We start from the raw sequence: 72,089 nt of genomic DNA, 5'->3' as shown, positions 1-72,089 counted from the left end.
AAAGCTTGTAAACCATAAAAGTTTCCATAAAGGTATTAAGTAAATCAACTATGTGCATAATTCTAAAATGTTTAAGTCAAATTAACAATTACAAGTTTCTACATATTTACTCACTTATTTTAAGTAAAGTTAATAATCACTTTTTACAGTGTATACTCTCCACTGTGTAAGTATTTATATGCAATTAATGTTTAAACTAAACATTACTTCACAAATGGCTTAAAATGCTTACACAGACAAAAGCATTAAAAACACATTAAAATGATAAACTTTTATCCTAAGGTTAAAATTTGCCTGAACAATACAGTGTTATAAACTGTAGTGTCTGGTCATCTGTAATTCCAATTTGATATTGCAGCCCATGCAACGTGACTGTTACAAATTCACACATTGCAAAATTGATGCTGAAACAATATATTATACAGCTCTAACACATAGTCAAGTACCTAGTGTAAATTAATTCGGTAAGGTAGCCAAGGCACACATAGTCCAGTACATTAGCAAGGTAACCCAGGGATACACAAATAGCCAGGTATTTGTGATACCAAGTTACATATACTACAGTTGTAAAGATTTAGCCTCATGTTCATTTGACAAGGTCATTGCCACATTGGTTTGTGCATTGTTCAATCATGCTTTTACTATTTAATTGAATTAAATGTTAAGTTAAATTAAATGTTTTGTCTCACCTTGTGGTCTGAATGTAATCAGTTTCAATTTGCATTAAAGTCACAGCAACAGTCTAGAAGGAATTAGGAAAAATGTTTTTTTAAAGACAAATTACGCTCTAAAAAATGTTGAGCTGGAAAATAACACAACCCTAACTCTGGAGCTGGGTAGTTATGGGATTAAACACGTGGTGGATTGTTTTGACCCAAGTGCTGAGTTTCATGTAGTTCATAGCGAGTTTTCATTTTATCAAAATTTAGCACGTCTTCTATTCATGCATAAGTTGCGTTATTTACCCCCTAAACAATTCTAATTTCTGATTTAAAGGACTGTTTTTCAAGACAGCTATTTATATTTGTAAAGAACTGTCCTTGCCATCCAATGCAACTTGTCCTTCGGAAAATAGCGGGACAAGTTATCACTTTCTCTGCGTGAACTGAAATGCGTGTGTCTGACCTTCTTGTTAAGTTTGTAGCTAAAGCATTAAAAAATAGAAGTATCTTTGCTTGTATTCCACAAGAGATCAAGTATCTTTCCAAATGCCAATACAGCTATGTAACAAATAACATGAAATGTTGTATAGGTTATGTAGGGGCATGGCTTTTAATGTGGCAAACCATAGCCGAAGGGGAGAGAAAAAAGCGTGAAAATGCTCAATATAGAAATTATGGCTCTGTCGTTGGATTTGGCATGCTATTACGATTTACTTGAAAAAATATACCCATAAAAGTTAAGTTCAAAAGTCTATGCCAGGGTACTGGAGAGGAGGATGCAATGGTTGAACCTAGGATCCAGGAGGAACAATGCAGTTTTCGTCCAGGCTGTGGTAAACTGGACCAGCTCTACACCTTCACCAAAGTGCTCGAGGGTTCATGGGCGTATGCCCAACCAGTCCACATGTTTTGTGGACTTGGAAAAAAGCATTTGACCATGTCCCTCGTGTCATTCTGTGGAGGGTGCTCTGGGAGTATAGGGTCAGAGGTGCTCTGTTTACGGGCTGTCTCGTCACTGTATGAACAGAGTAGGAGTTTTGGTTCACATTGCCGGCAAAAGTCAGACTTGTTTCCAGTGCATGTTGGACTCTGGCAGGGCTGCCCTTTGTCACCAATTCTGTTCGTAATTTTTATGGACAGAATTTCTACAAGTGGCCGAAATGAGTTTCCTTCGCAGGGTGGCAGGGCACACCCTTAAAGATAGGGTGAGGAGCTCTGTCTCCCGGGAGAAGCTCAGAGTAGAGCTGCTGCTCCTCCACATCGAGAGTAGTCAGCTGAGGTGGCTCATGCATCTGTTTAGGATGCCTCCTTGATGCCCACCTAGGGAGGTGTTCCAGGCATGGGAAGAGGCCTCAGGGAAGACCCACGACACGCTGCAGCGACTATGCCTCTCGGCTGGCCTGGGAACGCCTCGGGATCCCCCCATAGGGGCTAGGGGAAGTGTCTGGGGGGAGGGAAGTCTGGGGTTCTCTCCTAAGACTGCTGCCCCCGCCACCCGGCCTCGGAAAAGCGGTTGAAAATGAATGATTGAATAAATGAATAAATAAATAAAAGTTCAGTTTCAGTACTTAATGACCTAATTCTGACAAAATATGACAAGACAAGCTGCAAGTAGAATTTGCACCATGTCTGACAGCTAGCCTAATTTCTGTGGCTACTTGATTCACTTAACAAAAGGTAACACCTGCGCATTGACAAATCAAAAATCAGTGTTTAACAGTGAAATTGGTTCATGTTCATGACCGTCGATATCAGAATGAATCCAGAAAGTTCCATGAGAAATTAATAAACTGGTTGGGGCAAAATAACTCAGATGTTTAATTGTGAGAGAACCCCCTACTGCCCTTTCTGTTGGGTTGACTAAGCATGGACAGCTTGTGTTTGCAGTACCCCAGACAACTCATCAGTTTTGACACAGCCCAATCAAGATGTGTTTACAAAATCAACCCCACATTGTTTACTGTATAAACAGCAGAAGAATTTAAACAGTCATTTGAGTTAGAACATCCAGATTTCCAGTGGTTAATGTTTAGACTGTCTTCTCTCTGTGTGCCAAATTTTACATCCTGAGTTTTGTTCTTTTTGAGCAAATGAATAAGGAAATCTCTAATCATTTTGAGTTAGCACTTAATTTAATACTATTTGAAAATATAAAAATGTCCATGTTTCATAACATCTATTTTATATAACTTGCTATAAATATTAAAAACACCACAGTCTCTGTTCGCATGATTCACCCTCCTAAAATCTATTTAAATCTGCAGTTTCTCAGGTTCAATCTGGCTTTAGAATTCTGGCTATTTTTGCTCATTTCACACTTATTGTTTTCTTCAAATTTACACCCTGTTTGATTTTGGCACTCAAGTAAAAGATGTGATGCAGGCTGTAAGTGAGATGTAACCAGATGAGCTGTTATTTCAGCAGTTGCTGGATGCAGGAGGGTGAGAGCTGGGCTACAGCACACTCACCGCTAATGGGAGCAGAAATGCTGCTGGCCTGAGGGAGTTATATTAATGATATAAGGAAAGAGCCTGGAATCCATCATGCTTAGGGGAAATCAGAGACAGGATTCTCACTCAGACCACCTGCCCCCACATCAACACACACACACACACACACACACACACTTATCCCGTTGAAGAGTTATTATAGAAGGACAGTTTATGCCATCTGCTCAGTACCCACTATCCTTCACTGGGTTTCATATTTTTAGGCTGTTTTTGCTCAGAACTGTGTTATATATCACAACAAATAAAATTTACCTGGGTGTTGGCTGAACAATGCACAACAATATGTTGGTTAGAACAGGGAGTCAAAGACAGGACAGTCTAGGCTCAAGAGATTCCTTGAGCAAAAGGTGAAATATGGTTTTACCATACTACACTGGTATCAGGTATTTTAATAGTATAGGATGTATACATTATTTACTATGTCATAATTGTGAGCTACATTTACATTGATGCCTTTCATCTGAAACTTGATCTCTGGGTAACAATGCCCGTTGATGACCTAGTTTGGTTTGTCCCTCTTTTAGGTAAAAGTCACTTGGTCATGGCAGTGTTTTCATGGACAGGTACAATGAGAAAAATTAAATGATGCCATTAAACTTGAAAGGGAATAAAAAAAGGAGTGTACAAAATGATCAAAATCAATCAGAAAGTACAGAAACAAGTTCAGCAGATTCATTGGAGCATTATTAGTTCTAAAACATTTTATTTTTTATTTTTAGGCATTCCTAAACATATATACATATAAAAAACATATATACTTATGTAATAAAATTATAGAAAGAAAGAAAGAAAGAAAGAAAAAAAGAAGAAAGAAAGAAAGAAAGAAAGAAAGAAAGAAAGAAAGAAAGAAAGAAAGAAAGAAAGAAACAGATTAAGTATGTGAGTCTTGTGGTTTTTGAATCTACTACCCACTTTACTATGAGTATTTTGTTCTTTCTGGAAGAATGGATGAACAGATGGATGGATTAATGGATTGGCAGACAGACGGCTGGGTGATCTGATTGATGGATGGAATGTTTCATGAATAGTCTTATTGATAGCTGGATTGATTATAATGGTTTTGATAGATGGACGGATGAATGGATGAACAGATGGGTGGATGGAAAGTATTGGTGAATATATGAAAATATTTTTAATTATTAACCTATAAGGTTAGTAGAAAATGGAAAGAGTTTCAAGGCTATACATCTTTTTCAATTCCAATTATTTTTATTGCATATAGGCTGTTTTTAAAAACATTTTTGGAGGTGTTCTGGGTAGTAGAAAGATACATTGATGGATGCACAGACACATAAATAGATTATTGGATTGTTCAGCCAAACTGTTGAATGAATAGATAGCCAAATAGATTGATGGATTGCCAATGAGTAATTCAGATAGAGAGCAATGGATGATTGATGGATATATCGATGGATGGATGGCTGTATTGATTATTTTGATGAATAGATTAGAAAGCAGGCTGGGTAGTTGGATGGTTAAATTGCTGGACGGATAAATAGATTGCATAAGTTTATGAATACATCAACTAATTGTTTGTATCCTCTTAATGCCCAAGGTGTTTTTTACATGCATTTTTTTCATTTCTCTTTGCTCTTTGGGCTTATTAGAACCTAATTAGAATAAAAACCTAAGTATCATCTTTTGATACAATGTACTTTTAGAGAAATATTATGTCCATATATGTGGACTCATGGTCCTAATTTAAATAATTTTAATGCATATTTAACATAGAATTTTTATTAACTCGCTTTGACTATCAGACAGTAAAAAATTTTTTTCCCCATTTTGGACTGTTAAAAATAGTGGTTGGGACATTTCATATGCTGCAAAATAGTTGCAGGATGACACTGTATGTCTGTAGCAAAACATAAAACATTCAAAGTATTTCAAATAGCCACTTAAGAGCTAAAATGTGTTGTCCACGTATGTGGACAATCAAGCCCTTGGAGGGTATAGGTGGATTGATTGATGATGGAAGGATGGATGATTGGATAGATGGAGGGATGAATTGATTGATGGACAGTCAGTGAGTGATTCAGATAGATAGTGATGCATGATTGATTGATATATAAATAAATGGATGAATGGAAAGAAGGACAGTTGGTGGATGGATGTATGGATTGTTTTGATTGATAGGTTGTATAGAAGGATGGGTATATGGATGATTAAATGGATGAATGGGTAAATAGATAGATTGTATAATTTAATGCAGTGTTTCCCAACCCTGTTCCTGAAGGCACACCAACAGTCCACATTTTCAACATCTCCCTAATCAAACACACCTGAATCAACTTATCATAACATCAGAAGAGATTCCAAAACCTGAAGTTAATGGGTCAGAAAAGGGAGACATCCAAAATATGTACTGTTGGTGTGCCTCCAGGAACAGGGTTGGGAAACACTGATTTAATGGATGAATCAACTAATTGTTGTATGGATGGATTGATGGATAATAGATTGGATGGATGGTTGCATTGATGAATGGATTAAGTGACGGATTATTTGGATGGATGGACAAATTTATTGATTTGATGGATGGAGGGCTGTTTATGAATAGTCTTATTGATAGATGGACTGATTAATGGTTTGGATAGATGGATATATGAATGGATGAACAGATGTGAGGATGGAAAATATTGGTGGATATATGAAAATATATTTTAACAGATTTTTAATTGTTAACCTTAAAGGTTAGTTGGAAAAATGTAAAGAGTTTCAAGGTTATACACTTTATTTAATAGAAATTCTTTCTATTTCATCTTGGCTGTTTCTCAAAACATTTTTTTCTGAGGTCTTCTGGCTGGTAGAAAGATAAATTAATCGATGGACAGACACATAGATTGATGTCACGATAGACAGATTGACACGATAGACAGTCAATGAGTAATTCAAATAGAGATTGATGGATGATTGATGGATATATAGATGGATGGATAGATGGGTGAATGGGTACGTGGATTGTTTAGATTGATAGATTGGATAGGAGGGTGGGTATTTGGATGGTTGAATGGGTTCATAAATAGATTGCATAAGTTGATGGATGGATCAACTAATTGTTTATATGGATAGATTGATTGATGGGTGGATGGAATAATGAACTCATGGACAGTCAGTTAGTGAATCAGATAGATAGCAATGCATGATTGATGGATATATAAATAAGTGGATGAATGGAAAGAAGGAGAGTTGATGGATAGATGGGTGTATGGATTGTTTTGGTGGATAGGAGGGGGGTATATGAATGGTTAAATTCATGAATGGATGGATGGATGGATGGATGGATGGATGGATAGATGGATGGATGGATAAATAGTACAAGTTGATGGATCAACTAATTGTGTGTATGGATGGATTGATTGATAATAGATTAGATGGATGGGTGTATTGATAAGTGGTGGATTGACAGATAGATTTACATTGTTTGGATGGATGGACAGATTTAATGATTGGTGGCTGAACCAATTGATGGATAGTGTATTGACGGGTGAAGGATTGACTGATACATTGACATAAGATGGATGGATGGACAGATATGTGGGTGGATAGATGGACTGGGTCATAGATTGTTTGGATGGATGGACACATTTGGTGGATGGATTGGTGGATGGACCGATTGATTTATAGTTGGGTTGATGGGCGATGAATTGAGCGATAGATTAAAAAATTGTTTGAATGGGTGGATAGATGGATGGGTGGGTGGATGGATTGGTTAACAGCTTTTTTGGATGCATGGACATATGCATGGATAGACAGATTCATAGATTGGTGGGTGAGCCAATTTATGGATGATTGGATTAAAAGGTGATGGATTGACAAATGGATTGGCAAATTGTTTGGATGAATGGATGGTTGGATGGATTATTTGACAGATTTTTGGAAAGATGGACAGATGTATTGATTGATGGATGGACCAATAGATGTATGGTTGTATTGATGGGGATGGATTGACAGATAGATTAACATTGGATGGATGGATGCATGGGTTGATTGATTGGGTCATGAATTGTTTGGATGAATTGATGGACAGGTTTATGCATTGGTGGATGGACTGATTGATTGATTTGTTTGGATTGATGGGTGATTGATTGACATTGATTGACAAATTGTTTGGAAGCGTGGATGGATTGGTTGACATTTTTTGTATGGATGGACATATTGATGGAGAGACAGATTTATTGTTTGGTGGGTGGACAAATATATGCATGGCTGGATTGATGGGTTGACAGACATTTTGACATATTATTTGGATTGGTGGATGGATGGGTTTATTGGTTGACAGATTTTTTGGATGGATGGCAGATTGATGGATGAACAGATTTTTAGATTGGTTGGACGGATTAATGGATGGATTAATAGATTGTTTAATGGATGGATATATTGATGGATGGTTGAATAAATCATGTAAGGGTGGTACAGATGGACAAATTGATTATGGATAGACTGACTGGACAGACAGATGAATTGATTAATGGAATGACAGACTGAGAGATAGTTAGCTAGACAAGTTTGTGAATAGATGGATGGATAGAGGGATGAGTGAATAAATAGCTGCTTGCTTTGCTTTGTGGCCATGTGAGCTTTCTTAAAGAATTAATCTGGAAAGCTGGTCACTTACAGAAATCTTTTGCTGCAACAACAAAAAATGATTTGATATGAACAGCTGAAATGGCCCATGAATCAAACTGAAGTAACAGTCTGTCGGGAACCACTGCCAATGCCCCATTTTTGCTTTTATCAGTCTGAAAAATGACCTCTCTGCTGAAGCCATCTGAGAAAAATGAGATATATGAAAGAGGTTTAGGAGAAAAATCATGCTGGCTCTAGCATAAGGATTTTGGGGGGTGGGGGGGGTTCATATCCCTTGCTGACTGAGATGGACTGAATGGCTGTAACACTTGACAGTCTGCACACATGCGTCTGATGAGGTTGCTTAATGAAGCTGATCGGATCTGTCTGGAGAAAAGTGAGCAGACTGGTTGCTGGGCTGTTATGACACCCCACAGCAGTTTAATTGGGCAGACTACAATTCTGGAGGCTGCTCTTGAAATATTTACTCAGACTTCAGAGTAGAAGGTACCATGAGACCAATTGAGTCAAAATGATGAATTTCATGAACTCAGACTGGTTCTGGTGGGCACACTTTTCCTGGTTATTGCCGTAGCACCTGGAGGCAAATGTGTTTAGACAACTTTGCTTTGTTTTGTGCCAAAACATGGTCTGTGATTTATCCATTTTGTGAAATAAGCGTTATTTTATATATCATGTTACAAGACTAAAGATGGTCATACACCAGAAGCACTGCTCTGCAGAATGCCGCATAACGCCACGCAGCGCCATACATTTCAGAATACTAAACATAGGTTTCTATCAGGGTACACACACTGGCGCTGCAAGTCGACGGCTGTCCGCAGCGCCCAGCCACAACTCAGGACACTGTTCATATTTCTGCCACACCACAGGGTGCCATCTGAATAGTTTCATTTAAAATAGCATGCAAATGTGCGCGTCTGGTGTGAGACACTTTTAACTGTTATGTGCGTGTCGTGTCGCGGCGCATCCGGTGTGCGATGCCCTTAACCTTAATCTTAAAAAAACATGGCAAAGATAAAACTTCTCAAAAGTATAGTTGTAATTTATCTTTTTCGTTTTATTTACAGATAGACTGTCAATTATCCTAAAAAATAGAAGTCTACATTCATACTTTACAATCAATGAGTAATTCAGGTAGAGGGCAATGGAAGATTGATGGATATATTAATGGATGTAGGCATAGGTGTATGGATTGTTTTTATGGATGGATAGATTGGATTTGAGGGTGGGTGGTTGGATGGTTTAATGGGTGGATGGATAAATATATTGCATGAGTTGATGGATGTATGGATCAACTAATTGTTTGTTCTGTGGATAGATTGATTGATGATGGATGGATGGATGGATCTAAAAAATGGATGGATGGACAGTTGGAAGGATAGATGGATGATGAATTGATGGACAGATGGATTAATGAATTGATGGACAATCAGTGATTGATTAAGATAGATAGCGATGGATGATTTATGGATATATAAATAAATGGATGAATAGAAAGGAGAGTTGGTGAATGGGTGTATGGACTGTTTTGATGGCTAGATTAGATTGAAGGGTAGGTGTATGGACGGTTAATGAAATGAATGGGTGGATAGATGGATATATTGTATAAATTGATGGATCATTATATGTATAATTTTTATCAAAAATGGCTACTTTCTAATTTAAAAGTATAATTTTATTCCCAAACATTTCATATTTCTACAATGAAAATGTAGATTATAAACATAAATCCAGTGTAAAAGCATTCATGCTTTATTTGTGCCTTATTACATTATATTTTAAAAATATCTTAATGACATCAACCATTTCCTCTGTAGTGGAATTTTTTTGTTTATTATTATTATTATTATTATTATTAAAAGGATGTTTAAATAAAGAGTAAACATTCAGCAGGGGCGTCACTAGAGCCCATTTACTGGGGCATGTGCCCCAGTAAAAATCGCCAGTGCCCCAGTAAATGATTTGAGACACGATTTACTATATATGCAAATTTATTTATTAAGAGTGGTAATCCCAGAATAAAGATGTTATTCTCTATGTGAATCCAAACCAACGCTGGTGAAAGCAATGTAGTTTGTCAAAAAGCAAACTGATGTATGCACGTAGAAAACCATACTTGCGCGCTCCACGCAGCACTCCTGCTTGACGTGCTGCTCTGCTCCCTCTGTGAGTCCTGGTTGTTGACATGCACATCGAAAAAATATGCGACATTTATGCACTGTGAAACCGGCATAAAAGCCTTCGATGCAGAGGTGTCACACCAACAATAAAAATGCATAACTATTTGGTGTCAAGGCTTTGCAATCAAACAATGTTATTATACTTCTGCTCACATGCAAAAACAAGAACTTTAACAACTCTGCTGTCCTGTGTTTCACGGAAACCTGGCTAAACGAAGCCATTCCGGACAGCGCATTAAACCTACCGGACTTTCAGCTGTACAGAGCAGATCGCGATACGAGTCAACAGGCAAAACGCGCGGTGGTGGGACATGCTTTTACATCAACAGAAGGTGGTGTACGGATGTAACTGTGTTAAAGAAGATGTGCTGTCCTGATGTGGAAGTGCTTTTCATTAACTGTAAGCCTTTTTATTCACCAAGAGAATTTTCCTCGTTCATTCTCGTCTTTGTTTACATTTCACCGCAAGCACACGTGAGTACTGCGCTGCAACAGCTGGCTGATCTGATCACAGAGACAGAACAACAACACCTGGACTCTGTTCTTATCATACTTGGGGACTTTAAGCAGGCAAAACTCGCACACGAGCTGCCTAAATTCAAACAGCACATTACATGCCCCACCAGAGGCAATAACATTTTGGACCATTGCTACACCACAATAAAGGATGCATATCGCTCCGTTGCGAGAGCAGCTCTAGGACTCTCCGATCACTGCCTGGTTCATCTTATACCAACTTACAGGCAAAAACTTACTAAGCCAGTATTAAGGACTGTCAAGAGATGGACCAACGACACAGAGCAGGTCTTACAAGCCTGTTTTGAAAGCACTGACTGGGATGTTTTTGAAGCTGCAGCCACAGATCTGGACGAGCTCACAGAGACTGTAACATCATACATCAGTTTCTGTGAGGAGTTATGCATCCCTACCAGGACCTACTTGTCATTTAACAATGATAAACCATGGTTCACACCAAAACTCAGACAGCTTCGTCAGGCCAAAGAGGATGCTTACAGGAGTGGTGACAGGATCCTGTACAATCAGGCCAGGAACACATTGACAAAAGAATTTGGTGTGGCTAAGAAAAGCTATGCCAAAAAGCTGCAAAACCAGTTTTCAGCTAACGACCCTGCATCAGTGTGGAGAGGCTTAAAAGGTTTCACTAATTACAAGACACCGTCCCCCAGTATCGACAGCAATAAACATATTGCAAACGAGCTGAATATGTTCTACTGTAGGTTTGACACCTATGACCAGACACCTCACACCCACCCGGACCATCTCCCTACACAGCCATCAACACCACAACAACACAGCCCGGACCATCTTCCCACACAGCCATCAACACCACATCAACACAGCCCGGACCATCTCCCTACACGGCCATCAATACCACATCAACACAGCCCGGACCATCTCCCTACACAGCCATCAGCACCTCCAGCCATCTTCCTCTCCCCCCCTGAACTTCAGATCAGTGAGGAGAATGTGCGTCAGATCTTCAGTAAACAGAAGAGAAGGAAAGCACCAGGGCCAGATGGTGTCTCACCAGCCTGTTTGAGAACCTGCGCTGACCAGCTGGCTCCCATTTTCTCACATATCTTCAATAGATCACTGGAACAGCGCAAAGTTCCATCCTGCTTTAAGCGCTCTACTATCATCCCAATCCCGAAGAAGCCAAAGATCACAGGACTCAATGACTACAGACCTGTTGCCTTAACATTTGTGGCCATGAAGTCATTCGAAAGACTGGTGCTAGCATATCTGAAGGACATCACTGGACCCCTGCTGGACCCCCTGCAGTTCGCCTATAGAGCAAACCGGTCTGTGGATGATGCAGTCAACATGGGACTGCATTATACCCTACAACATCTGGACAAACCAGGGAACTACGCAAGGATTCTGTTTGTGGACTTCAGTTCTGCCTTTAACTCAGAACTCAGAACTTTAGCTCTCTGTTCCTAGCTCTGTCTGTCAATGGATCACCAGCTTTCTGACAGATAGACAGCAGCTAGTCAGAATGGGCAAAATCACATCCGACAGCCGCACCATCAGCACTGGTGCCCCCCAGGGATGTGTTCTTTCTCCACTGCTCTTCACCCTGTACACCAACAACTGCACTGCAAAAGACCCCTCCATCAAACTCATTAAGTTTGCAGACGACACTACTGTTATCGGCCTCATCCAGAACGGTGACGAATCTGCATACAGACAAGAGGTGGAGCGGCTGGCGTTATGGTGCAGATACAACAACCTGGAGCTGAACAAGCTCAAAACAGTGGAGATGATAGTGGACTTCAGGAGAAACCCCCCTGCACTCCTCCCACTCACCATCATGAACAGCACTGTGGCTGCAGTAGAGTCATTCAGGTTCCTGGGCACCACCATCTCTCAGGATCTGAAGTGGGACATTCATGTAGACTCTATTGTAAGAAAGCCCAGCAGAGACTGTACTTCCTTCGTCAGCTGAGGAAGTTCAACCTGCCACAGGAGCTGCTCGTACAGTTCTACTCAGCTGTCATCCAATCCATCCTCTGCACTTCAATCACTCTCTGGTTCGGCTCAGCTGCCAAAACCGACCTCCGTAGACTACAGCGAATAGTGCGGACTGATGAACGAATCACTGGCACAACCCTTCCTACACTTCAAGAACTGTACTCTTCCAGAGTGAGTAAAAGGGCTCGCAAAATCACTCTGGACGCCTCGCACCCAGCACACTACCTGTTCGAACTGTTACCGTCTGGTCGGCGCTTCAGAGCACCAAGCACAAAAACAGCCAGACACAGGAAAAGTTTCTTTCCTCAGGCTGTCTACCTTATAAACAGTTAAATATTCCCCTACTGTGCAATAAATGTGCAATACTTTCTCATACGCACTTGTACACAGCACCTTATATCAATATACAATGCAATACTTTCTACATTCGCACTTGTACACAGCACCTTATAACCTGTATATTTATAACAATCTGTACATACAACTCAACATCCAGGTTTCTGAACTGCATCTGTTTAATGTTCATAATTTTTTATTATTATTATTTTATTTTTTCAGATTTATTTTGTGTTGTCACTTGTCACTTTATGTACACTGGAAGCTTCCGTAGCCAAAACAAATTCCTTGTGTGTGTGAAGCACATTTGGCAATAAAACTGATTCTGATTCTGATTATATTGGATGTCTATAAGGCAAAAACAGCAACAAACATAATGAAAGGGGTAGTCCATTTGAATATTACAGGTTGAATAAGAGGTTAAAAATGTTATAATTATTAGTTCTGTTGGAGTCTTTTTCCATCAAGTGACAAAAAAGGTATATTTAGATAAACATATAGTCCCTGCCATATAAATTATTATTTTTTTTTCTGTCTGTCGCTTTTAAGCTGTGCAGGTTTGAGACGCGCTAAATTTGGAGTTTGGTTCAAATGAAGCTTCTTTTTTTTTTTCTTAAACTGCGGAAGATGTTTTAAGAATGCTTCAACTACTACTCCATTTTTTCGATAAGATAAGGGACTGTTTGATTTATCGTCTGACCTCTTTAAAGTCTTAAATCTTCAACAAACACTTTTAAAGCCAAATGAAATCGTTGTATTGAAACAGAGCCACATCTGTAACACAAAATTGATTTGTTTTCTTCACAGTTCAGCGGTGGGCGTGGGTTTCTATGGAAACAGCGAAACCAATGACGGAGTCTACCAGTTGACTTACTCCATTTACAATGCCAATCACACACTGGGTGGCATCGGCAGTATGGTAAGAGTTTCGCTTCCTTCGCCTGTCACTCACCATGTCGTCTCATTTTCATTGGAATAGCCTGAGGAACATTGTGATTAAAACCCAAATCAGAATTGTTGCCTGTTATATGCTGCATGCAGGAAAAAAACTAAGAGCTGGGGCCTCAGGGGCTTTTTCGCTTCTGCTGCTGGAATATGACTATATCATGTGATGAGTGACACGCATGCACATACATATATGCAGGAGTGCTACACTTCTGGCAAGGAGTTGGAGTCATAGTGTCTTTCTTCATTTTAGATTCCAGTTTTTTGAGAAGTCTTGAGTTGGAGACTCTGGAAATGCAAACACATCCAGCTGGTGTTTATATTCATGTATGTAAGGAAGCAAAAGCAGAACACGCACAGACAAGATTGGGATTATCAGTTAATCTGCATTAAAGAGGATTAAAAATCTGTCTGTATATCCACTCGTGCATGCGCATCCCACTGATGAACTGGAAATGTTTGTGAGCGTCCTGCTGGTCACGTTTTATTTAATTGAATTTTCATTTAATACTGGTAGCTCAATGATTTATAAAGCGTAGAAAAACAACCCACATGCTACCATGCTGATCTTGTATTATGCAGTAGCGCTGGCTCATATATTGATCATTCTCTGAATATTTTCAGGATCTAAATTAAGCAACTTTATGAGTGTTTAAATGATTTGATTGCAGTTTTAATTATGCGAACCAAAAGTAACTGGTAGATGTGTTTTGCAATCTTTAATGACTTCAATATGAGGCCAGATTTAAGGGGTTTTCAGAGGTTAAAAGGATAAAGCTCTAATACAGCTTTAGATTATAATTTTCCATGTTCTTTAGAATGTGCTCAGTTTATTATTTTACATATATATACATATATATATATATATATATATATATATATATATATATATATATATATATATATATATATATATATATATATATATATATATATATATATATATATATATATACATATATATATATGTGTGTGTGTGTGTGTGTGTGTGTGTGTGTGTGTGTGTGTGTGTGTGTGTGTGTGTGTGTGTGTGTGTGTGTGTGTGTGTGTAAATGTTACGATATATAATTTCTTGGACATTGAGAATATTCAGATAGACAAATTTAATAATCAAATGTAAAATAACACTGTATAGTTTTCATCATATATTTACATAAATACCATTAATCTTTTTTAAAGTTAGAAACTTCATTTCTGGACACTTTAATCTGACTTTTAAAAAATGCTCACAGTCGCAGGCCCTAAAATCACACATAAATAATAAAGGTTTTGGTAACTTCATGGTAAACATTGCAGTGACAAGTCAAATTCAAGTTTTCAAATATAGCTCCTAGTCAGTTATAATACCAGTTCAACATTGCATGTGTGTGTGTATATATATGTACCTTTCTGAGATGACCTACTGAGATGACCTACAACTTCACTGAGCAATAGTCATGGCACAGCTGTCTGTCACGTTTTTGGGTCCCCTTGAAACATTTCAGTTGTGCTCCGTTCTTTTTATGTTGTGAGAAAATGCACCGCGTTTTCGTAAATTGTTTGCTTTGTGTGAAAATGCAGCACGTTTCATTAATTTGTTTGCATTGTGGGAAAATTCAGTGCATTTTGTTTTATGTGAATGAGTTGTGAGGATTTGCAGCACATGTGCTGTCAAACTGATTTTTTCAGCCGTTTTTGTAAATGCAAATGTTTTCTGAAATAGTTATTTCTTTATTGTTAATTAAATGAAATGTGTTTAATTTTTAATTGCAGCATGTTAAGCTTTCCCGTCCACTGTAATAATGCGATTATTAAGTATAATTTCACCAGATGAAATTGCATCTACAGTATTTGCAATCTATTTGCAAAGAATTTATAATTGTATGTACATTTTGTGGACATTATAATTGAGAGCATCTGTAAAAAAATTATATTGTACAAATATAATGCAGTGATTTATGATGTTTTGGACATTTAACAATATTCAGATTTCCCAAATTTAATAATCAAATGTAAAATAACACTGTAGTTTTCATCATATATTTACATAAATACATTTAATCTTTCTTAAAGTTAGATGCGTAATTTCTGGGTACTTTAATCTGACTTTTAAAAAATGCTCAGTTGCAGTTCCTCAAAACAAGCATAAATAATAAAGCTTTTGATAAATTTATGGTTAAACATTGCAGTGCCAAATCATATGTGTTTTCAAATATAGCTCCTAGTCAATTATAATAGCAGTTCAACATTGCAGATCCTGCAATGTGACTATTGCGGATGCGCATATTGCGATATCAATGCTGTAACGATATATTGTGCAGCCCTACAATGTGTAGTTCAATTATTACATTTAAAAAAATAAATAAAAATTACACTGAATGATGATGAAATTGTATTAAACCCATGCTTTGACACTGTATTTTCCCAAAGATTATTTGATATTCATATTATTTTGTCTAAATCTCACTTAAGATTTGTTGTTGTTGTGTCTTTTGTATCTTTTTTTAACAAACTATGCATTTGTTTTAAAAAATATATATATTTAACTAATATTTATCAGGGTCAGGGTGCGCGGCCATGCTGTGTCTGAGGCGCACTCTAAACTTACACAGGAGAAAATTGGAGTAGTGGATGACATGAAGGCAATTATTATTAAGTCAAGTTTAGTGCTATAAGTGAAATGGGTAGGCCTATAGGCTATAGTGCGTGAGTATGTGCATTTGCTGCGGCTCAACTTCTCACATATGCTGCAGGTAGGCTAAATGATAATCTATGATGACAAAGGAGAATAAAATATAATTTAAAGCACTTGTTAAGCGCTGAAGCCATGACCTGTCTTCGTTTATGTAAATGATATCGTAGCATTAATAAAATCATAGCGAAACTGTGCATATTATTATTACTATAAAACGTATATTACTGGCTTAAGTCAGTAACTTAAAGTCAGTAATGCAAAGTGGTAAATAAGTGAATAAATGGCCTAAATGAAAGGAACAAGAGGGACAAAAATCAGCCATCAGGTCAAGTGCCCCCCTATGGGATTAAATTCCCCCTAAGTTATGACATCCTGTCGCCGAGCCTGCTAAAGCGATACTTTATTGTTTGTAGCAAGAAGAAACAAAAGCGGAGTTCATGTTTTAATATTAACAACTAATATTAATAACAATTTAATAACTCCTCTCGCATTAGACTTCATGTTATAGAGCTTGTTCTTGTCGGCACAATATAGGTTTATTTCATGTACGAATCAGATTATGAAGAATCATTAAGAGCATGCTTTTCCTTTATTGCATCCATTCCGCAAGGTGTTTTGTTCATTCATTCATTCATTTTCTTAAATCTCTCTTTCATTTATCTTTTATTTATTTATTTAAGTGGTGAGAACGATGTTCACTGGCAAAAAATGTTCCTCCTGTACAACCAACAACTTACACCTCTGTATGTACTTAAGTAACCTACTTAAGTTAATTTACATTTTATGTAAAAATTATGACATAACAAAGACCAAAGAATTATGCTAAAATACCCATACAAACGTACATGCTTATTTTTTTAACTTTCATTAATGAAACAACACAATACAGCCTATAATAATGTAGTTAAATATTAAATAACTTTAACTGCTTGAAACAGTATAATAATAATTGTATAATAATAATTAAACGTTATATTTTTAAGAACTTCACAAATAGCCTAAAATGACATTTTACTAATCAGTAATAATATAAATAGTAACTAATAATAATAACAAGAACAAAAACTATTAGCCTACTAGTAACAATATAAGTCAGATGTTTAAAAAAAAAGCTTAGGCTACTAACTCTCCACCTTTGTTTTCTATTCATAATTTAAATTCTTTGCCAGAAAAACTAACATGTTGACTTTGTCCGGTTGAAGCAAAGACTAAATTGGGGTATGTTTCCAGCAGCACTGAATACACGTTCAGACGGTGAGCTTGTAGCACGAATGCAGATACTTTTTTGCAACCGTGGCCCAGAGAGGGTATTTTACTTCATGGTTCCGCTGCCAGCATTTCTTGGAAAGCAGGTTTCTCTACACTGTGGAGTGGCATGTTTTCAACTACCAAATATGTTGCTACATTTCTTGTCAACGTCTTCCAATTATCACTTTCTCTTTTGTATCAGGCCATTTTTTAAAAGGCCTCTGCGATACCTTGCTAGCTGGGCGTTTGCGTTCAGAAGACATGAGTTGATTATACGTGGCTGCGTGACATGACGAGACATGGCTCTGGACATTCAACATGTTTGCCCATTTAACACTTTTTTTTTTTTAAACAACCCATACAAATCAAAATTGTTGGTTCACCTTTCTCGTTTGGCACGAATTCAAAATGTTCCCAGATTGGCGATGTAACATTTGGTTTTCCAACGAAATTCATGGCTGCACTTGAACTTGCTGAATCGCGTCTAACGTTATATTCTAACAGAAATGTAATACTTGGCAACAAAATGGAAATTTGTGTTTTTGAGTATGTGACATCACATACTACCACCAATGGCATGGACAACCGGGTGGCAACTGACCACTGCTTTGACGCGGTTGTCACGGTGACCTTCACAGCCACCATCTTTGCCCAAAAAATGTATTGGCCATTCTTTTTTCAATTTACGGCAGTTAAATTCAAAACATTCCTCAAACAGCCTTTCCAGCAGCATATCTTGTATGTGTGGGTTTTGTACTTCAACACATGGCAGGTTTACCATGGTAAACAGAGTTTTCGGTCTGCTTGCCGGCAGAACATTTCTCCTCAACCTTCCTTGATGTTCATTACCTGCTGGCAGTGTGGTGACAACCTCTGTTCCTCTAATACTCTGCTTCACAGAACTTCCTTCCGTCACTCAGTTTCCGCCTAAGTGTATTTGCCTCGCTGGTCCATAATGCATTGCTTCACGGTTGAGCAATCATATCTAAATGAGCTGTCTAGAACAGACTTTTCACTGTTTGCTGTAACTAAAACAACATTCAGAATGCGAGAACAACAAACAGCCACTGGCTCCACTAAAACGGCATAAATCCAATTTCAGCTCTCGTGGAAAAAGTCTCTTTTCAAATTGAAAGGCAAAGAGGACCGCGTCTGAAGGCCAAGCTTGATTGCACAACTGAATTCATGAATGTTGAAGTGATTGGGAGAGTGAGGAGGGAGTTTTCCGAGCTGCCAAGCTCTTTAAACAGCTCCTGCCAGTGGTTGCGTGCCAGAAAAAAATAGCAGTCGCAACTGTGAGTAAATGGCTGTGGTGATTGCCATTTCATGCAGTGTCCACAACTTCCCAAACACTGGGAATCTAATGCTAGAATGCTTAATCTTTGTCAATCTTAATGTTATAGAATTTTACAATTTCAGTCTTATAGAATTATAATTCCAAAGAGCTATGCATTTCACTCAAGGAAGTGGAATGAGCCATTATTGCAGAGAATAAAAGAGGTTTCACCGCAGACTGTGTAAAAATATGGATGTAGTGGCCATGACATGGTGACACAGTAGCTCAGTGGTTAGCACTGTCGCCTCACAGCAAGAAGCTCACTGGTTCAAGCCCCGGCTGGGCCAGTTGCCATTTCTGTGTGGGGTTTACCTGTACTCCCTGTGTTGGTGTGGGTTTCCTCCAGGTGCTCCAGCTGCACCCAGTCAATCATTCAGCCAGTCAGAGAGACAGACGTTCGTTCGACAGCGGCCTCTGGTGGGTTTGCTTGAGCACAGCGCGGGCGCGAACGGCACTCGCGGGAGACGTCTGAGAAGCCAAAAAGGCGCACACAGCGGCCTCTCGCGGATTCGCGAAAACCAAAAATTGCAAAAATACGTACCTCCCGGGCCGTATTTCGCGGCCTCCAGAAACGTCCTCGGGACTACGTTTTCAGAATGAGCCTGGGTTGCATGCACTATAGGTGAATTGAATAAACTAAATTGGCCATAGAGTATGTGTGTGAATGAGTGTGTATGATGTTTCCCAGACCTGGGTTGCAGCTGAAAAGGCATCACCATAGTGACTTCTGATGAATAAAGGGCCTAAGCAGAATGAAAATGAGTGAATGAATGAATGGCTCTGACTAGGAATGTCCCAATCAGTTTTTTTTGCCCTCAACTTCGACTCATTTGATTTTGAGTATCTGCCAATACAAAAACCCAATCCGATACTTCTATAATACATAAAAAATAATAAAGGAGAGCAAAGAAACAGATTCAGGATGTTCCTTATTTTTTTATTTAATTCACCTTTATTTTAACATTCAACAACTCTGTTAACGCACAGAGCACTGTGAGGTAGCTTGAACAATCAATTGTTATAAATGTAATAAAAAACATAAATTCTTCACTTTTGACTTTAATGCAACAGTAAATATATATTAAAACATGTAATATAAAAACAAATAACACCTTAACTTAAAATCCCTAGCAGGCAATCATAAGTTTACATCTCACAGTTTGCTATGTCGATCTTGTCATCATCAACTTTATAACATACATGTATTCGAGTCCTAATTGGAAGGTAACGTCCGATTCTGATCGTATCTGAAACCGTGTGATCGGGCCCGATTTCCGATCACGATAGCTGTGATGTCATCCATAGTTTTCTAAAGAATGTTTGATTCCTAGAAGGGATAAAGCTCCAACCTGAATTTAACTAGAATTATTGATATTATTTATTAAATTGCCCATTAAATTGTGTTTTATTAATGACTATCCTTACCCTAACCGTAAACCTACCCCTCACAGTAATGTAAAAACAGTCATTGTTAGTGTATATCATGGCTGTACGATACTGGAAGAATATGCAATGTTGTTGGTGTGTATAATTTATGACAGGGGTTTCAAACTCAAATTAACGGGGGGCCATTTCAGTGACTGACAGTTCAAAGGAGGGCCGTTTTAACATTCAAGCACAAGAAAAAAAGTGACGTAATTGGTGCATATTAGGATAACAGACATACTGTAATGCTTATAGTGGCTGTTTAAATTACATTTTGACATTTAAATAGTTATAATAGAATAATTATAATTATTATTATCATTGTCCCAACCAATTGTTGCTTTACCAAAAGTTTAACAAATATTGTTAGAACAGCTATAACAGCTTGGGTAACTTTACTGACTTAACTGGCAATAGTTTTTCTCAGTATCATTCTTTTTTGCAAATCTACAACAAAGAGGAGAAAAGTATATATTCACATTTACTTTAACATGTTCAATTCAACCAGCAGTAAAATACACATAGTTGTCTTAAAAATCTCAATGCACATATGAGGAAAATCTATTTAATGAGACAATTTGAATCGAATATTAGCAAAATTAGGAAATTTACACTATCAGCATAACGCGTGAGCCATGAAAAAGTGTTTGTTCAACAAACTGTACCCTAATAGAAACCGAAAGTAAAACTGAAATACATTATAACACATTGCAGTACTTTAAATGTCCAATTGGTGGGGGGTCAAAACCACAGGTGGCTATACATGACAGCACAACAATGATAGTGATTTAAAAACATATGTTTTGGGGTTACCGAATCTTGTTATATTTTTGACGTCAGTTGCAAGCCAGAGGGAGGAGGACGGCGGGCCTGTGGGCAGGGAGTTTGAGACCCCTGACTTATAATATAACATTTCCCTAGAATATTGCTATTTGTATTAGCTATGTTTTTTTTTATCATTTATTTATTTATTGACATTAATATAAACAGGTTAAATATATTTCAGATATTCTAATTCAGACTAAAAACGGTGTCATGGTACAAGCATTTAGGCCCAATCTCAATTCTAATTTTGTACCTCCACCCCTTCCCCTTGGCCCTTGAAGAGTGTGAAGGGGAAGGGTGTTAAATTAAAAGTGTGGGACAGCACTACAACACCTGCACACGTCATCATATGTCATCGCAATCTCTTACTTCATATGAGGTCGACGATCACGACTGCTGTAATTATTCCAGTTGCATTATTTTTTGGTGTTTATCTTCAGGAAGTCACTGAAGGCAACGATATCATGTTATTATAACAATATAATGTGGCAATATAATCGTAACAGGACTGTGCATTTACACCCTGGCCATATTCATCTCAAGAAAACAACATTAACGTTATACCAGACACTGTCGTCCCCGGCCACTAGACTTTTCTGACAGGGTATTCGAGTGTCAGAATGTTGTGGGACTACTATACAGCAGTTCATTTTATGGATTATAGATAGCGAAATTTAGCATTTTTTGTGGGTTTTTTTTAAAGCATGACGGTAAAACACAAACGCGGTTATAAGTGTATTAAAACATGTGCTTGCTTGTTGTAAAAATTCATACTAATGACAAAAAATACTTATTTGTGCATCTCCTGACTATTGAATTTCCAGTGTATTGCAGAACATTTTCTTACCCCTTGATTTTGTGTTTGGTCCTGGAAAATCTCAGTTTCAAGGAGTATCTAGCCCTTCCCTTTAGTCCTATGCCTTCAAGCTTAAGAGAATTGGGACATCCCTACCCCATCACGTGAACACGCAAAACGAGGGGAAGGGGTAAGGGGAAGGGCTAAGGGGTAGAATAGGGATTGGGCCAACGTCTATAAAACGCTATGAGTGAAAACTTCAGCAAGATATTCTGTCTCTGATTTGCTGTTTTATTGATTTTCAGCTCTGGGTTCACCTTTGGGCTGCTTCTCCCATTAGCAGAACAGCAATTACTGTAGAGGTGGGGATAAAGATAGAAAGGCCTTATTGGTCAAATTTAGATAAACAACAAATTAAAGGGGCAGGGTGGTGGCACAGTGGGTAGTGCTGTCACCTTACAGCAAGAAGGTCGCTGGTTTGAGCCTTAGCTGGGTCAGTTGGCATTTCTGTGTGGAGTTTGCATGTTCTCCCCGTGTTTGTGTGGGTTTCCTGTGGGCGCTCCGTTTTCCCCCACAAGTCCAAACAGATGCGCTATAGGTGAATTGGGTAAGCTAAATTGTCCTTAGTGCATGTGTGTGAATGAGCATGTATCGGTGTTTCCCAGTAATGGGTTGCTGCTGGAAGGGCATCTGTTGCGTACAAATATATGCTGGATAAGTTGGCAGTTCATTCCGCTGTGCTGACCCCTGATTAATAAAGGGACTAAGCTGAAAAGAAAATGAATGAGTCAATGAGGTATAAAAATATTCACCCACTCACAGTTATCCTGAAGGGTGATATTAGCTATATAGCATAAAAAGACCAAGAAGTCTATGAGATTGACTCTTTTTTTTTTTTTTTTTTTTTTGGAGCCAGCCTCAAGTGGCCAGTTGAAGAACTACAGTTTCAGTCACTTCCGTATTGGCTTCATGAGAGAGAGGTTGCTGCGTGACTCGCTTCAGAAATTAGCCTTTATAACAAACCAAAGAAGGTGACAGCCAGCTAGGCTTAAGAGAATATTAGTCTTTCTACATGCAAGCTTTTATTGATGTACTGTACTGGTCATTTATATACAATTATTTGTTTTATATTAGACTGTGTGCTATTAGGCCATTCTGGTGCAGCACATTCTGCTTAAATAAGATATCTAACTGATGACTTTATTACTGTGGTCAACGTAAAAGAGAGAAGTAAAACTTTCATTATTATCAGATGCTTGTCTTTATTGTTGGGTTTCTAAGTGATTTCATCCCCACATTATTCCCTTTCCAGTTTTGCATCATTCAGTTTTACAGTCCTTAGAGAAAGACTGATACCTGGATGTCCCTAGTGCTCAAAGCAATAAGTTCAAAATATTTCATGATCATAACTCTACACATAGGCAGCCAGATAGCAGCAATATTTCAGTGGTGACCTGACAAAATCCTTCTGAAAGCATTGATTCTCCTTTAGCTGCAGCGGATCTGTCAGAAAACATTGATTGAAGACTGAGGAAGCTGACTTTAAACTTTGTTTATTACTTTCTGGACAAGTTTTGAGCCTATTACACTAGGAAACCACCTTAACATTAAAAATAGATGGTCAGCCAAAAGAAATCAGCTTCCTTGCTGCTCACTCTTTACACTGTAAATCATGGATGGGCTCATTCTGTCCTGAAAGGACAGTGTTCTGAAGAGTTCAGCTTTATCCCTAATCAAACCTGAAAAATATAACCTTAAGCCCCAATCCCAGTGTAATGTTTCTCAGTGGGGTGTAAGGGATTTTCACTGTTTACAGGAGAGAGTTGGTGATTTTATTACTGTCAGGATCAACAATGCCTGTGTTTTTCTCTCGGCTCCCATGTTAAAATCCCACACCAAATTACTGTACCTACTGTTTTTTGACTGACTCCAAGGTCAAGTCGTGATTTAATTGCTGTCCAAATTTACTTCTCTGAGATTCTATAGAGGTCACTTTGTAAATCCATTAGAAACTGACACTTAAGACATATTCTAAAGCAAATATTTCTCATGGGGACATCTGTTAAAGAACACTCTTTATGGCTCTACAGTAAGTAAACAAAGATACATTTGTGGAGGATGTCTGAGTTTGTAATGCTATGACCCCAGATTGATCCCATGATCATTAACATGCTCAGTCAGATACTTGTATTTATATTTTGGGGTCTTTAAATCTAGGTCATGTGATTCACTATACTGCAGAGTTTTGCTCTAACCCTCAAAATCAGAGGTCAGTACTGTGTCTTGAATGAGTTGCAATTATTCTATAAGACTGCAAAATTATTTTAAATGCAATACCCTTTATTGGAGGGGTGCCCAAACCTTTTCCTAAGGGCAAAAAACAAATATCACTGATAGCCTTGGGTCAAAGATAAATATACCAAACAATTTTACATTAAACTTGCCCTGGGTAATAGAAAACATTACTTTGAATTGTATTAACTAATGCAGTAAACCTTTTTCAATTAGAACTTATTGCAATAAAAACTTAAACAACCACATTTATAACACAGTGGAGTTCAACGCTGAATACACTAGTCAAGCAGAATCTGCCTTTTCTTGATTCACTTACTACAGTCTTTGCATTGTCCTCCATCTATCGTATGTACATTTTAAACTAAATCTGATTTACACCATTTACATTGAAACATTTAATTTCAGATAGATTTTTTTGTAGCTTAACAATAAAACAAATATCAGGTTAGATTAAATTTGAAATGACAATCTCTAAACCATTCTCAGATGGCATGGCAGGCCAAATCAAAGGTTACCATGGGCCAACTTTGGCCTGCGGGCCCTAGTTTGGGCATCTCTGCTTTATTGCGAGTTTCCCTTTTATGAACCAATATTCATATTCGTGCACATCAAATAGCAGATGGAAATCAACATGCTGCTACACGACTTTTAGAATTCTAAACAAGGTTTTCTATGAGGGTACACACACCAGCACCGCCAATCGGCAATTGTTATTGTTGATAAGCAACATATAGAAAACGTGCCTGTATATTAAAGGTGTTCGGTTGTAACCCACTTAAGATTCATATAATTCAGCATGAGTTGGAAACAAATATTTCTCAAGGTTATTACGTTGTTTCTGGGAAACAAGCTCAGTGCTTACAATAGATGTGACTTATACCCCACCCCCAATTCCCCATCATGACAAATTGATCAATATAAACATCGGTTGGACACCCCTGCTCTAAACAATTTGTGATAGTGACATTTGGACCACAACACAAAAAAGGCTTTAGACAGCTAGACAATGATAAACAGAGTACAACAATAATATAATATAATATAATATAATATAATATAATATAATATAATATAATATAATATAATATAATATAATATAATATAATATAATATAATATAATATAATATAATATAATAATTAGTAGTAGTAGTAATAGTTAGGGTAGTGGTAGTAGAGGTGGTAGCAATAGTAGTGGTTGTGGTAGTAATAGTAGTAGTTGTGGTGGTGGTAGCAGTAGTAGTAGCGGTGGTGGTAGTAATAGAAGTGGTGGTAGTAGTAAAGGTGGTGGAGGCGGCAGTCGTAGTAGTTGTGGTGGTGATGGTAGTGGAAGAGGTAGAGTGGTAGTGGTGTGCATTGATGTGTATTCAGACAGCATATAAATGGCCACACAATCTTGGTGTTTGTTTACAACAAATGGCATATTTGCCAGGAAATGTTTGTGCGTTTTAAGAGAGAGAACATTCAGGGCTTGAATGGCTGTTACAATTAGGATAACAAACAGACATCCACCACAAATTTATCTTCATTCAAAATGTGTTTAATCACTATGGAGCTATGGGGATTTTTCCTTTATAGATGTCCCCATGTGAAACAATTAATGCCCAAATAGGTCTTCATAATTGCAAGAAAGTTACATGCAGGTGTGACTGATGTTTTTATACAATTTTACATGCTAGTATGTTTGGTTTTTTGAATAAAAGCAGATTTAAAAAAAATTAAATCCATTTTAAGGTCAAAATTATTAGCCCCTTTAAGCTAACTTTTTTCGATAGTCTACAGAACAAACCATCCTTATACAATAACTTGCCTAATTACCCTAACCTGTCTAGTTAACCTAATTAACCTAGTTAAGCCTTTAAATGTTACTTTAAGGTGTATAGAAATGTGTTTAAAAATATCTAGTAAAATATTATTTACTGTCATCATTGCAAAGATAAAATAAATTAGTTATTAGAAATGAGTTATTAAAACTATTATGTTTAGAAATATGTTGAAAAAATATTCTCTCCATTAAACAGAAATTGGGGAAAAAAATAACCAGGGGGGCTAATAATTCAGGGGGGCTAATAATTCTGATATAATAATCCCCTATGAATGCCTCTGGCTCCCTGTGAGAATTTGTTGGAAACAGTCATTCATTTTTATGCCAGTGAGCCAAAGTGCCACCATTAGGCTGCTAATGATGATCAGCATTTGACTTTGTTTCTGTTTGCAGGTGGAAAACTCGCTGGGCAGTATGCAGGTTGGGCTGAAGGAGCATCTGGAGCGGTTGGATGAAATATTTTCTCCACGGGGAGACTACACTCAGACCCTGCGCTTCATGCAGCAGATGGCTGACAACATTATCCAACAGCTGACAGCCATGCCAGACACAAGGAAAGTGCAAGTGGATTTGGCAGCTATCGCAGACAGGACTGCATTCATAGAGTACTACAGGTGAGCTGCCTAGAGCTGGTGGAGTAAACATGGCTTATTTATTTCACTGTGTGCTCTTGCAGGGTTTTTCAACAACATGTCTTGTGCCTCATCAGAGGTGAAAGACGAGAGGGTTCCTGGTGGTGGATGTAGGTCAGAAATGTCTCAGTGTTCCAGTACCATCTTCTTCTCAGACGTGACTTTAGTTTTCAAACTTTCACTCTCTCTTACTCATACATGTGACTATTTTTGTTTCTAATCTTACTACTCCTCACCCTACTCCTCAAACAAATAACTTTTGGCCCTACTTAATAGGGGTGTCAAAATTAATTGTTTCTTCGGTGCACCACGATGCAGACGTGGACAATTCGGTATCGGTTACATACTGACGTCATTTATCTCATACGTGCTATGTCGCCGTAGCTTACTATGGCATGCGCGAGTATTTACAATGCTCCAACCACTTAAAAACAGCACAATTTCACTGTGTGTGTTTGCTGGACAGTCTATCACTGACACTTACAGTAGAAGCCCCTATTCCATAGCAATTGAGAGAATGAAAGTAAACTCCATTTCTCTCTCTCACTGTGGCCCAAAAACTACCCAAATCCCGCCGAAATGCCTATCCAAAACCGCCCAATCTGGTAACACTGCGCCGCTGCAGTTTATCAGTGTCACTCATTGGTGAACAGCGCCTGTGAAGTAAAATATATAATTATATATGGAAAGCATTGTCAATGCACCGTGATGCACCGAGATATCGAATTGAACCGAATCAATGGCACCATAATCATAACCGAACCGAACCATGAGACCAGTGTAGGTTCACACCTCTTCTACTTAATGTGACCCATGTTTTGACTCTTCTAATATATTGACCTCTTTTTCAAAGATCTTGCCCTACACCTGAAACATATCCTGTTTTTCAGTTCCCGTCCTACTCCTAAAACTTTACTTTTCAAGATTTCTTAAACTTTTTCAAACATGCCACCCTATTTTTTCTGATTTTTTTTAAGTATGCGTTGTCTCTCAAACATATGGTACTGATTTGTACTCCTCATACATATAAGAGCCTGTTTTTTTAAAGATCTTGCTGTACCAGTCAAGCTTGTGACCCTACTAATTATGGCTGCATGATTAATTGAAATCATATTGAAATCGCAATTTGGACAATCACGATTTCTAAATTGCCTTTCGAAAGGGTACCAAACACGAGAAAGTGTACCAAAAGGTGGAGCTACACGTGCAGCTAAACGCTGATTGGTTACAGAATTACATCACAATCTCGAGGAGCTAGCCAGAATGAAAACAAAGGAACCGGCATGTTTTAAATACCCAGTCGAGACATTACACCGTAATACTATATGCATATAATAACAAGCCATGGATGACCCGAGCTCAAACAAACCTTGTCGTTGTCTTGATGAACAGCCACAAAGCCAAGAAGAACAAAATCTGCTGTGCCCTGTTGTTGTTTTACGAGGCCTTCTAAAAGTGCGAGAGCTCGCGATCGCATTTATATTTGATATAACAAACTTCTTGAGCTGACAATAATAACATGTGTGTGATTATTGAAGTGTCTATGATGTCTGATCCTTTCAGAAAAGAAAAGGACAAACGTGAGAGTGAAGCGTGAAAAAAAGGAGAAGCCCACCAAAACACAGGAGCAAATTGTTTCAGCAATCTGAATAATGAACAAACTGCCACATTTATCATCACCTTTTGGACTATTATGAACTCGGAATGACGGAATTACTTTCTAACAGAGGTTATATGTGCTGGTGAAGATTACAGACACAGATGAGAGGTTTGCTCTGACTGCGGGCTATATGTTGCGTGTTGTTTTTGAACTCAAATAAGGACTAAATGTTTGCTGTGTGTAGTTTTTCTGTAAGTGGTAACATATCAGAGAGTGTAAGGGTCTATATGTGTTTATATATGTTGCATTTATTTATTTATTTTATATAATTGCAGATGTTACAGTAGGCTATTGATAGTAGTACAGTAGCCTGTTGAGGCTGTCATTGATCTGCAGTTATAATCAAATCATGTTCATAGAAAAGTTAGTAATAAACATTTATACACAAGTATTTATATGTTTGAAGCATCTGTTTTGTGAGAAGTGCTTCTCATATGATTTGTGAACAACCTGTGCAGCTTTACTGTAGATATTTATTCAAGCGAGAATGACATCGACTGATACTCTCTGTCGTACACAACGCCCATCAAAAGTGTACCCTTGGTAGTGGAAACGCAAGCCTGATAAAGGTGACCTGTACCATAACGTACTTTACCAGTCAGTGGAAATGGGCCATTAGTGCCAAAAGAGTCAACATCTGTCCTATGGGATTAAGTTCATTTAGATACAGGAAGGCTGATGTATGGCTGAAGGTAATTTGTAAGTCAGGTAATTTGTAAGTCAGTCTCATATAGACTGATTTTACGTGGCCGCCATTAAAAAAGTGATATCGAGGCTGTGGTGGGAAGAAACCTGGAAGTATCGCCTGAGTCACACAGGAATGTTGTGTACCTGGCTGTTATCAGCGAAGATAAATCGACACAAATTTATCATTTCACCATCTTCCGAGTGACCCGAAGGTCCATTCTGAATGGAAAATGAAAATAAAAAGGGACATCAGACCTCATTTTCAGCAAAGTTAAAGGAAATGGCACTATTTAGCTAACGTTTTCTTTCCCAAACACATGTTATAGATGCCATTTATCAAGCTCAAGTTAATGAACTGATTCTTTTACTACATTAAACCAGTCATGATACTGAATTTTGTTACTGAAATGTATAATAACCGTCAATTTCCCACCAGTGCTCAACAGAAATGACTGTGATTGGCCATGAAGTTCATCAGTTCATTGCACTTCACCACTGTTTATCGAGTGCAAACACAGACGAGCGATCCGCTGATGACTCGACTGATCTTTGCAGCTTTAAAATGATCCAGTGTTCGTGCATCTGTGTTTGCAATTAATGAGGAGCAGTGAACTGATGACCTTCACGGCCAATCACAGTCATTTTTGTTAAGCACTGGTGAATACTATGGCAAATTAGCTGTGTTTGAATTTGCTCAGTGGCGGGAAATGGCCATTTTTAAAACTTCAGTACTGGGACAACACTATTACAGACAACACAAGGATGTGCTACTGAGGACTGCATGGTTTTATCACTCACCGGTTTACATGAGCTGAAGCAAGCAGGGAAGCCACCACTATGTTTACCTGGTGCCATGAACTGAAGCCTAGTAGGACCCTCTTAAAGAGATTGTGATGTTGCTCGATGTTGCCTAATATTCTTTTAAGTGTTTAAATTAAACTTAACTGAATGATTTTAAAGTGATGTTACCTGCAAGAGTGATGTTATGACCATATCTGCATTTCGAAATCATGGCAACAGCTGGAGGTTTGTAGTCCACAGCATGTTTACAGTGCTGATCCTATAATTCCGTCTTTCTTCCCACTGCAGCCTCTCTTTTGTGTTTTAAAATGGTGGCTGCGTGAAATAAGCGTATTGCACCTGAAAGCGCGAAGCACGTAGCTTCCTTCAGCATTTTCAACATGCTTTGCTGTCGCTCCTTTGTCGTTGCTCGGTGACCATCAACCGTTTTCTCAGAGGATGATAAATTAACAAATTTGATGCAAGTTTTATGTATGGAGAGAATTAAAAAGCAGTGGGTGTTCAGGTGTCTTGTGTTTGTCTGAGATAATTAGTCTACCGAAATGTGTATATTCCATACAAAGTGTAAAGCTGATCGGTCAGTTGTTGTTACGTTACTCTCGGTGCAGCATTCAGAAAAGAGATGTTTGTCTGAAAAGAGATGTTTTCATCTGGGTGCACCTGGAATACGCACACTTGTCGCTCTCCTGCACGCAATCCATGCGCCTCCATTGGAAATAATGGACTTGTGCACGCAAAAGCCGTGTTATGTGAACAGCTTATTTCATGGCAGTGTCACAAAAGGGTCTATGATCTATGCATGACAAAACAAATCTGTGAAGACACATGCAACTACTGACATTTGGGCATGCAGAACATTGGAGCCTTCATTTTTTTTTACAGGTCTGTGCTAGAGACTGTTCGTTACAGCTTTACTAGGTGATTTTTATATTATGTCAGTTTTAGAGACTTGTTACAGGTCTTTGATAAAGATCTAATTGTTTTTCTTTTGAAATATGTTTCAGATTCACACTGTAAACACAGATTCAGTCTGTCTGTTACAAAATCGTTATTGAAATTGAAATCGCAGTATTTTTCAAGAAAATCGTGATAAGTTTCTTTTGCCCATATCACACAGCCCTACTACTGATCAAACATTTGACTGTTCTTCAATCTTCTGGACCTTCTCTTCAAAAATGTAACTCAGATTTTCTAACTTTTGTGTCTACTCCTAAAACAAGTGAACCTGTTTTTCAAATGTCTGGGCCTACTCAAACATTTGACCCTTTTTTAAAACTTCTGATCCAACTCCTCAAACATGTGACCTTGGTTTTTGAACTTATGAGACTACTTCTCAAACATGTGATTCCTTTTTTTTTTTTTTTTTATTAGTTCTTGCTGTACCAGTCAAATACAGAGTTTGGACAATGAAACTGAAACACTGGCTAATTTAGTGTTAGAGATTTCATGGCTAAATTTGACCAGCCTGGTGGCCAATCTTCATTGATTACACATTCCACTAGTAGAAGCATAGTGTGGTTGTGGTTTAGGTGTGGTGAAGTTTAATTAGCAGAGTAATAGTACTTTTGCTTAAAATATTGCAATGCACACAACATCATGCGTGGCAAATCAGAGTTCAAAAGAGGACAAATTGTTGGTGCACTTATCGCTGCCCGATCTGTGACCAAGATATCAAATCTTTGTGATGTCAAGAGTCAAGGTATCCAGAGTAATGTCAGCATACCACCAAGAAGAACAAACCACATACAACAGGAGTAACTGTGGACACAAGAGAAAGCTGTCTGAAAGGGATGTCCGGGTGTTAACCTGGATTGTATCCAAAAAACATAAAACAACAGCTGCCCAACTCACTGCAGAATTAAATTTGCACTTTAACTCTCCTGTTTCCAACTGAACTGTTTGTTGGGAGCTTCACAGGGTCAATATACATTGCTGGGATGCTAAAGCTAACTTTTGCCAATGCCAAATGTTGGTTTCAATGGTGTCATCAGCAAAAATCTTGGGCTGTGGACAATGTCAAACATGTATCGTCCTTCACTGTCTTTCCCCATGTTTGGAAGAGTTACAGTGTGGAGAATCCCCAGAGAAACGTACCACCCAGACTGTTGCATGTCCAGAGTGAAGCATGGGGGGTGAATCAGTGATGGTTTGGGATGCAATATCATGGCATTCTCTACGCTCAATACTTGGGCTAGATGGGAACGTCACTGCCAAGGACTACCTAACCGTTTTGGAGAACCATGTGGACCCAGTGGTTCAAACATTGTATCCTGAAGGCAGTGCCCTATATCATGATGGTAATAAACCAATACATACAGCAAGACTGGTGACAGAGTGTTATACAGCTCCCATGGCCTGCACAGTCACCAGAGCAAAAGATTATTGAGCCACTTTGGAGTGTTTTGGAGGAGCAAGTAAGGAAACATTTACTTCCACCGGAATCACGTAGTGACCTGGCCACTATTCTGCAAGAAGAATGGCTAGAGATCCCTTTGGCCAATGTGCAGAAATTGTATCTGTCATCCCCAAAACCAACTGATGCTGTATTGACATCAAAAGAAAGCCTTACTCCATACTAATGAATTATTGTGGTCTAAAATCAGATGTTTCAGTTTCATGTTTTCAGTTTTCAGTTCCCCTGTTATGTGACCCTGCTTTTCAGGTCTGTCATATTCCTCAAACTTGTCATCCTGACCCTATTTTTTTGAATTTCTGGGTCTACTATTCAAACCAGTGATCCACACGATCTACTCCTCAAACATGTGGCATTGTTTTTTCAAATTTTTGCATCTACTCTTCAATAGTGACTCTGTTTTTATAACTTTTAACCCTGAAACTTAAACTTGTAACCCTCTATGTTAAAGTTTTTGCCCTACTCCACAACCCTATTTTTATACTTCTGGTCCTACTCCTCAATCATGTTAACACAAATCTTTCAGTTTTGGTACTACTCTTCAATTATGTGCAACCTGATGTTTTATATTTACCTGATACATGCAACCCGAAACTGGTGGCCCTACTGATTTTTTTCTTTTTATATTTTTATAACTTTTTGGCCTTACTTTTTAAACTTTATTATTTTACTTTATTTAAAAAAATATGTCCCAAACATGCAATCCTATTTTAAGCATACCACCATACTACTGTCAAAGCTGTAACACTATTACTGACACAAGTGACCCACTTTTGAAGATTTGAGCCTACTCATCAAAAATGTTACTAAATATCTTCAATATTATGCTTCTACTTTAAACTTGTAGTCTTTCTTATCAAACATGTTACTTTATCCATCAAACTACCAGTCCTCAAACCCATATTTCTCACGCTTCTGTCCTCCTAAAATATGACCCTGTTTAAGGAGCAGGATAAGCATTTTGTCCTACTCTAGAGACTCCCAGTGTAGATGTGGGTCTGAAATATCTCTGAATGTTCCAGAAACCCCTGTTTCTCAAAGTGACCTACCTCTCCTAACTTTTTACCCTGCTCATCTCTGAGGTGAAACTGCTGGACCTTTATCTCAAGCATCCAACTTTTTTACTATTGGAAGGTTTTATCTAACTCCCTATACACATGACTCCATTTTAAAAGCCTTGAGCCTTATATCTGAGTATGGCTGCTCAGTCTGCTTCCCTCATTTGTCAACCCTGGCCAAAATCAAGATATTTTGAAAGGGGCACTGGCTTAAATTAATAGTTTACCCCCAAAATTTAAATTTTAAATAAATTAATATAACTAACCATTGACTTTTATAGTATTAGTTTTTCCAACTACGGATGCCAATTGTGACTGGTTTCCAACATTCTTCAATATAACTTTTGTGTAAAATCAAATCTCAAAATGTTTTAAGACAGTCAAGGGTGAGTAAATGATGACAGGATTTTAATTTTTATGTGAACGATTTCTTTAAACATGCTAACTGGCCAAAATGTTTATGATTACTGGCACAACTACTGGATCAGATGTGGACTAGGTTGGACTTTTAAAGCAGTCTTGTAAAATTGATTTGCATGTCCTCCAAGGAGATTACATTTCCATTTGTAGGCTTGCGTGTTATGAACTGGCAGTGCATATATTGACAAGGAGCTAGTGTTTCAAGCAGCTAAAGGACTGTGCTATTGAGCAGCCACTGTCAAGCCTTGCTTCCTCTATTACTCATAGGCAAATCTAATAGCACAATCTTTGGCCTCCTTCTCTTGAATCATTATACACCTTTGTCTCCATATATTTCACTCTCTCTTTTTCTCTCAAGATGTATGGCCATTTTTGAGCCCTCATTGTGAAAAATTACTGATCCAATTGTGGCTTGCCAGGTATTCCACAGACCATGTACACACTAAACCAGTGCAGCACTGAAAACTGACATGCATCTACTGTTTTTACAGGTTTTTGGTGAATTTCTTGGTGATAAGATTTGTTAGAAAACGGTGTCCTAGCAATTCAATAATTTAATAAATTTTTTATTAAAGTGTAATGAGTTCAGCAGCTCAAAGCTGTAAAATTAACACATACTCAGGTTGATCCTGTTTGGCAGATTGTCTGTTCTCACATACCAGGAGCTCATAAAATGCTTATGTCTATTCAGTCTGTTCAATTATTTACTGCGTGGATGGGAAACATATTACAGAAGGCGGAAGAGTAATTTGAGTGTCATAAACACCCACTTTAAAAAGTCGTACTTAGAGACCTGCTGAAAGCATGCTCCCACACACATACATCACACAAGATGAGGTTTAAAGAGGGCACTGTCGAGTTATTATAAAAATGCAATCATATTTGTCCAATTTATTTCTAATTAGTTCGGGTAATAAAATTAAATTAAAAGAAATTATGTGACCATGGACTACAAAATAGGTTCGTTTTTAGAAATTGAGATTTATACACAATCTGCCTCTCTAACAACTGACTGATATGCATGCAAGGTCAAAAAACACTTATAATATGCATTTATTTTTACCTAATTAACCCAACGACTCCCATATGATTTGTTCAGCGATTCATTTGTTCTCAAACCCCTTCTTTGTGTGATGCTAATCTGCTGTGATTGGTCCGATGACCCAGTCTGTTGCAATTGGTTGACTGGCTTCAGCGTGAGATGGAGAGAAACATGGTTATAAAGTGGCACAGAGTATGTGAGAGAGCAATACAGGAATGCATAACTCCAGCATAATGCTAAACTCCAGCATATTACTCTACTCTTAACTCCCCAAGTAATAACAGCGACACACAATCAGTATTAATCCACACATTGGCAAAAGTCGAACTATTTTGAAAATTGACCGCACTGTGCTTGTTGGAACAGCTGATGGTGGCCAAGGCAAAGTCAAATGGCAAAGGATCACGAGACACACTATTAAATAAATATTTCGCAAACTACAGAAAATTAGGCAACAATTTAATTTACACTTACATGTTATGATCTGGAGGAAGAAGAGACTGGTCCATATGAACTGTAACAGTTACTGACAAAGTCCCTGTCAAAGTCCAACAAAGTCCCAAATATTATAATCTCTGCTGCTCCTTTAATAGCAAACAGCCAACAAATCCCACATTGCAGTGTAGGTTATTGTATCAATCATTAGAAAAATAACAGAAATAAACACAACATTAGGTTGGCTATACTCTGGTGTTGTTGTGAAAATTAACTTTAAGCCTTTATTCCCCACAACCGAATCTTCGACCTGTCAGTGATCGTCATCTTCATGTCATGATCAGTCTCATGATCTCCTGCGCTCAGCTAGTGTCTAAAAAGAAAGGCAGGTTCATGTTTTACCGGATCCGGCACCACATATATGGTGATGTACCATATAAACATCCATACATTCAGGCAAAAGATCCAAAACCAACACAATTCATTTATTGACTCTGAGTCGATTATTTTGTTAAAGAATCAGTAGTTTTAAACATGGTGCACTTTCAGATTTAAACCTGAATGTTTTCATTTATCTGAGGGTTCAAAAAATCTAAATATTGAGAAAATTGGCTTCGTAGTTGTGCAGATTAAGTTCTTAGCTAATAAATGTTTTTTTTTTTGGTATTGTTTGGAACTTTTACAAAATCTGCTTATGTAACTTTGATTTTTATTCAATATTCAGGTTTTTGTCATAACAGAAAAAATACAGATTGTTTTGACCCATACAATCTTTTTTGTTGGTTATTAATAAACCTCTGCAACTTAAGATTGGTTGTTTTATGGTCCATGAGAGGTGCATTAAAAGGCACATATGATGAAAATCAACTTTTGTAAGCTGTTTGGACAGAGCTGTGTGTCGATATAGTGTCCACAGTCATATTGGACTGATAGAAACACAATAAATGTAATTTTTTTTATTTCCTGTCATTAAACTAGATTCCAAATCCCTCCCATATTGAGGCCCAATGCAACGTGATGTAGGAGTGCGGTTTACCTGCCCACCAAATTGATTGACAGATGCGTATTAACATGACTCCATAGTAACGCATATAATCATATCCAGAAGAAGACAGTGTGTGCGCAAAGCAACTAGAATTAGTAGATCTGTTCAGTTCTCTGTGATCATCAGCACCTCAGGAATGAGTTTTACAAGTTTGAAATGTTTTTAAACGGTGCATTTTTGTAATAAACACAGTAAAATTGCTACTTAATTCATTACCACTGCCGCATAGTGTCAGTACAATCATGAAAGAAAACACTTCAATTCTGGTTTGTGGACTTAAATCAGGTTTATTTTGTACATTAACATAATGGATGTTTCACAGCAGTCCTGTCAAATTTGCCGCATGTGTGTGTGCACTTGCGTGCGTGCGTGAGTGCATGCATGCATGCAAACTTTGTAACAACATTGTTTGTGACTCATTGCAGAAAGGCTTGAATTAACTCCACAACAAATACATCAAATAACAGCTGAGAAAGTTTTTTTACTGTAGTAAAGGAGATCTTTGAAGGCTACACACAACTCCTCATCCACCACCAGTCTGCAGCATCCACCTGGATGACACGACGGCACACCAAAATAAATTTACTATGACCTTTTATGTGAAGCTGCTTTGACACAATCTACATTGTAAAAGCGCTATACAAATAAAGGTGAATTGAATTGAATTGAAACCACACACCAGCTCATTGGTGGAGAGAAGATAGAATGATGAACCCAATTATGATATGGGGATGGTTAGGAGGCCATGATGGACAGAGGCCAGTGGGCAAATTTGGGCAGGATGGCGGGGTTAAACCCCTACTCTTTTTTTAAGGATATCCTGGGATTTTTAACGACCACGGAAAATCAGGACCTCAGGTTTAACGTCTCATCTGAAAGATGGCTCTCACTGAGCATATAGAGTCCCCATTAATATACTGGGGTGTTAGGACCCACACAGACTGCAGGTTAAGTGCCCCCTGCTGGCCCCACTAACACCACTTCTGGCAGCAACCCAGCTTTCTTTTGTGGTCTCCCATCCAGGTACTGACCAGGTGCAGCCCTGCTTAGATTTAGGGGCGACCATGTTAGAGTTGCAGAGAGCTAGCTAGCTAATTTCAAGGATTTTTGTTTTGGTAAAGTTAGGATTTTTCTGTAATACCACCTTCTTATTTGTGATGAAGATGAGATAACACACATAGGATATGCTGTTCTATAATAGTTTTTGTCCAAAATGTGGTTCTAACTGAATATACCATGCTTACTAAAGAGCTTTTTTTTTCTCCTTTCTTTTTCTTTCTTTCTTTCTTTCTTTCTTTCTTTCTTTCTTTCTTTCTTTCTTTCTTTCTTTCTTTCTTTCTTTCTTTCTTTCTTATGTTCTTTTTCTTGCTTTTTTTTCTTTCTTTCTTTCTTTCTTTCTTTCTTTCTTTCTTTCTTTCTTTCTTTCTTTCTTTCTTTCTTTCTTTCTGTCTTTCTTTGTCTTTCTTTCTTTCTTTCTTTTATTTGGTGTAGTTTTTCTAAACAGTTGTTCATTTTGGGGTATATATATTCACAAAAAGGAGAGAACAACGTCAATTGTTCAATTTTATTTTGGGAAGAGCAAAGATGGCTATGTATACGAGTAGATGAAACAAGATCGAAGGTTTCTCAGATGTTGATGTTTTTAGATTTTATAAAAATGTTGAAAGCTCATTTAAAATAGATTTTAACTATTGCAGTTTAGTGAGAAATTTGAGAAATTTTCCAATATATGGTGCTATAAAGATGTGCTTTGTTCTGTTAAAGAAAATCATTGAATTTTTTATAATTATTTGTTTTTAGGCGTTTTCACCTTTATTGTAATAGGACAGTGGAGATTTAGAGACAGGACAATTTTGGGGCAGAGATAGAGGAAGGGTCTGCAAAGGACCTCGAGCTTGGAATCGAACTCGGGTCGCCGTGAACACCTAGGTGCCATGTGTCGATGCACTAACCACAAGGCTATTGGTGCAGACAAGAATCATTTAGTTTTTAACAATTAGTTGTTTTAGGATGGGAGTATTTTGTGGATTTTTTTGTAGTTTGATATGTACAGTAATTGCATAATTGTAATGAAGTATCTGTAAAATCTCAACAAAAAAAAGATACTGGGTGGCAGATTTGCACAATCCATATGCACAACACTTTGGTTTGTTTGCCTCACTCAAAAGCTTCACAGATGTAATTATGGTTGCTGAGCCACGATTGGTGTGTGGCGGTTTTCAGGTGTGGCTTAGCGAAGGGTCAACTGGTCAAGGAAATACATAATACACTTTTTAAAACAAAGTGTATTTCCATTGTAGTACTTTGTTAGGATTTTCTGTCGTACACCCCTTATGTCGGACATAAATAAAAGTTGCTTAGATTCCCAATATATTTGCAAAACAAGTAAAACTTTGAATAAAAATGCCAAAAAGTGATTTTTGGATGTCACCTCTTTTCATATCACTGAACATGACAAAGAGTACACTGTACTAAGAATAAAATATCTTTGCTATCGTCTTTGCTTGCTTTCAGATGGTTGACGTACCTGTTGCTGTTGATTTTGGACCTAGTCATCTGTCTTCTAGCATGTCTGGGATTGGCAAAGCAGTCTCGATGGCTGCTCGCAGTGTAAGTGCTTTAAATATCTTTGATTTAGACATCCGGCTGTGAGTGTTCTCATTGCAGAAGAAAAAGCATGACCCATTTTTGTAAACATAAAGCCCTTTGACGTCAGTGTGGGGATAGAATTCAATATGTATTTGGATGTGTGCTGGATTTTTTATATATGTAATACCTTATTATTTTATCTTGCATATACTGCTTTCTCAGTTCACCAAAAATTAAAATCCTTCCATTTCTGTTTCTTCTGTTGAAAACAAATGAGATATTTTGAAGATTGTTGGGGGCTTTTATTCTTCAAAATGACTTTGTGTTCAACAGGGAAAAAAATAAACAAACTTCTAAATGTTTGGAACTACTTAAAGGTGAGAAAATTAGATTTTTGGGGAGTGAACTGTCCCTTTAACTATTTGTTTAGCGTAAAGTTTTTTTATTAATCAGTGCTAGCTTAAATTCCTAACGGATGCACTGTAAAATAATGTAGCTTCTGACATAAACAGACCTCGGTGGAGAGACTCTGAGTGCATTGAGTGTTGTGGTTTAGCCAGTCGCCAGCGCGCCCTGCATTTCCTCTAATCTCAAGCCTTTCTCTCTCTCTCCCCTGTTTGCCTTATTGGAAGCTCCTTTAGATCCATCCTCACTTACCCCTCTAATGCTTATTGATCTCTCTGCTGGCGTGAGCATGTGCTCGCCCTTAACTAATTATTACGTGCTTCCAATCCGCTTTATTGGTGCTTTTAAGAGCGTCCTCAGACGAGAGAGAGAGGCTGTTTTGAGGAAATCTCGCTCCATTTTCCAGAGCCACAAGGGAGCCGTTTATGCCATTTTTCACTGTCTTTTTTTGACCGTGTATTTACTCACGTGATCACTGACAGGCTCACGTGTTTGATCTCTGGCTTGCATTCTTATTTATTTGTATGTTACAAATTAAGTATGTGGTGTTCCTTTATAAGTGTTTTTGGAATTTTAAGACCATCTTTTAAAGTGCCATAGAATGAAAATCTGCATAGACTTAGGAATAGCTGAATAATAAGCGTTCAGTAAATGGAAATGATTTATCGTAAGCCACAAACACCATTGTTTCCTAGTTCTCCAGTAAATCTTATAAGTGTAAAATCCTTGTGAAAACAGAATATCAATTGTTACATTGCACTTAAGACTATTATTCTGCATGCCACATGCTACTTTTGATTAAAAGAACACCATTGAACTTATCTGGGTTGATATTAATTCTTGCCTGCTTTTTCATACAAGTTAAACTCACAAAATACAACTCTAAAAACACCTCTGTTAGTCCCTTTTGTTGGGTATAATTACATTTTTGCCTTCATTTTATTTATAGCACATAACGTATAGAAGCAGTAATTGTGGAACAGACTTAGTTGCCTACAGATAGCTCACTCGAACTCATTAATATTTATGACCATTCCAAATTTGGTCAAAACCGTGCTTTTCATTTGAGGGGTGTATAAATTATAAATAAGCATATAAAACAATTTCTGGGGAATTTTTTACTCCCCTAAGCCACATACCTACATACTATGTAGGTATTAGAGGACAGTTCAATCATTGCGCTATGGCACCTTTAAGTAAAATCAGATGTATTTAAAAGAGGAAGCTTAGTTGATATTTGCTTGCTTATGTAATAAATGGTGTTTTGATGTAAGTGTTCTAGTTTAGTAGAAATCTGCAGATCTATATAAATATTCTCTTGCAAGACTTGTTGGCAATATGCACTGAAAAAAGTGTTGCATGCAAAACTGTTGCAAACAATTTATTTGTGTTGAATTTAAACAAAAAAATTAAATTGAGCAAAGTTCAACCTAATTTTTTTGTTTAAATTTAGCCCAAATAAATTGTTTACAACCAATTAACATAAAAAAATTGAGTAAATCCAAGGAATCATCTTTGAATAATTTTTTTTCAGTGTGCTTTTTTATGTATGCAGCACAGTATATCATAAAATGAAATAAATTAATACCTCACAAATTTAAGAACATGGTAATGTTGAAAAAAATATTTAAATGAAAAAAAAAAATATATATATATATATATACACACACACACACACACACACATATATATATATATATATATATATATATATATATATATATATATATATATATATATATATATATATATATATATATACATATATATATATATATATATATATATATATATATATATATATATATATATATATATATATATATATATATATATATATATATACACACACACACACACACACACACACACACATATATATATATATATATATATATATATATATATATATATATATATATATATATATATATATATATATATATATATATATATATATATATATATATATATAAAGTGGCAGAAGGTAGATTTTTCTGATGAATCATCTGTTGAACTGCATTCCACAAATTGTATTCACAAATACTGCAGAAGACCTACTGGAACCCAAATGGACCCAAGATTCAGAAAATCAGTCAAGTTAGGTGAAGAAGAAGTTATGGTTTGGGGTTACATTCAGTATGGGGCCGTGCAAGAGATCTGCAGAGTGGATGGCAACATCAACAGCCTGAGGTATCAAGACATTTGTGCTACCCTTTACATTACAAATCACAGGAGAGGGCGAATTCTTCAGCGCTAGTTCTCATACATCAGCCTCCACATCAAAGTTCCTGAAAGCAAAGAAGGTCAAGGTGCTCCAGGAATGGCCAGCCCAGTCACCAGACATGAACATTATTGAGCATGTCTCGGGTAAGATGGAGGGAGCATTGAAGATGAATCCAAAGAATCTTTATGAACTCTGGGAGTCCTTCAAGAATGCTTACTTTGCCATTCCAGATGACTTTATTAATAAGTTATTTGAGTCATTGCAGAGTGTTTGGATGCAGTCCTTCAAGTTCATGGGAGTCATGCACAATAGTAATTATTTTTCCACTGCATCATGACTTTAAATTACGTACATTATTTCTGTTAAGTGACAAGACTTTTGCCTTCGCAAAGGCATATCTTACTGTCCTAATTAAAAAATAAAATATCAAGGCATGATCATATTTTATTTTGGTAAAATAAGCGTAATCTAGAGGCCTTTACTTTTATTTAAGCCACTTCTGATACCATACTAAAGTAAAAGTCAAGTTATTATATGGGCTTTTTTATTATATACGATATTTGTCAGGTTGTTATTTCACACTAAACATTGCTGTTTTTACTTGATTTTTTTAAATTAAATACCTGCAGCTTTGTTGAGCATAAGATGGTTTTATTAAAAAAATTGATAAATAAATAGTACTCCTCCTAAACCTTCAAAAAAATAAAAAGTTAAATCTCTGTAAAGATGTCTTACTGTTATTCCCTCTCTTTCTCTTTTTTTTCTCTCATTTCAGTATTATGGTATGTGGCATGTTGACCCTGATCATGAGTTGGGCATCATTAGGAGCAGGCACTGCCACAGCTGTGGTAAGTTATCATGTTTCCACATGACTTCCCACTTTGACCAATCACTTCATTCATCAACACTGTCACCTGTATTAGCTATAACAAAATATGATTTTGTTTGTAAATCAGCCTATATAGAGCGTGAGTTCTGTGAAACTTTTAGGAGATTATCAGAGTTCAGCGACCGCGTTTATTCGTCTCTTGGTTCATGCCAGTTTGCAAAGCTGATTACAAAGCCCTGGTCATTTAAATTACTCAGTCCGCTAGCTTGCATGTAAACAGCCATAGTCTCTGTTTCACTAAACAGGCCAATCTGCTTTGTCTCATGTCTCATTATCTGCTTTTATCAGACTACATGATGACGATTACAAACTCAATTTATCATTTTACAAATGCTTTATATTTAAACTTGACATTCAATACAGTGATAGGTTGTGCAATACAATACAATACAACACAACACAGTACCTCATTCATGATCTCATTGGTGTAATGAAAGTGGATTTGTACTTAGTGTGACGCACTTACTGTACCTGACATCAAACATGCCTCTTTTCATTAGTAGTCATTAGTAATCTGCTGTATTTTCTGAATATGTATATATATATATATATATATATATATATATATATATATATATATATATATATATATATATATATATATATATATATATATATATATATATATATATATATATATATATATATATATATATATATATATATATGTGTGTGTGTGTGTGTATATATGTATATTTGTGTATATGTATGTATATTATCTTATTTAAAATGTTTTTTTAATAGCGTGAATTGTGACCTAAACTAAAGTGTTACCAATTTTTTTCTCTTTCTGTTGAACACAAAATAAGATATTTAAAAAAAATACAAAACAAAAAAACCTGCTAAATACCTGTAACCATTGACTTTTATAGTAGTAAATATTCTAATTCTATAGAAGTGAGTGGTTACAAGCTTTCAGCGTTTTTTCTGAATAAAGAAAGAAACTCAAACAGGTTTTTGACAAGTAAAGGTAGGAGTCAATGATAATAGAGTTTTTTAGTTTTGGATGAACTTTCCCTTTGTGCGGTTAACATACAAGAAGTTTGGCCAAAGGAGAAATGGTTATGCCTAACTGAGCCTGGTTTCTCTTGAGGATTTTTTTCCTTCACTTTTGTCAATTGGTGAAGTTTGCTTGCTTGGTTAAGACTCGATAGATTTGCTCTTCAGTGTTTGGACTTTCAGCAGTGAAAATTGAACCACACTGAACTAAACTAAAATTCAACTCTGAAAACTGGACTCACTGGACTGGTTTCAGTTAACTAGAATTTCTATGTTAAGCTGCTTTGAACAATCTACATTGTAAAGGCAATAAACATGAATTGAATTGAAAAATCAAACAAAATTTGCAAAACGTCCCCATTTTTAGGTGCGGTGAAGAATTACAAGTCAGTATTACTTTAGTTGATTTCACACATCCGGCTACACACTCAGAAATAAAAGTATGAAATCTGACATTAGTACCTTGAGGGTACACTTTTGTTCCTTTAAAGGAGTAATAGGTGATTGTCTTTAGAAACAATTTTTGTTGTGTTGGTTAAAAGTCTCTTCACATTCCAGTAATGATTAAAGTAAATGATCTAAATGTATTTATATGAATTTTTATATTCTGGGTATAAAGATGGCGCCGATGACGATGGCCGCCTCCGTGTCGAACTCTGCAGTAGTGTTTGTGTTTTTGTTAGGTTGTCCTGTCTCGAGTCATTCCTACAATTAGTTTCACCAGAGACGAATTGTTGGACATTCGTGCACATACACCACCGCATATTTTTCCATACCTGGATTTATCTGATGTTCTGTTGGACATTGTAGTCGGAGGAGCCGCGGTGCTGCTCAAACGCTTTCAAGCGTGCAGACGAGGAAAGCGTGCAGGCGCACTTGTGAAACTCAGACAGCGCGGATTTCGGACCGCGTTGCCTAGCATCCATCTGGCAAATCTTCGCTCTCTACCCAACAAAATAGACGAACTCATTCTGCTCTCTCAGACAAACAGGGATTTTCTGCATTCAGCTGCTCTGTGTTTCACGGAAACCTGGCTGAACGACACCATACCGGACAACGCGCTTCACCTACCAGGCTATCAGCTGTTCAGAGCGGATAGCGACGAAGAATCAACGCGGAAATCACGCTGTGGCGGGACGTGCTTTTACATCAATGAAAGGTGGTGTACAGATGTAACAGTTTTAAAGAAGATGTGCTGTCCAGATCTTGAAGCACTGTTTATTAACTGTAAGCTTTTTTACTCCCCGCACGAGTTCTGCTCGTTCATCCTCGTCAGTGTTTACATTCCTCAGCACGCGCACACAAGCCTGGCGATACAGAAACTAGCTGATCAGATCACGGTGATAGAGCAACAACACCCGGACTCTGTTTTAATCATTCTCGGAGATTTTAACAAAGCAAAACTATCCCGTGAACTACCAAAATATAGACAGCATGTTACATGTCCCACAAGAGACAGAAATATACTGGATCACTGCTATACTACAATAAAGGATGCATACCGCTCCGTCCAACGAGCAGCTTTGGGACACTCTGACCATTGTTTGATTCATCTCATTCCAACCTACAGGCAGAACCTGAAAACAGCCAAACCTGTATTAAGATCTGTGAAAAGATGGACTAACGGAACAGAGCGGAATCTACAAGCCTGTTTCGACCTCACTGACTGGAGTGTTTTTGATGCTGCTGCAAACGATCTGGATGAGCTTACAGAAACTGTAACATCTTATATCAGTTTCTGTGAAGACGTGTGCATTCCTACGTGTGACTCAACTCACATACAACAATGACAAACCATGGTTCACTGTAAAACTCAGACAGCTACGTCAGGCCAAGGAGGTTGCTTACAGGAATGGGGATAGTGCCTTGTATAAGCAGGCCAAATACACACTGGAAAAGGAGATTAGAGTCGCAAAAAGGAACTATTCTAAGAAACTAAGGAGTCAGTTCTCTTCCAGCGACTCAGCATCTGTGTGGAAAAGTCTGAAAATCATCACAAACTACAAGACACCATCCCACAGCACTGTAGACAATGAACGACTTGCAAACGACCTGAATGAGTTTTACTGCCGGTTTGAGAAAACCCCCCACACCCACTCTGAACTGCTCTTCACGGCACCATTAACACCTCCTCCACCCCTGCCTCCCCCATACCTGCACTACAGTTTAACGAAGATGAGGTGCGCCAGGTCTTCCGGAAATAGAAGAGGAAAAAAGCACCAGGCCCAGATTTTATAACACCAGCCTGTTTAAAGTCCTGTGCTGACCAACTGACCCTTCTTCACCCTGATCTTCAACAGATCACTGGAGCTGTGTGAAGTGCCCTCCTGCCTCAAACGCTCCACCATCATCCCCATCCCAAAGAAACCCAAACTTACAGGACTAAATGACTACAGACCGGTGGCACTAACATCTGTGGTCATGAAGTCTTTTGAAAAACTGATGCTGGCCCACCTGAAGGACATCACTGAACCCTCACTGGACTCTCCTCAGTTTGCGTACAGAGCAAACAGGTCTGTGGATGATGCAGTAAATATGGGACTGCATTATGCTCTGCAACACCTAGACAGACCAGGGACCTATGTGAGGATCTTGTTTGTTGACTTCAGCTCGGCGTTTAACACTATCATCCCAAAACTTCTCCTGCCCAAATTAACTCAGCTCTCTGTGCCCACCTCTGTCTGTCAGTGGATCAACAGCTTCCTAACGGACAGGCAGCAGCTGGTAAAGCTGGGAAAATTCTCATCTAGCATCCGCACAATCAGCACTGGCGCCCCCCAGGGGTGTGTCCTCTCCCCACTGCTCTTCTCCCTGTACACGGATGACTGCACTTCAAAAGACTCCTCTGTGAAGCTCTTGAAGTTTGCAGAGGACACCACACTTATCGGCCTTATTCAGGACTGTGTCGAGTCTGCTTACAGACAGGAGGTTAAGGAGTTGGCTGTCTGGTGTAGCCACAACAACCTGGAGCTCAACACGCTCAAAACAGTGGAGATGATAGTGGACTTCAGGAGAAACCCCCCTGCTCTCCCCCCACTGAGCATCATGGACAGCATTGTGGCAGCAGTGGAGTCATTCAGGTTCCTGGGCATCACCATCTCTCAGGACCTGAAGTGGGACACTCACATTGACTCCATTGTCAAAAAAGCTCAACAGAGGCTCTACTTTCTTCATCAGCTAAGGAAGTTTAACCTCCCAAAGGAGCTGCTAAAACAGTTCTACACCTCCATCATTGAATCAGTCATCTGCACATCAATAACTGTCTGGTTTAGCTCAGCTACTAAATACGACCTCCAAAGACTACGTCGAATAGTTCTGACTGCTGAGCAAATCACTGGTACAACTCTTCCTACTCCCCAAGAACTGAACTTATCCAGAGCGAGCAGAAGGGCTGCCAAAATCACTCTGGACCCCTCACACCCAGCACACTGCCTCTTTGAACTTTTACCTTTTGGTTGACGCTACAGAGCACTGCGCACCAGAACAGCCCGACACAGAAACAGTTTCTTCCCTCAGGCAATCCATCTCATGAACACTTGATGATAATAATTGTGGAACCAACATCACTACTTGCTATACACTTTTATACACATACACTTATTTAACAACACACTTTACATGCCAATTTGCACATAACACCTGCACATATAACGTTGTATATAGTAATAAACACGTACATACTCTTGTCAATCTGTATATTTGCACTCACTACTTCTATTTTTTTTTTATATATATTTATTATCTGTTTTTTGTCCTGTCTCTGTTATCCTGTTGCACTGTAGAAGCTCTGTCACGAAAACAAATTCCTCGTATGTGTGAACATACCTGGCAATAAAGCTCTTTCTGATTCTGAAAACAAAACAAAAAATGTTCATCTAATTAAATATTGTCGGGCCGACAATTGACAATTCTGATAAGTAGCCCAAACTGTCAACAAATGTGGATTTGTACAACTGCGCACCTCATTCAGATCCACCATTAGCGTGTACACGCGTGCCGTGGTCACGTGGACATGAGTGACAGCGGTGAATCCAAATGTTTAATCAAAACTTTTTTAAATCCTGAATCAATATTGGAGTTACTTTTGCACACTGGAGGAAGGATGACACCATGGCTGAAGTATTTCTTTTAGACAGGTAATGTTATGTTTTAAAACTCTTTTAATCAAATTATGTAGATTTTGTTGTTTTATGAATGGGTTAACATATATGCACAGAAGTGTTGTTCAGCCACTGAAATCTCCCAGCGAATGATTGATTTGACTGTTTTCAGTTTCATAAGGAACCTTTTACAGCATTGATAATGTCGATTTTTGTTTAGTTTAACAAAACACAAGTAAACAGCACTATTCTGCGGCTGCCGATCACAATGAACATTTTTTTGATGTTCCACAAACGCAAGGCGCACCACACTGTCTTTTTTGTTGACAAGAAAAACCTAGATTGCTAGGCAATGCCTGAATCAGCTGCGTATTGTGTACAAGTTTTGCTGTTGATATTGGTATAATTTAAAAATTTTATGATATTGTGATATTCAAGATTTGTGATTCATAGTCTCTCATCCATCTTCAAAAGTGTTCGTCGTTGTCTGCAGGCATCTCAACGGAAACCCCGCCTCTGCTTTCATTTGATTGTAGAATAAAAAAGACGCACAACGCCTCTTAATGCAAAAAGCGTGTTCGGTGTGATCGGCCCCTTACTGAAGTGAAAGTTGTTTTTCACATCACATTGGTTCATTTTTGAACAGTGACAACCTGTGGTGCGACCCCTACATTGTTTACCATGCTATTTTAAATATTTAATCTGAAATAGCATGTAAGTATGGCTTAGTAATAAGTGTAATTCCTGCACCCCGCCGGCCAACCACTAAGCATACAATAGCCGCTTTAGGACAAAGCGCATGAGAGAGTGACACCAGCGATAATTGCATGCATGAAATATTACGCATTATGACAAGTTTTGCTTGCTAACCACATAACCGAAAACATGCTAGATATAATACAGTTTTTCATTCAGAATTGCAGTATTATAAAGTACTATAAAGTTTTCTAACTAGCGAATGACATAATCTAGTTGCTCTCTGTCATCTTTAATGTGCGCGTCCGTGTGGCATGGCTTTGGACAGCAGGGACATGTGTTTCTAACATGTGTTTCTAACATGTTATGCTAACCTGTTAGCGTTTAGGCAGATCACCTACTGCACCTTTTAGGTACTATGAGGTACACATTTGTACTTTTTAGGTATTAATTTGTACTTTTATGGACCTGTTAGTAACAAAAATATTTCTTTTTGCTACATCGAGGTATCACCCCAGTGAAATATTTTGTACCTTTATTTCTGAGAATATAGTTACAATTTTACCGCCCGGCCAGGGGTTAACGCATGCTATGTTAACACAGCCATGCATCTATTAAGAATGAGTCTTACGAAAGCGCATTTTGTGGCCGTCTGAAGTTTGTGATTTGAGTTTATAATGTTGTACTTAATATCATTAGAATTAGAATAATAATCTAATTTATTATTTACCTGGGGCGTCACGGTGGCACAGTGGGTAGCACATTCACCTCATAGCAAGAAGGTCGCTGGTTTGAGTCCTGGCTGGTTCAGTTAGCATTTCTGTGTTCTCCCTGTGTTTGCGTGGGTTTCCTCGTAATAAAGGGACTAAGCCAAAAAGAAAATTAATGAATTATTTACCTGGTGGCAAATGGGTTAGTTTTACAAAGGAGTGTTTTTAGACAATAAAAAAGGGGGGGGGCACTACCCAACACCATTAGGGCCGGGCACACCAAATCAATGCCAAACAATTAGCACCAAGAGCAAGGATAAAATTTAAAACTACTCAGACTGTGTAGACTGACAGAAGAGGGTCATATACTGAACATCAGATGGTTTAAGTGCAAGTAGATTATGGGGTAATTATTTTTTAGGCGAACAATTCCTTTAAATCATCTTTCATCTCTATTTCTGATGCTATGTTTGAACTTTATGTAGAACTTTCTACGTGCCTGGATGCACTGTGTTGCTGACATGTCATTGGCTAATCAGATATTTGCATGTATATTGGTACAGTATAAATGAGTTGGCTTATTTCCTAATTTTAGCTTCAGTTTTCGGGGTCTTATGAGGCAGACCTGAGCAGTATGGTGAACATGACAGTGATTAGAGTAACAGTCGATGCTTCTGTTGGGATATCTACAAGGAGCTGGACTTAAGCAGGACTCAATGAGGGGGCAGAGCAGAGGTCAGGCCCGCGGTAAAGTGGATTAGTACCGCAGTGCTTGACTACATCGATTCTTCCTGTTTGTGACGGCAAGAGAGAGACTTGGAGAGGAGGATCTTGTGACTTGCATACTTGCAATCATCTATTTTTAATGTTATGTGAAGTTCGATGGAGGAGTTGAAAAATGCATTGATGATTACTCAGCATCTTTATAAATAGTTATTAAAAAATCTTCAGTTGATGTAAAAAAATAAATAGAAAACTTTAGGCAAATAAAATGTAATTATAATGTACTTTGTAATCTGTTTTCAAATTGTCAGTTCTATTTGTCTAATGGATTACAAATTGAATATTGAATGTTCATTTATCAGTTTGTTCTTATGTCAAGAGGTGACTGATTAATTAGTGGATTTTCTGTTTTGTAATAGATTTATTGATTTCTTAATTGTGTTTCATCATTCCTCAAATGTTTGTGACCACACTACTGTCACACATTTGAAGTCACAATTAGCCATCCTGTTTTTTATTTGTATATTCTTTTTTTTAATACAATAGTTTTAATAACTAATAATAATAATAACTAATTTCCAATTTTATTTTGTCATTGCCATGATGACAATACATAATATTTACTAGTTATGTTGCAAAAAATTATAGTCCATCTTAAACTGCAATTTAAAGGCTTAACTAGACAATAAGATTAATTAGGATACGTTAGAATCTAGTTAGGTTAAGGCAAGTCAGTGGTTAGCATTTGTTTGTCCTTTCGCCAATCAGAAATAATAACAATTTCTTATTTTTTTTAAAATTAATTAAACTAAAATAAATAAGACTTTATCCAGAGAGAAAAAAATAAATACAGTTGAAGTCAGAATTATTAGGCCCCCTTTTATTTATTATTATAATTTTTTTTATATTTCCCAAATTATGTATAACAGAGGAATTTTCACAGTATGTCTGATAATATTTTTTTCTTCTGGAGAAAGTCTTATTTGTTTTATTTCAGTTAGAATAAAAGCGGTTATTAATTTTTTTAAACACCATTTTAAGGTCAAAATTATTAGTCCCTTTAGCTATATATTTTTTTATAGTCTACAGAACAAACCATCATTATACAATAATTTACCGAATTGCCTTAACCTGCCTTGTTAACCTAATTAACCTAGTTAAGCCTTTAAATGTCACTTAAAGCTGTATAGAAGTGTCTTGAAAAATATCTAGTAAAATATTATTTACTGTCATCATGGCAAAGATAAAATAAATCAGTTAATAGAAATAAATTATTAAAACTATTATGCTTAGAAATGCGTTTAAAAAAATCTTCTCTTCGTTAAACATAAATTGGGGAAAAAATAAACGGGGGGCTAATAAATCAGGGGTGTTAATAATTCTGACTTCTACTGTATATTATAGGAAATATTATATATTCTGTATATATTTTTGCCAGGTTAAATGCAGTTTTTATGTTGGTCATGGGAAACAAATGGCCCTGACCTACTCTTAGTCCTAACCAAAACTAACTAAGCAATGATTGATTTTACCAGTGATTTTAGTGGTGCATAATAACAACTGTCCTATTGCTAGTGGACTAGTGTTAAAAATACAGTCTGATACAGGTTAGTTTCTCCTTTCATTTAGATTTACCAGAGCTTTGTCTTAAAGAAAGTATATCAGTATAAAAATGATTTGATTTAATACCATGTTTACCACAACTTCTCTCAAGAAAGAGAATCAAGGAAGATTTCTTCGAGCTTTCTTTACCCCTGATTCTCAGGTAACAGGGTCATTCTGTGTGTTCTTACTTGACTTCTACTACTTTAAGCCTGGCCATCTACAGATCTTCACAATAGGATTAGCCCTTTTGTGATCAGTTCATACGGACCTGACATTCAGCAGAGGTCTTAGAAACCCTGTCATTCTTTAAAGTCCATGTGAAATTTAAATTTGCTATGTTAATTTTCCTACTGCACATTGTTATTCTTTAGGTGAAGAAAAAAAAATGATAATTTGATTATCAAATTCTGACCATTTGCTTCTGTATTTGGAGTGGCGGTCTTTCTTGGTTGACGTCATTTTGACACAATATTCTTACCTACGCCCTTCATATAAAAGGAAAGATGCACAAAAGCCTCACCCCCTATTCAATATTCAGCTCCATTTGGAAGTATATTAACATACCAACATTAAAAATCTCAGAAACTTTTAGCTCATGCAGACTTGCAAATGCAAATATCCCAACCTAATTTGCAAGAACACTGCAGACACGTCCAAAAAAATTGACATGGCCTCTCTGTCAGATTTGTAATTATGAGCTTGTTGTTTATCTGTCCTCATAGGGAACCAGTGACTTTTGTGTTTCGCCTGACAAGTACATTGTCAATCAAACAAAAGGCGCCTTGAGTTCAGGTAAGTAATATTTTACTTCTCCGTATGCAAGTCTTTTGGATGCACCTGATATGTTTAGCGAATGCTATCATGTGCAAGTTATTTCATTTACTGCATTGGTCAATATATAGTAATAATATTATTGGGTACTGTTTACACTAGGGCTGGAATAAATCAGAAGTGGTTTTCATGTGTATTTCGTCACTAAATCCAGTTCTAGTAAATCCCCAGCATGTGCTTTCAAATGGAAGAGGGATTGCTACAGAGTTGTAGTACACTATGTAGAAATATATTGACAAAAACTGTTTAAGTGGATGATAATGAAATGGAGATAATAAAATTGTAATGATAATTCGATAACTGTGCACATTGAATCAATGAAAACGGTTAAATCTTCTTTTTAGAATCCAGATTTTCATTATTATTCTTATTTGGATATTTGGCCATGAGCACCCTCTAACCTTTGGAAGAGATTTTACTGCTGATCACACAGCCGTGTTTCACTGACAAGATGTCCATGACAATCACAGCTTTGCGGAGTCATGTTTGTGACTTTACTTTGAGAAATCGCTCAGCCATACTTTACACAATAATTATATGGAACAACATGGGGCCACATTTATAAAAACATTTCTAACTAAAAGTGCAATTTAGAAAATGTTGTATTCCTAAATACATTTCAGATTGCTTTAGAAAACTTAGTTTGAATCGATGTTTTTGTTAAAATGTGCAGTTACTGTAAGTTGCTTGAGTTTTCCAGAACACACTCTGTGGCCCTGTCATACACCCGGCGCAATAAGGCGCAAGACGTGCGCGATTTGTTGTCATTTTCAGACCAGCAAACCCTAAATATCATGTTTTGCATCACTTTTGTTAAATAGCAAATCCATTTGTGCCACTTTGTGGACTAATAGGCTTGCTTGTCTAAAATAGAAGTGAGTTAAGGCACATTGTTGGCATGTTGCTATTTTGAAAAACTGAAATAGACCATGCCATTGACCAACTAAAAGCTGCTCTAAAGTCCAGCGCTGAGCACATTAGTTATGCACCTATACAGGGCCAAAACGTGAACACATTGCTTAATACACTTGATCTACAGCAATACACAAATATCTTTACATAAGGAAAAATAAAGGATTAAAATGTTACAAAAAAATATAATTTCATACATAAATATAAAAACCACTTCCTTCTTTATGCCTTTTTTCAGTTCATTCATGACAATTTGCTTTTATATAATGTTATTGTTATTAGCAGGATTTATTATATGCATATTTATATTTGTTTTAATAAAAACAAGTTTAGATTTGCCCACCTGTCAGGTTTTGGAGGCCTATATGTCACTATATGGGGCATTAAAATAGAACCGTCAGATCGTTAAAATAGAGCCCTAAGTGTCAGAGCACATGTCTTGTTTCTATGGTACACACTCAGAACTAAAGGTATTGTACAGGAGCTGTCACTGGGGTGGTACCTTTTCAAAATATTCATATTTGTACCCAAAGAGTCCACAGTGGTACCTCAAAGGCGCATATTAGTGCCTGAACGTACCTAAAAAGTACCTTTGAGGTACCATTATGGACCCTGCAGGTACAAATATGTACCTTTAGAAAAGGTACTGCCCTAGTGACAGCTCCTGTACCTTTATTTCTGAGTGTGTATTACCATGGATCAGAAAACTAGTCATAAGTCTGTTTTCCTAATTGAGACTACAAATTGAAAAAAAAAACAACCCCATTGATGTACAATTTGATAGGACTGGACAATAGTTGGCAGAGATGCATCTATTTAAAAATCTGAAATCTGAGGATTCAAAAACAAATGATACCATACTGAGAAAATTGGTTTTAATGTTGCCTAAAAAAGGTTCTTAGCTATGCATATTACTAGGGCCAGACAGAATCTGCTGACATTTTTTGCTATTTCTGTGGAGAATCTTGTGGAAAAATCTGCAGATTTATGCGGAACGATTTTAGGAGTATCATAACTAAACCCTTAATGTTTGAAATAAAACAAATATCTTTTTAACTTTTATTTAATGTTCACAATTTAAATCCAATTAGATCCACTTATTTGGTAAACAAAGCCAGTCTCTCATATACTATAACTACTAAAAGACAGAAAATACTACTTTACAAACTGTATTGTAAATAAATCAAATTAACATGTTCATATTAGTCAATAATACTACTAAAAAACGAAATAAATATAAACTTACACATGTAAATAAATACACTCCATGATGGGCTAAAAATCTGCGGATTTCTGCGTGCACAGATTTGGTGTGGGTCTACATATTACTAATCAAAAATTAAGTTTAGGCATATTTACAGTTGCAAATTTACAAAATGTCATCATGGAACATTTTGCCATAAAAGAAAAATGCATACAATGTATTGTTGGCTACTGCTAAAAATATACCTGTGAAATATAAGGTTTTGTGGTCCAAGGTCCATTATTTGTGAAAAATAATGCAGTTTTGGAACAATCAGTGCTGAAAGCCTATGCTTGTACACCCCCAAAAACAAAACAAAAAGGCCATAATAGGAGCCTTATGATAAATTTGCAGATGCTTATTCAAGATAGCTTCTGTAAATCTGGCCTCATAATGTTATGTTTGTCTGTTTCCCCTACAGATATAGTGCACTATTACCTGTATTGCAGCCAGAGTCTTCCCAATCCATTCCAGCAGGTAAACAATTCACTGTTCAATTCCTCCCTGAACCCCTGACACAAGCAATTAACTGCACTCGCAGATCCATTTGACTCTTAATGGAGGCGAATACCCATGTTAAAGCCATTATAATTCTTCTGTGAAAAAGAAAAAAAATCTGCATGGCTAATTAAATTAGGAATCGGCGATATGAAAATAAACTTTGATCAAAGGGGGTCTCTTTTGTCTGTAGTTTGGGGATAATTAGATTTGTCTGGCTGTCTCGAGTTGCCTGCGGGAATCCTGTGAAAGCTTTTCCACTGATTTAGACATTATTCCGCGCTGGTTAATCTGCAGTTTTTTTTGGACGATCTATTAAAGTTAATGTTCTGCAGGGAAAAGTGATGAAGCAGATGCATGAGACAGATGTTTCCATTAAGCGAGTTTAAAGCCTTAATAGCTGTTAAGCCAGATGTAAATACATATCCTCATCAGGGATTAATGACAACCTATGGCATGTCAGTGTGGAAATCCTGTAGACCATGTGATTTTTCAGCACTATTGTTTGTGTCCTGCAGTCCCTCACCATCTTCCAGAGGTCTCTGACCACCATGCAGATCCAAGTGCAAGGTTTGCTGCAGTTTTCTTTGGCTGTGTTTCCTACAGCAGAGGTGAGAGTGCTGTTAAAGGTCAATGCACCATAGAGTTCTGCTTCTGTGCATCCCAACATTAATTTTTCAATGTTAATCATTTCAGAAAGACCTTCTAGGAATTCAGCGTCTCTTAAACTCATCAGAGTTCAATTTGCACCAGCTCACCGCCTTGCTGGACTGCAGAAGTCTGCATAAAGTGAGTCACCCTTTTGCTTTGACAATTAAACTACAGTTGTATTTAATAATTTGAATGCATTAACTTTATATGGATCATTTTTATAGTATTTAAGAATTTCTAATGTTAATTAAAATACCTCTTCTACAAATATTCATAGCAATAAAGTATTAGGTATTTTTGTTACATTAATTATATGGGCCATTTAAAAATAAACAAAAAAAAGGGTATACCTAGACATAGCTGGATAATAAGAGTTTGGTACATGGAATTGACATACAGGGCTCTATTTTAACGATTTAGGTACAGTCTAAAGCATATGGCACAAAAGCACTAAGGGTGTTTTTGAATCCTCTTTTGCTATTTTTAAAGACAGAAAAATATGGTTTGCGCCACGACACATGGTCTAACAGGGTTGTGCTTATTCTCTTAATGAGTTATGGGTGTGTTTTGAGCATAACGTGCATTAAACCAATCCGAGTCTCATCTCCTAATCCAATTTAAAAGTCAGTTGAATCGCGCCATGGCCCATTTGCTATTTACGTGGCAGACTTTGTAAGTGGAAAAAAAATGAATGCTTCACTAGCGAGAAAACAGTTAATAAAACCATCTGCAGCGTGAGGATAAAGAAGGAGCCTCCTCTATTCGGACTGTTTACTTTCTCTTTACTTTACTTTTACTCTACTTTACTCCTTTACTTTTGTGAATAAGGAAACAGTGTTGTACGCACTCCGCTGAAAACATCCATTAGCCTACATATTTGATTTTGTTTGTTAAGCACAGATTTGTTTCAAAACTATTTCTAAATTCAATTCTAATTTCCAGCAAAAGAATAAATGAACAATAACGAAGCGTTATATCCAAACACACGTCCTATGCCCCATATAATCCAAACCTCAACAGGTGGACAAATCTAAGCTTATTTTTATTAAAACAAATATAAATATGCTTATAATAAATAATACTCATAAATAATAACAACATTATACAAATGCAAATTGTCAAGCTGAAAAAGCCCCCCGAGATGAAGGCATGAAGGTAGTGGTTTTTATATTTATGTTTAATTCTCTTATTATTCTTTTTCATATGTAAAGATATTTGTGTATTGCTGTACGTACTGTGTGTATTAAGCAATGTGTAACCGTTTAAGGGGCATAACTAACGCACTCTGTGCTGGACTTTAGACCTGCTTTCTGCTGGCCAACTGTGCAATCAATTTTTTCTATTTATTTTCTTCAAAATAGCAACGCGCCAACAATGCGCCTTAAAACCCCTCCTTTATAGACTGGAACACCCATGAGTTCACAAAACGGCACAAATGGATTTACTATTTAAACAAAGTGGCGCAAATTGGGATAATTAGGGTTGTGTTGGTCTGAAAACAGCAACATATCGCACCAAAGACGCCTTGTGCCTTATTAATACAAGCCAATCAGAACTGACGATCTTCTTGGGATCGCTAATAAGTAGGGGTGTCAAAATTTGTTGTTTCTTCGGTGCACTGCGATGTAGACGCAGACAACTCGGTATCGGTTCAGTAATAGTCATAACTGGTTATTGTGTACTGACGTCATTTATCTCATATGCGCTATGTCGCCGAAGCTTACTATGGCGAGGGAGGCGTTCGTGAGTATTGAAAACGCTCCAACCACTTAACGCAGAAACTGCACAATTTCACTGCATGTGTGTTTGCTGGACAATCTTTCACTGACACTTACAGCAGAAGCCCCTATTTCATTGCGATTGAGAGAATGAAAGTAAACTCTATTTCTCTCTCTCACTGTGGCCCATTTGACCTGCTGGCGTGACATTTCCTCCACTCTCGACTGTTACAGCAATACTTCTGGATACAGGCATGAGCGCGTGTCATGAGTTTTTTCCACCTCATCTATCATGGATCAACTGTGATTGCTGCTGCTGTTTATCAGTGTCACTCGTCAGTAAACAGCGCCAGAGCGTTAGAGCCAATCGCAGCCCTTTCTGTTGAGCGCGTGACCAATCATAGAGGTGTAAGAAAGTGCTCGCTATTTGTTTATTTGCTAAAATGCTCATGTTGTTCTGTGCATGTTCTTGAGTTTTTAAAGGTACAGTTTATATATCTGTCTGTTTGTATTAAAGGGCAAAATTGTGTTACAAATAGTATATAAATATATTTATACACTTTAATACAAGGATTGCTGTGCTGTGAAGAAAATATAAAACTGTATATTAAAAGCATCATCAATGCAATGTGATGCACCGAGATATCGAATTGAACCGAATCGATGGCATGATAATCGTAACTGAACCGTGAGACCATTGTAGGTTCACATCTCTACTTATAAGCATGCTCCAGGTGGCATTTGATTGGCCACAATGTTTTCTAGTGACATTACAACAGTTATACTTTTCCCCTTATTTTTAAATTAATATTTAACTTATTGTGTATGTGGGACTCTTATTTTGAAAATGGCACAGGCTTTAATAAAGAGTGAAGGCGTGTTCATGATGCAAAATGCAGGATAAACATATTACTAATTTATTCAATACCACTTAAGGTGTAAGGTCAGTTTAAATGTATAATTTGTTAGTTTAACGGTTTTATTGTGAAATTTGCTACACATGAATGTAATAGGGTTTATGCAGGTCTAGTGTTTCTTTCCTAACCGATAAACATCCAGTGAATGGTTAATGTGACTTTCAATTTTATACAGTTCCTTTTACAATATATAAGCTGAACATAATTTATAAAATGTTCCTTCATCACACACAAACACATAATTGTTGCTTCTGTGCAGATGTTCAGGTATGCTTCTGGCAGGCACTTTGAACTGTAATGGTCAACATTACAATTATAGAGATTTGAGAATTTTGTCCGCTTTACAATCACATCTTATGACCTAATTTTCTATTTTTGGTTTGTTTAGTCGTCTTTGGTCATTGCATTCAGTTTTCACTCAAACTACACCAATGTTTGTTTTAAAGTAGAATATGACAAATTTTTTCCATTGTTTTGGTCTGCCTTTTTTTGTGAAGTGTGAACACCCTTAATCGATTTCACCCTATATATTCCCCTATGGTGACTTATCATGGGCTGTTGATGTGGTCTTGCAGGACTATCTGGAGGCTCTGCTGGGCATCTGCTATGATGGTGTGGAGGGTCTCCTGTATCTGTGCCTGTTCTCTCTGCTGGCGGCCTGTGCCTTCTGTGCCCTGCTGTGCGCCGTCCCGCGTGCCTGGATGCTCATTGCCATCAGGTACCGACACACCTAGTAAAAGAAGTATATCAATACCCAAATTTACATTTAAATTGTTTAAAGCAGAAACAAATGTTATTATCTTAGCTTTGAAACATAACATTTCAGAAACAAAGTTAAAACATGCTTTCTAGTGTAAAAATGTTGCGCACATTTTATCAAATTCATATCATAATTGAAGATCAAGTTGTTGCCTGTGGTGTTCTCTACTTATCCAATATGTGTCCATGGCTGCGTCCGATACCGCATACTTCCATACTATATAGTATGCTAAAATCAGTATGCGAGCTGAGTAGTATGTCCGAATTCAAAGAATTTGAAAATCAGTATGGAAGAAGTACCGGATGACCTACTACTTCCTGCAAGATTCTGAGGTATGCATCCCATGCACAATGCACTGTCCCATAATGCCCCGTGAGAGAATTCATGAATGGGAGTGATGCGATGCAACTGATGCGGGTAGGTCATGTGATCATGACAAAATGGTGGATGTAATACGTCCGAATTCCATTCATACTGCTCACATTCATACTGTATAGAATGTTCTTCTCTAACGGCTGAATAGTATGTTTAAATTCAAATGCAGTACCTGCTGAATAGTAGGAGATTCAGACGCAGCTCATATGTCTGAAATATTCTGAAGCAGCAATACTGTTTTATATTGTTGCATGAGATTCCCGCTTTTTTAAAGAGAAAAAAATATTAATGCACATCAGTAACTCGGCAGTAACTTTTTTTTAATGTATGTCCCTGTAGGAAAACATAAATAATCAGAAATCCGGTGACCGCAATAATGAAGCCCTTGGGAACAACTGTGGTCAGAACCAAAGTTCAAGTGGTGGATTTCTACATTTCAATTGCTTGCCGCCGAACCGCATTATAGCTCATTACCATAAAGTTGACTTGATTTCAACTCTCCTCGATGTCCACGCTGGCTAAGACACTCCACGCTATTTCTCACTGCCTATTGCTGCCAGCTTCCATTGAAAATGAATGACTTCCGGCTACTTTGACGCTCTCGCCGCTTTCGGTGTGTGGTGGGATCAGATTGTTTGTACCTACTGTAGAATATGTCACTTCTAGATGACTCGCACACAAGTTTTTAATATTTGGAGAAGATCCTACACCATGCTGTCTTTGTAAAAGCATTTTAACCCTCAAGCGTATTTTATTAGATTGTGTTGGCTAGGCATGGGTCGGTAAATAAATAAAATTTTGATGGTATGGTAACCATGGATAAAAATATCACGGTCAGTGTTTCCTTTAGGACTTCCTCTAGGATCTTCTACCTATGGTATTATTTCAATGACAAACATCGTGAGCACAGTATTACAAATTGAAATTCATGTAATATGAGCATGCAAATGTCTTTGCTTGTGTGCCAATTTCCTCACAAAACGTCTTGCACGCCCTCAAATATACGCTGCTCAATCGCGGATTTTCTTGTGCACGCTAAAAAAATTGCTACTGAAGTGCAATTGATTGTGTTTATGTAACGAGTATGTCTCAAACATTTATTAGATTTGCTAGGAATATTTATGAATGTCTCCAATAGACCTACAAAACGACATTAATGCATCCTGAAGTAAAGTGAAATGGCCATAAACTCCAACAAGATAAAGTCATTGTATTCAGAACCATGGACCTTTATTCATAAATAAAGTAAAATTATTGAAACTGTGTTCGTCATAACTGAAGGCTACGTCATGTTTGCTGGCTTCACGTATCGCGCAGCCCTGTCTCTCAGTCAGTCAGTCAGCATGAAAGGATTCAACAAATAACACACAGCACTTCAATGATTACAGAAAAGTTCGCTCCGTTATAATTCACTTTTGGTAACCAGCTATAAAAATACAATAAAAAAAGTGCAACAACTGAAGGTTGTGATTGAAAAGCTGTAATGTAGCCTTGGTGGGAATGGAGTGTGGTGTGGCGCCCCGCCTTGGATGATTGAATGTAGCGGAAACCATGACAGTATCATGATTTTGTGATTACTGCTCTAAAATATGTTCTTTTTAAATATCTGGGTAAAACACAACAACTTTTTGTAAAACTTGTTAAAACAAACATATACCATTGGAAAGGTATAACATAAAATTTTTGCACTTTTAAAACCTTGAATTTGACAAACTGCAGTAAACCTTGAAACCAGTTATCGTTCCATGCCTAGTGTTGGCTTTAATTCTGTGAGAAACTTTTTTTTCAATTAATTTTAATGAAGAGATTTTCAACCCTCTTAATGCAAATAGAGTTTTAGAATTTTTAGCAAAAATAAATTGTAAAGGTTTAACATCACTTATGAATATGTAGAATACTTTTGCTCGCCACAAAATAGCCATAGAAGCTGGCATGGCATCAAACACAAACGAACAAACCATCAGGTAATGCCCTGCTTCCTGCTGTGTCATTACGGTGCCCATGGAGCAGTGTTGCTGATGTTGTTTTTTCTCAGGGACAGAGATTATGATGATATCGATGAAGAGGACCCGTTTAACCCCACGAGGCGCTTTAATGCTTATAACCCCAGCCGAGCTCAAGTCCACAGTTTCTGCAGCTACAGCAGCAGTATGGGCAGCCAGACCAGTTTACAGCCTCCACTGCAGGCCACATCTAGCACACCCGAGTACATGTGAGTGTGTGTGTGTAAAAGAGAAATAGAGAGATGTTGTTTTCTCCACTGTTGACCCACTTATCTTTTCTCCTCTCCTGCAGGAATCAGTCCATGCTGTTTGAAAGAAATCCTCGCTATGAAAACGTCCCATTGATTGGGAGCGGTTCACCACCACCATCGGTATTTTGATTTAAATCTTACATTTAATGACTCAATTATATTCATTATTCTTATTTTATTTATATATTTTTTTAAATTACAATGATTCAGTACTCATGTCATTCTTAAGGTTTTTTATTTATTTATTTAATAGTTTTAATAACTCATCTCTAATAACTAATTTATTTTATTTTTGCCATGATGACAGTAAAAAATAATTTTACTAGATCTTTCTCAAGACACTTCAATACAGCATAAAGTGACATTTAAAGGCTTAATTAGGTTAACTAGGCAGGTTAGGATAATTAGGCAAGTTATTTTATAATGATGGTTTGTTCTATAGACTATCGAAAAAAATATATATAGCTTAAAGGGGCTAATCATTTTTACCTTATAATGGTGTTTAAAAATGTAAAACCGCTTTTTTTCTAGCCAAAATAAAAATTAAAAGTCTTTCTCTAGAAGAAAAAAATATTATTAGACTTACTGTGAAAATTTCCTTGCTCTGTTAAACATAATTTGGGAAATATTTAAAAAATAAATAAATTCAAAGACGGACTAATAATTGTGACTTCAACTGTGTGTGTGTGTGTGTGTATATATATATATATATATATATATATATATAAATATATATATATATATATATATATATATATATATATATATATATATATATATATATATATATATATATATATATATATATATATATATATATATATTAGGGAAAGTAAAGAAGAAAAGCCAAGAAAAGTACGCTAGTTCCTGGTGTATTGTATATATAAAAAATGAACACTGAAATCTCACAGCTGCTGGTAGCCCATGTACAAACTGGAGAACACATAAAATCCTACACTTTGAAAATAAACATACATGTGAAGTTAATAAAGATAAATTGGCCATTTCAAATAAACATATTTCTATTTAAGTAAAGATAAATAAACCATCCTAATTATCTTACATGGCCACACATCAGGGCCATACCATTACGTAAACCACTAACTGCTTATACTTCGCATATTTCGCAGAGCTATAAACAAGACAGTTTCTTCCATCGTGGCTAGTGTGGCACATATGCTAAAACCCGCGTTTATGCATGCATCGTAAATTGTACGGCAAATGTAAAGACATGAATTGGATATGGGTCACAATTAAAAGAACGTGTAAACGGACAGACAAAAAAAATCTGATATAGGCAGTATCGTATGTATACGGAATTGGGCATCAAAACCTGACAGGGCTTAAGTTTGTGCGGGGTAAATTTATTAATCCTTTTTTGACCTATCGTACGCTGTGTAACGTGATGTACTGTTTCGATGGCTTTAAATTCCTGGCTAAGTTGATACTAAAATACATTAGGGTTAACAGTAAATGATGAAGTTTACCTCACATTAAACTTATCTACTATAAATGTTCTTATCCTTGGCTGCATTAACAGTTTAGCTTTCATGTTTTCTTGACATTAATGTTATAGTCTCTGCTCCTGCTGACCCTGGAATTAGGAAACCATCAAGTGATAATCCATTTACACTGGCAGAAAAATGAACAAAGAAAGGAAAGATGAATGCCACAGGACCATTACAAATTTTATTGTTAAAGGTTTGCTGCCTTTTTCTACTGTGGAGAAAGATTAGCTTTACTGTATATGCATTTTTCAATGCCCAGAAAGGAACCAAAAACATAGTCAAATTAAGTCCATGCGATATAAGTGGTTCAATTATAATTATATGAAGCTGCAAGAATACTTCTGTGTGCAAAGTAAACAAAAATAACTTTATTCAGCAATTTATCCATGGGAGGATCGGAAAGCTCTTGGATTAAATCCAAATTATCTTCATTTGTAGATAATTAATGACTGAATTTTTTTAAGTTTTGGGTAAACTAAACCTTTAGAGATAAGCCTGCTGTGAAAAGTGTCACAAACATCCTGAAAAAATAATCTTGTTAAAATATATTTCTTAAAATAAAAGTATCGAAAAAAGTATCGTTCTGAACCAGTATCGAATTCAGGGTATCGGTATCGAAAACTTTGGAACGATACCCAGCCCTACTGATAATAATCATGCATATTTTCTTTAGCACCAAATCAGCAGGTTAGAATGATTTCTGAAGGATCATGTCACACTGAAGACTATAATGATAGTCTGATGGATAAGTGGAATCACAGGAACAATTGACATTTTAAAATCATAAAAAAAGTTTACCATGCTTATTTAAAAAAAAAAGTATAACATTCCAGATCTAAAAAATATTTCCTGTACAATCTAGAAGAAAAATCTGGCTTGTTTTAACACATTTTTGGGTCAAATATGTTGAGTTGGGTTCAAAACTGTAATTTAAATTGAATTTAAATAAAAGTGTCAGGGTTGTCTAAATTTGACCCTGCATTGGGTTAAAACCATTCAGCATTTATTAGTGTACAGATTTTTTTATGTTGTTGGACTGTTGTTTTATTAATTTATTCATTTAGTTAGTTTTCTTTTGTGCAATTTTTTCCTTTTTGTTTGTTTGTTTGTTTGTTTAATTCACACCAATATTTCCCATGTTGGTGTCTCTATTAAATAAAATGTGCAAAGATAATTGTATGCTTTCAGAAATTATATTAAATGCTTATTCTTAAAAAAAAGTGCTTGGTCGCTTTAACTCAAATTTGGACAAACCCAACTTATTTTTTTTATTTTAAATGACTCTGTTGTTTGCGGTTTGTCCATATTTGATGCAAAATTGGGTTAAAAGAACCAAGCATTTATTTTCAGAATGTATATTAAATCTTTTTTTGGTTCTGGAACTCTATATTTAAAAAAAGATTATAATAATAATGACAATAATAATAATAATAATAATAACAACAACAACAACAATAATAATAATAACAACTACAACAGCAACAACAACAACAACAATAATAATAATAATAATAATAATAATAATAATAATAATAATAACAACAACAACAACAATAATAATAACAACTACAACAGCAACAACAACAACAACAATAATAATAATAATTATAATAATAATAATAATAATAATAATAATAAAATTAAGCATTTAAATATTTGAATGTGAGTCAAATATGATATCTGATGCAATGTTGTCTTACAACAACCTAAAGAACAACCATATCTCTTGTTATGGTTGTTGTGTGTTATTGTGGTGCTCTGCTGAAAACAGAAATGGAGCATTGCTGCCCCCTGATGTTCACTTTAGTAATTGAATATCCATGCAGACGCAAAGAAAATATGGAGAAGTGAATGGCAATAAATTATTAATAGTATATTATTAATGAAAATTAATTGAAAACAGTCTGGTTTTGGCTTGATTCAGACTGTCCATCAGTCTGGTGCTCATAAGTCATAAGTAGAGGCTGTAATGAAGAGGATAGTCTGCTTGATGCATTGCAGAAACTGTAAAACTCATCTTGTGTCTAATGAAGCAAACCCCAGCGTCATTTTCAACTGTCGTGAGATTTCACAGCTAATTGACTTCTTTTCCTGTCTTTGATCACTTTTGAACTTCTATCCCCCAGACATTTAAAAACAGTAAGTGGGTTCCAATAACATTTCTGCCTTTTTTTTGTCCTTATGTCCTTATCCTGAAAATACCATCACCAAAATGCATTGATTACTCTGTACATCATTGTAAAACTCAAGAGCACTGACTTTTTGCTGCTGTTGTCTTTTCATCAGTATGTTGTATTTTTCCAACTCATGTCTTTCCTGTACTGTTATTGTAGATGACCTAAAGGCCTTTTCACACACAGTAGCTTTATTTCTGGAGTTTTCAGGATTTTGATCATTTTATTATTATTACCATGTGTATGAGCAGAAACACACCATAAAGAAAAGTTACATTTTTTATTCATTCAATAATTCATACAGCGGTGTGAAAAAGTATTTGCCCCTTACTGCTTTCTTATCTATTTGCATGTTTTTCATACTTTAATGTTTCAGGTCATCAAACTAATTGAAATTTTAGTCACAAATAACACATCATGAAGTTTTGAAATGAATGAATTTTTAAGGGAAAACAGAATACAAAACTACATAGCCCTGTGTGAAAAAATTGTTTGCGCCCTAAAACCCAATAACTGGTTGGGCCACCCTTAGCAGCAATAGCTTGGAATGAGTCCATCAAAGTACTGTGAATAAGTTTTGTCCCACTCATCTTTGTAGATTTGTTGTAATTTAGCCACATTGGATAATTTTTGAGCATGACCTGTTTTTTTAAGGTCATACCACATTATATCAATTGTATTCGGGTCAGGACTTTGACTAGGCTATTTAAGTAATTTATTGATTGCAAGCTGCTGTTGCAATTTGTTTTACCTTAATATTAAAAACCTTCATTTCAAAACTACATGATGCATTTACTTGTGTTTGTCTTTGACCAGTATTTACTTTTTTGATGATCTGTAACATTAAGGTGTGACAAACATGCAAAACAATAAAAAATCAATAAGGGGCAAACACTTTTTCACAACACTATGCATTGGTACTAAAAGATACTTAATGATTCAGGAGCTTTTTTAAAGGAACAGTTCACATGAAAATATAAATTTGCTGTATTTCACACACCCTCAGGCCTTTCAAGATTGAGATCTCTTTTTTGTTCAGTAGAACATTAAAAACAATGTTTTTAGCTGAAACCATGGTACTTTCAATTCAATTCAATTCACCTTTATTTGTATAGCGCTTATACAATGTAGATTGTGTCAAGGCAGCTTCACATAAAAGGTCATAGTAAATTGGAACAGTGTAGTTCAGTTTGTAGTGTTTATGTTCAGTTCAGTTTAGCTCAGTTCAGTGTGGTTTAATAATCACTACTGAGAGTCCAAACACTCAAGAGCAAATCCAACGATGCGCAGCTCTATAGATCCCGGATACTTGATGATTCATAAAAAAATATATCAAACAGACATGTCTAGCTTTAGAAAGAAGTAAGCTACAGTGATCTAACATAAGCTATAGAACATAAAAGAATATCACTTGACAAATATCTCCATATGATTTGTTCATTTAATAAAAGTCGGCGATTACTGGATGTATTTTTGGGTTTACCCCACAGTCCAAAAACATGTGGTATAGGTGAATTGGGTAAGCTAAATTGTCCATAGTGTATGTGTGTGAGTGTGTGTATGGATGTTTCCCAGCGTTGGGTTGCAGCTGAAAGGGCATCTGCTTCGTAAAACATTGCTGGAAACGTTGACGGGTAATTCTGCTGTTGCGATCCATTCCAAAAATATGAATGAATTAATGATTTATTTATTTATTGTCAACTGTGAACTTATTTGTAACATAATAAAACATTTGTAACATTTAAAAATGTGATATTGTCAGTAGCAGCTGTAAATGTCTTTAAGGGATGCTTTTCCCAAAAATAAAAATTCTGTTATTATTTAATCACCCTTTAATCACACTTTTTACAATCCTGTCTCTTTCTTCCATTAATCCCCATAGAAGATATTTTGAAGAATATTGGAAACCAGTAACCATTGACTGTTCTTACTTTGAAATTCCATCTTTAATGTTCACTGGAAGAAAGGGTGCATAAAGAAATGGGTACATTCTCATTTTTGCGTGAACTGCCACTTTAAGTGTTTCATTCAAGCAGCTGATTCATTTTGGACAATAACACAAGTAAACACATCATGCAGTTTTGAAATGAAGGTTTTTATTATTAAGGGAAAACAGAATACATAGCCTTGTGTATAACTGGTTGGGCCACCCTTAGCAGCAACAGCTGCAATCAAGTGTCTTCAATAGATTGGAATGAGTCCGTTAAAGCGTTGTGGATAAGTTGATGACCCACTAATCTTTGGCGAATTGTTGTAATTGTTGTAAGCCTAATTGGAGGATTTTCACGCATGACCCATCTTTTTAAGGTCATAGCACATAATTTCAATTGGATTCAGTTCAGGAATTTGACTAGGCCATTCCAAAGTCTTTTTGTGACTTCTTAGATGAGTTGTGACTGTGCTCTTGGTGCACTTTTGGTCGGACTAGTTCTCCCAAAGATATATTCATTTAATCACCCTCTACTTGTTTCAAGCCTGTATTTGCTTCGAGAAAGGTTTGAGGATGAATAAATAGTGGGACTATTTTTATTTTTTAGTGAACTGCCACTTTAAGTGTTTCATTCAAGCAGCTGATTCATTTTGGACAATAACACAAGTAAACACATCATGCAGTTTTGAAATGAAGGTTTTTATTATTAAGGGAAAACAGAATACATAGCCTTGTGTATAACTGGTTGGGCCACCCTTAGCAGCAACAGCTGCAATCAAGTGTCTTCAATAGATTGGAATGAGTCCGTTAAAGCGTTGTGGATAAGTTGATGACCCACTAATCTTTGGCGAATTGTTGTAATTGTTGTAAGCCTAATTGGAGGATTTTCACGCATGACCCATCTTTTTAAGGTCATAGCACATAATTTCAATTGGATTCAGTTCAGGAATTTGACTAGGCCATTCCAAAGTCTTTTTGTGACTTCTTAGATGAGTTGTGACTGTGCTCTTGGTGCACTTTTGGTCGGACTAGTTCTCCCAAAGATATATTCATTTAATCACCCTCTACTTGTTTCAAGCCTGTATTTGCTTCGAGAAAGGTTTGAGGATGAATAAATAGTGGGACTATTTTTATTTTTTAGTGAACTGCCACCAAGTGTTTCATTCATACAACTGATTTATTCAGGACAATAACACAAGTAAACACATCATGCAGTTTTGAAATGAAAGCTATTATTAAGGGAAAACAGAATACAAAACTACATAGCCCTGTGTGAAGAAAAAACAAATGTTTGCCCCCTAAAGCTAATAACTGGTTGGGCCACCCTTAGCAGCAACAACTGCAATCAAGTGTTTTCAATAGCTTGGAATGAGTCCCTTAAAGCACTGTGGATAAGATTTGTCCCACTCATCTCTGCCGAATTGTTGCAATTATCTACATTGGAGGGTTTACGAGCATGACCCATCTTTTTAAGGTCATGCCAAATTATCTCAATTGGAGTCAGGTCAGGACTTTGACTAGGTCACTCTAAAGTATTTTTGTCACTGTGCTCTTCGGGCAATTTTGGTTAAAATGGTGAAAATCATGTTATCATTTAATCACCCTCTACTTGTTTAAAGCTTGTACTTTTCTTCCATTAAACCCCAAAGAAGATATTTTGAAGAATGTTGGAAACCGGTAACCATTGACTTTTATTGCTATGGATGTTAACGGCTACCTTTTCCAAATTCTATTTTTCGTGTTCCTCAGAAGAAAGGTTTGAGGGTGAATAAATAGTGGATACATTTTCATTTTTGAGTAAACTATCACTTTAAAGTGTTTCATTCAAACAGCTGATTCATTCAGAAAAAAAGGAAATTACTAATTTTGATTTTGTTGTTTTCAGCTCCCACAATCTCACAATCATTCCACAGATTTTTATTAGTATTTTTATTTTTTACAATAATCTATGCAGAATGAGCATGTAATAAAATATTCTCTGATCCATACTCATTGCTCATTTAAATAAAGGCATTGGACATGCCTACACCACATCTTGACAGCAGCTCACTTTAGCTTAGTTCACTTAAAACCTCAATGCTCACAGAAAGGAATTGATTCTTCACTGTGCGTTGTGTGTGAACAGGACTTAAGGCTGTTTTATTGCCTGTGATTTTCATGTTATTATCCAGTATCCAGCACCATTCTCATCTGACCATTCTTTCTCGCTCAACTGCAGTATTCGCCCAGCATGAGGACCACCTACCTGTCTATGACTGATGCCCAAATCAGACACTTCGGGACAGACTTCCAGGTCTAGGTTTCCTAAAGCAGATGAAAACCACTGGTCGGACACCTGTGGATGGGAAAAGCACAAATATTTACTGCGTCAAAGGGAGTTCACAAAGACTGCATGCCGTCCAGACCCGACAAACTCTCAACTTGAGGTTAAAAGGATTCTGGGTGACTCTGAAACACGTGTAAATATCCGCTTGTTCTCCTCAGGGCCTCGTTGGATCACTGATTTATGGTGTTTTCTGTGACCAGTGTTCAAGAAATTTGATTAATGCTTCAGCTTCAGTCGTGTAAATCTTGATTAATAGCTAAAGAAAGGCGAAAAACGGTTGTTTTACAGCATAAAGGCCTTGAGCCTCCACAAAGAGCCTTTAATTAATATTCTCAGACTTTTCGCACTGGTTTAATTGACTCCAAATGATGCAGCCTGAGAGAAATGATCAATCGCTATCTGGCCCACAATAATGAGTGTGTTTTGCATGAGGAGCGAGGGGTTTCGTCTGGTGCCTCTCTTTATATGTATTTCTGTGTTTCGGCTTCATCAATGTCTGATGTAGAAGTCAAATAAAGTCTGCTGTTTATTCCAGACCTGATTTGTGAGGCTCGCGGCACAGGATAAGGATGAATATGAATGTTTTTCTGCAATGGTAAATATAAGGATGAGCAATTTGGGGGTAAAAATCACTGACAGGCTTGTCTCTTTTGGTTGAAGCTTCTTTGTCTGTGTGTATATTTGCCTGTGTACTCAAACTAGATCAAAGCTGCCTATTTGAAGCGCTTTCCGTGTGTTTCCACTGATGTACTGTATAGTTTTGGCCATGAATGAGTTTGTTGTTTTTTTTGTTTTTTTTTTTGACCGTATTGCTTTTTAGTCAGATAGTTGTTTATGATGAATAAAAATAAAAATAGATTAGATTAGATTATGACATGTTGTCTTTGTTTGTGACATTTCTAAAGTGCTTTTTTAAAATGTTCATGTAATACTTTTTTTGTGAAATTTGATTCAATAAATAATTTTTAATGAAAGCCACAGATTGTTATTCTTAATGGATGCGACATTCATTTCCAAATAATAGAGCATATTTCATGAGTTACATGTATTCTGAAGCACATTATAAGAAACACAAAAGGCTCCAATTTTGGCCTTCTTACAAGATGTAAATCAAGTCTTTTGTCTCTTGAGAATATGTCTGTGATGTTTCAGCTTAAAATATCCATCATTTATTAACCCCTGTTGAAAATGTCAATTTTGGGGTAAGAGGGATTTGTATCTGTTTTTGTGCTTTTAAATGCAAATATGAATTCTCCCCACCCACTCAAAGTAGTTTTTCCTCGCCCACTCTTGGAAAGTTTCTCTTTAGAGAAGGATATCAAGTGTTGCCAGATTGGGCGGTCTTTGAACGCGATTGTGCGGGTGTAAAATGACATAGAAAAACAGAAAAATTGTGCGGTAACGCCCACCCCCTGTAATGTCACAACCCCCCTCCCCCCAGATTTCCAGATGACTGGGCGGGTCTTTTTGCGTTTCGGTGGGTTTTGGATAGTTTTTGGGCTGGAGTCAGTCAGCTACATCTGGCAACACTGAGGATAACTAGGATCAGATATCAGGATAAACAGACAAATGACTGAACTCATACATGATGAAGCAGAGACCCACTGTCACTGCCTCAATAAGATGAATTGACTTGTGCGCACACACAGAAACAAACACACGCACAAGCTGTGCTGTTTTTGCTCACCAACTTGCAACAGATGTGACAGAATGACCGCCAAACAGGTAAATGTGCTGCTGCATAGAGATCCCCTAAGTTACTGTTCAAAATAAACCTGATTTAATGTCCTCAAACCAAGACTCATGTTGTGTGACTAAAGCGTCTTTGTTTATAGTTGTGTACACTGTGCAGCTGTGGTGATTCTAGCAGTTATGAATTACATAGCTCAAAAAGTGTAGTTCAAAATGCTGTTAAAATGCCACTTACTGTCTCTTGAATTGCAGCTGATCACAGATAGTTGGAAGCGATCTTTTAATCTCAGTTTCTTTGCTAATCCTGTCTTGTGGACATGATTGTAACTTCATGTTATTACGGAGACATGTTAATATGTGGTTATCAATCAATGGGTAGGGGAGTAGGGGAAATCACAATGCTTCGTCATGTTGTAGTGGACCTCAAAATTGCTGGGATTTGAATCCTGTTTTAATTTCAGAAAATTACAAAAATAGACTTCTTGTGTTCATATCACTCCAATAGGACTGTGGACGCACTATACCTACACACATTCTGTCCAAACAGCTCCTAAATGTTGATTTTTGCATGATAGGAGACCTTTTAAAGCATCTTGAATTTTTTAACATGGTACTCCCCTTCACATGACCTCGGTTCCTCTGACTCTTAATGGCTCGTTTCCACTGACTGGTACACTATGGTACGGTTCGGTACGGGTCACCTTTATTAGGCTTGTGTTTCCACTAATAAGGGTTCCCTTTTGGTGGGCGTGGTGTATGACAGAAAGTTTCAGTCAACGTCATTTTCGCTCAAGAAAATGTCTACAGTAAAGCTGTACAGGTTGCTCGCATATCATAAAAGAAGCACTTCTCACAAAACAGACGCTTTATACACATAAATACTTGTGTATTAATGTTTATTACTAACTTTTCTATGAACAGGATTTGATTATAACTGCAGATCAATGACAGTGCGAAATAGCCTACTGTAACGTCTGTAATTATACTTTTTTTCGTGCTTCACTCTCGCGTTTGTCAGTTTCT

At 36.9% G+C, this 72,089-nt stretch overlaps 1 protein-coding gene across 1 annotated transcript; it reads left to right on the top strand.

Annotated features, from left to right (window-relative positions):
* The first annotated feature begins 13,586 nt into the window (after positions 1–13,586).
* LOC130221591 (protein tweety homolog 2-like) lies at positions 13,587–70,348 on the top strand. Its single transcript, XM_056454141.1, has 12 exons — positions 13,587–13,693; positions 26,535–26,755; positions 38,849–38,944; positions 42,331–42,403; positions 52,000–52,069; positions 54,685–54,740; positions 55,280–55,372; positions 55,458–55,550; positions 58,623–58,765; positions 61,218–61,394; positions 61,478–61,556; positions 69,267–70,348. The coding sequence occupies exons 1-12, from the start codon at positions 13,691–13,693 to the stop codon at positions 69,345–69,347; spliced, it is 1,185 nt and encodes a 394-aa protein (XP_056310116.1). The 5' UTR covers positions 13,587–13,690; the 3' UTR covers positions 69,348–70,348.
* Positions 70,349–72,089: the final 1,741 nt, after the last annotated feature.

This window comes from Danio aesculapii, chromosome 3 (assembly GCF_903798145.1).
Source record: "Danio aesculapii chromosome 3, fDanAes4.1, whole genome shotgun sequence".
Taxonomy (NCBI): Eukaryota; Metazoa; Chordata; class Actinopteri; order Cypriniformes; family Danionidae; genus Danio; species Danio aesculapii.
Note: the sequence above shows the minus strand (reverse complement) of the source record. Positions and strands in the feature narration are given on the sequence as shown.

Excerpts from the sequence above, each read along its gene's own strand:
- LOC130221591 (XM_056454141.1), top strand. Across the intron at positions 26,756-38,848 it reads GCATTCATAGAGTACTACAG|ATGGTTGACGTACCTGTTGC; the intron begins GTGAGCTGCCTA and ends GCTTGCTTTCAG. Across the intron at positions 42,404-51,999 it reads CAGGCACTGCCACAGCTGTG|GGAACCAGTGACTTTTGTGT; the intron begins GTAAGTTATCAT and ends CTGTCCTCATAG.